This window comes from Cervus elaphus, chromosome 9 (assembly GCF_910594005.1).
Source record: "Cervus elaphus chromosome 9, mCerEla1.1, whole genome shotgun sequence".
NCBI classification, from domain to species: Eukaryota; Metazoa; Chordata; class Mammalia; order Artiodactyla; family Cervidae; genus Cervus; species Cervus elaphus.
In genome coordinates, this window is record NC_057823.1 from 11,904,502 (window position 1) to 11,976,590 (window position 72,089).

Genomic DNA, 72,089 nt, shown 5'->3' on the forward strand with positions numbered 1-72,089 from the left:
TTCCTGGGAAATGAAAGATGGAGCTGATTACGGGGAGTTTCTACCACCTCCTGTTGTCATTGCAGTTGTTCCCACACTGGAGACTCACTGGCATCTCTCATCTTCCAGGATGACAAGGCAAGTTCTACAGCCTGCACAGGTCTCTCTGGCTGGGAGTTAGTCCTCAGAGGTACCAAGGAAGAAGTGGCTGCCCAGAGATGTCCACTGGGGCAGCACTGAGGATCTAGAGGGGGCAGAGGGTGGTTGAGTTCCCACGAGGCAGCTTGCTGAGGCAGGATGTGGTATTGCCTGGAAGGCAATCAGACGGGGCAGCAGATGTCGGCCAGAGCCTCCCGATGACCCGTGAAAAAGCCCTGCTGGACAGCTGTAGAGCTGAAGCTGAGGGACAGAGGGGCCCTCTGTTGCCCGTGAAGTTGTTTTTGTTTAGTTACTAAGCTGTGTGTGACTCTTGTGTCTGACTCTTTGCAACCCCCTAGACTGTAGCCTGCCAGGCTCCTCTGTCCGTGGGATTTTTCAGGCAAGAATATTATAGGAGTGGGTTGCTATTTCCTTTTCAGAGAATCTTTCTAACTCCAGGTCTGAACCCATGTCTCCTGCATTGGCAGGTGGGATCTTTATCACTGAGTCACCAAGGAAGCCCTGCCTATGTGGTTGTTCTTGTTCAGTCACTCAGTCCTGTTTGACTCTTTGTGACTGCCGCCCGCCGCCCCCCCCCCCCCCCCCCCCCCCCCCCGCCCAAGGACTGCAGCACGCCAAGCTTCCCAGTCCTTCACCACCTCCTGGAGCTTGCTCAAACTCATGTCCATTGAGTTGGTGATGCCATTCAACCGTCTTGTCCTCTGTCATCCCCTTCTCCTCCTGCCTTCAATCTTTCCCAGCATAAGGGTCTTTTCTCATGAGTCAGCTCTTTGCATTAGGTGGCCAAAGTATTGGAGCTTCAGCTTCAGCATCTGTCCTTCCAATGAATATTCAGGACTGATTTCCTTTAGGATTGACTGGTTTGATCTCCTTGCAATCCAAGGGACACTCAAGAGTCTTCTCCAACACCACAATTCAAAGCATCAATCCTTCGGCACTCAGCCTACCTTGTTTTTATTATTAGCTGCAGGTCTGCTGGCTCTCTTGATGACCAGGTGTCTGCACAGGCCCCAGGACATATTTGACAATTGGCCACCTGAAGTCAAACCAAGAGCTGCCCTGGTGCCCAGCTTTTAGGGCCTGGGGGTGCTGGTGTGGCCACCAGGGCTTCATAGGTGCTAGTTGTCCCAGAGGTAGAGGGGGCAACCTGAACAGAGGAGTACACTGGTCTCCTATGAAAACCTGGGCACGGCCACTCAGAAGGAGCTACCCTGGTTGGCAGTACACCACGTGTGTTGTTCACCCATGTTAGCTGGGAGAATTAGGCACTGTCTACGTGACACCACAGGGAGTGGACAACTAGAAGCTAGAGCCTGGTCTCTTTTGGACCCTGGCCCATGTGCCTTCTACCTTTGCTGATATTATTTTCATTTAATTTTTTAAAATTAATTTTTATTGGAGTATAGTTGCTTTGCAATGTTGTGTTAATTTCTACTGAATGGCAAAGTGAATCATATATATATGTGTGTGTATATACACACACACACACACATATATATACCCTCTTTTTTGGATTTCCTTCCCACTTAGGTCACTGCAGAGGACTGAGTGGGGTTCCCTGGGCTATATAGTAGGTTCTCATTAGTTATATGTTTTATATATAGTATCAACAATGTTTATGTGTCAATCCCAATCTCCCAGATCATCCCACCTGATGATTTTAATTTGTATCCTTTGCAATAAACCATGAATACAGCAACTTTGCTGAGTTCTGTGGGTCCTTCTAGTGAATCACTGAACCTGAGGGTGGTCTTGGGGAGACCTCCCACTACACAGATTCACAGAGAGGGAAATGATTCCACAGATCCCTGATAAATGTACATTTGGAAGTAGGAACTTCCTTTCCAGGACCTTGGGCTCAAGTCTTACTGAGTCCGTTCTTGTGTCTTGTTGGAGTGGCTTTCTAGCCACTCCCAGCAGCAGATCTGGTGAGGACTTTTGCCCCCTGAGAACCACACTTGGGGCAGGACTTGAGCTGTTCCAAGTCATCCGCCTGGGAGGCCGTCCAACAGCATGATGCGAGAGGGATCAGGTTTTAGGGTCACACAGGTTGGATTGGAATTCCTCCCCACCCCACCCGATTCAGCATGTGACCTTGGGACAGTCAGTTCCCCTCTGTGATCCGCAGTGTCTGGATCTCTCAAACTGATCCAAATACCCAATAAAATCCCATATGGAGAGAAAGAAATGTTATTGTACTATTATACTGGCCAAGGAATCTTTCCCTGGTGCTGGGAAAGATTGAAGGCAAAAGGAGAAGGGGACAGCAGAGGATGAGATGGTTAGATGGCATGACCGACTCAATGGACAGGAATCTGAGCAAACTCTGGGAGATAGTGGAGGACAGAGGCGCCCCCTGCTATATCCATTGGGTCCCAAAGAGTTGGATATGACTTAGCGATTGAACAGCAACTGGCCAGCGTCATCCATCCATCAGTCCTCTCATCCATCCATCAGTACATTCATTCCTTAATTAACAAGTAAATTTTGAGCAGCTGCTGAGCCCCATGATTGAAAATAAAAGGCTACAGTTCATGGACCAAATTTCATGCTACTGTTGATAATTTTGTTTGGTAATTAAGACTTTCAAACCTAGTGTTTGTGAGGGAAGACTTAGTGATGTGACCATAGGATTAACATGTCCAGTGATTTGTAATTTTAGGAAGCCCACACTAGATGGCAGATTTTAGGCAGGATTTTCTGGGTTGCAAATCAGTTAGGGATTAGACAGTTGATACAGAAGGTGGAAACTTCTTCCTGACTTCCTCTTTTCGAGATGTCAGTTCAGTCGCTCAGTCGTGTCTGACTCTTTGCGACCCCATGGGCTGCAGCACGCCAGGCTTCCCTGTCCATCACCAACTCCTGGTGCTTACTCAGCTCATGTCCATTGAGTCAGTGATGCCATACAACCATCTAATCCTCTGTCGTCCCCTTCTCCTCCCCTTTTGAGATGTAGTCGAGATATTTTGGTAGTTACTATATTTGGGAACACCTGTTGCAGGTAGAGCTTCCCAGGTGGCCCTAGTGGTTAAGAACCTACACGGTGGCAAGGTAGCCAGCCGTATTAAGAGAGGCAGCTATGTTGGAGGGGCAGGGTTGAGGAGGAGTGCCAGCTGCTAGAACCCAAACAGCAGATGCATTTCTGCAATATTTTTTTACTTTCCTTAACACAAGCAAACAAAAGCTCCACTCCATGCTACATTTTATCACTATAATTTGGGGGAGCAGAATACACAGAAGGTAAATATTAGTTGAGAATCTTTCTGCATTAATTTGATGAGTTCAATACATTTTTCAATGCAATAGGAAAAAAGTACTATTTTAAATAAAACTTTTTATTTATTTTGTGTTGGAGTATAGCTGATTAACAATGTTGTGATTAAGGTGGACAGCAAAATGACTCAGCCAAAATGACTCATACATACATATGCATGTATCCATTCTCCCCCAAATTCCCCTCTCATCCAGGCTGCCACATAACACTGAGCAGAGTTAGAGTAGGTCCTTATTAGTTATCCATTTTATTTACTTATTTTTTAAATGTTTTATTTTGTATTGGGCGATAGCTGATGAACAAACAATGTTGTAATAGTTTCAGGTGAACAAGGAGGGGACTCAACCGTACATATGCGTGTGTCCATTCTCTTCCAAACTCCCCTCCCAGCCAGGGTGCCACATAATGCTGAGCAGAGTTCCATGTGCTATATAGTAGGTCCTTATTGGTTATCCATTTAAAATATAGCAGTGTGTACTTGTCCATCCCAAACTCCCTAACTATTCCTTACCCCCATCCTGCCCCCCCTGGCAAACGTAAGTTTGTTCTCTGAGTCCCTTTCTGTTTTGTAAGTTCATTTCTATCATTTCTTTTTAGATTCCACTTATAAGGGATGTCACACAATATTTCTCCTTCTTTGTCTGACTTATTCACTCAATCTCTGGGTCCATCCACATTGCTGCAAGTGCCATTATTGCGTTCTTTATTTCAAATTTAGTTTTCAGTTGGAGGGAAATTGCTTTACAATGTTGTGTTGGTTTCTGCCATACGATTTCACTCTTCTTAATGGCTGAGTCATATTACATTGTTCTTGGGCTTCCCTGGTGCCTCAGATGGTAAAGAATGTGCCTGCAATGTGAGAGACATGGGTTCATTCCCTGGGTCAGGAGGATCATCCCCTGGAGAAGGGCATGGCAAACCACTCGAGCATTCTTGCCTGGAAAATTCCATGGACAGAAGAGCCTGGAAGGCTACTGTCCATGGGGTTGCAGAGTCAGACAAGACTGAGCAACTTTGACTTTCATACTTTCATATATGTACCACACCTTTAAAAAGTACTATATTTTGTGACATGTAAAATGATAGAAATTAAAATTTCAGTGTCTATAAATAAAGTTTCATGGGTGCTCGGCCCCGCACTTTTCTCGAGGTATTGCTTTCCTCGTTGTAGTATCAGAGCTGAGTCATTGTGACAGAGGCCTTGTGGTCCATAAAGCTGATATTCATTTACCCTTTGGCCCTTTACAGAAAAAGCTTGCTCGTCACTAATGCATGGTAGGACTCAACAACAGGTCTGTTCTGAAGCACCTGCCCTCCTGCATTCCTGCTTAACCCTGTGATGGTCCCCTCATCCTGAGTCCAGTTCCCCCTGGTGAGGTCTGACCACAGCCCCCCGCCCACTTCCTCTGTCCTCACTGTGGTCTAAGGACACACCGGTCTCCATGATTTCTCTGAACAACCCAGGCTCTGTCCCACCACAGGAAGGTTGCACATGCTGTTCCCTCCCAGAGGAGCCAGGATCTGTGTTTCCCAAAAGCAGTTTTTAATCCATTTTGTGACGTTCCACTATTGCCACCTGCTGGCCACTTCCTCAAACTGTAGCTGCAGTGCTTTTAAAGCTTTTGGGTAGAACCTCTCCACGACCTTGTCCAGGGCAGGGAAAAATGGAAAATACCTGTGGAAAAAATGCCCCAGGTTTGGATCTCTCATGTCCCTGAAGACATATTTAGGGCCCAGATCTCCACAGCCGTCCTCTACCCCCATCTATTCCAGTGATCCTCAAATTTTAAGGCTCGTATAACTCCCCTGGGTTGGTTAAAATGATGACTTAAGTGGTCTGATACGGTGTCTGAGTCTTCATTTCTGTCAAGCTTCCCATAATAATGATGACTGTGATTCATGGACCACTGAGAATCAGGCTTTCCTTTTTCTATAGAAAAGAGGTCAGTTAAATGGGAAGGAAATCTGAAACAGAGGGGATAAATGCACATGTACAGCTGATTCACTTTGCTATACAGCAGAAACTAATGAAACACCGTAAAGCAACTCTACTCTGATAAAAATTAATTTAAAAAGTAGTCAGAAAATCCCCCTGTAAAGGGCCAGATAGTAAATATTTTAGATTTTGCACAGGGTTCATTGTAGCTTGAAAAGAGTTGTGTGTGTGTGTGCTCAGTCATGTCAGACTCTTTGCAACCCCATAAATTGTAGCCCACCGGCCTCCCCTGGCCATGGAATTTTCCAGGCAAGAATACTGAAGTGGGTTGCCATTTCCTTTTCCAGGGGATCTTCCTGACCCAGGGATTGAATCTGTGTCTCTTGCATCTCCTACATTAGCAGGCAGATTCTTTACCGCTGTGACACCTGGGAAGCCCCCAAACAGTCATAGATGATGAATTAATGAGTGTTTCTTGCTGTTGTTATTGTTCAGTCACTAAGACATGTCCAAATCTTTGTCACACCATGGACTGCAGCATGCCAGGCTTTCCTGTCCTTCATTATCTCCCGGAGTTTGCTCAAACTCATGTCCATTGAGTCAGTGATGCCATCCAAATATCTCATCCTCAGTCGCCCCCTTCTCCTTCTGCCCTCAATTTTTCCCAGCATCATGGTCTCTTCCGATGAGTCGGCTCTTCGCATCAGGTGGCCAAAGTATTGGAGCTTCAACTTCAGCATCAGTCCTTCCAATGAGTATTCAGTGTTGATTTCCTTTAAGATTGACTGGTTTGATCTTGCAGTCCAAGGGGCTCTCAGGAGTCTTCTCCAACACCACAGTTCAAAAGCATCAATTCTTCGGCCCTCAACCTTCCTTATGGTCCAATTCTGTTCCCATAAAACTTTATTTATGGGAAATATCCTAAAATCCTAAAATTAGGATTTTACATAATTTTAATGTGTCATGAAGTAGTCTTCTTTTAAAAAATTTTCAACCATTTAAAAATATAAAAACCATTCTTAGCTTGCAGGGCACACAAAAACAGGCTGTTGGCTGAATTTGGCCCATGGACTGCAGTTGGTAAATCCATGCTCTAGGCACCGAATTCTAGGCAATATTGTGTGTTGTTGAGACCGGGGGCTGTAGAATGGGTCCCCTGTTTGAACATTCACTACTGCTTATTAGAAAGCTGCACTTTTCAAGTCTAGTTTCCTCATCTGTAAAAAAGGAGTTACATTTCTTACCTTGTAATAAAGGTAGGGGTCCCTAACCTCTAGGATCTAATGCCTGATGATCTGAGGTGGAGCTGATGTAACAATAATAGAAGTAAAGTGCACAATGAATGTAATGAATGAATGTAATGAATCATCCTGAAACGATCCTGCCAACACCCTGGTCCATAGAAAAATTTGTCTTCCACGAAACTGGTCCCTGGTGCCAAAAATGTTGGGGACTGCTCTTGTAGGCTTTTTGTTTAAAATTTAATGCGATAGTGTATTTAAAGGGATGATCCCCGTGCAGGGCACATAATAAATCTCAGCTATTGGTATCCTCATTGTCATCACAGTGAGACCAAGAAGTTGAATTCATGCAATCTGAATCCTACAGGTTTTCTCCAGTTGTAGCACAGACTCCCTTAACCAGAACTCAGGGTAGTCAACGCTTGAGAGGATATATCTGGGCATGGTCTTTGCACGATGCCAGCCCTTCCTAAACTAACTGTAGTAGTTTGCTGGGGCTTCATAACAAAGTATCACATACTGTGTGGCTTAAACAACTGAAGGGTATCCTCTAGCAGTTCTGAAGGCCAGAAGTCCAACATCAAAGTTGTCAGCAGGGTTTATTTCTTCTGGAAGTGGTGATGGAAAGTCCGTTCCATGCCTTTCTCTTAGCTTCTGGTGGTTTCCTGAAATCTCTGGCATTCCTTGGCTGGTAGAAGCATCATCTCCATCTTCACGTGGCCTTCTCCCTGGTACATGTCTGTGTCCAATTTCTCTCTTTTTATAGGGGTGCCAGTCACAGTGGATTAGGACCCTGATGATCTCATTAGAACTGGTTACCTTGGAAAAGACCCTATTTTCAGGACAGGTCACCTTCTGAGGTGCTGAGGGTTAGAGTGAGACATTAGACTTTGACATATCTCTTTGGAGGACACAACTCAACCCCTAACTCGACCTCTCTGTGCATCCCAGCTCGCTGCATCTACTTGTTGCTGGCAGCACCTATAGAATCATATAGGGTTTGGAGTCAGGTGATGGAATCACAGGAAACACATGGACTCTGAAGCTCGTCCAGGGCCAGTGTGCTCCCACTGTGGTCTGCGCACTGCCTGCTTCAGGACCACCTGGACAGCCTGTTAAGAACCCAGATTCCAGGATCCGGTATCAGGTTGCTGAATCACAATCCCTAGGGTCCAAAGGCCAGCATCTCCTATGTCCCAATCTGGGGGACACGAGAGGCCTGTTTAAGACTGTGATCCTCGTGCAAAGTCAACCACTAGGTTCCCCGTGAGTCTGAGAGTGGTGGTTGCTGAGTTGGATAGCAAGTCAGCTCATCTCAACAGATGCTCTCAGAGTCCTCCCCCAAGTCACTTACGAAGCACAGTGATATGATACACGTGGCTAATACACACTGTTCTATCAATATTAAACTGAGAGGAGCTGGTCTTTCATCCCACTAGGATTATCCACACAGCAATCCTATAAACCTCAGAGAATTTCAGGCTACTTCACAGAGTCTTCTATGCTACTCTGGTCTTCATGGAAGAAGATAAACCATGGCAAAAATAGGATGGTGAAGAATCTGCCTGCATTGCATGAGACCCGGGTTTGATCCCTGGGTTGGGAAGATCCTCTGGAGAAGGGGATGGCAGCCCATTCCAGTATTCTTGTCTGGAGAATCCCATGGACTGAGGAGCCTGACTAGCTACAGTGCGTGGGGTTGCAAAGAGTCAGACATGACTGAGCGACTAACACTTTTACTTTACTTTCTTTCACTTTCCCTTCCCATGGCACTTTATTTCTCTCTTATGATGCATTACCAAGTTGGCCTGTGATGATTTATTGACATATCTTTATTCCCTCCAGATTCTGAATGTTTTGAGAGCAGCAATGGATATATTCCTGTGTCCCATGCACTGAAAAATGGTCACAGAACACTGGGAGGCGCTGAACAGCTATTCTGCCCAAGGACTGAGGGGGCTACTTTATGGACCACTAGGCCCCCTATGGGACAGAGACTGGTCACTTCTGAACGAACACCTAGTGAGCTAATCCCAACAGATGCTCTCAGATTCCTCCCGCAAGTCATTAAGAAACATGGCGATATATCTGGCTAATGTACATTGTCTTTAGCAGTATTAAAATTGAACGTAGCAAATCTTTCCTTCAATAAGGATTATCCATGTAGCAATCCTATAAGCTCAAAACCTCAGAGAGTTTAAGGCTACTTCACAGTCTCCTCTATGCTGCCCTTGAGGGGTAACATAAATCATGGAGAAAAACCCATGTCTTTCCTGTTCTGTATCACTCACTTCATCATCTCTTATGACACAATCACCATGTTGCTCTGTGACAGTTTACTGACACGTCTCCATCACCTACCAGATTCTGAATGCCTTGAGAGCAGAGATGGGATGTATTCCTGTATCTCAGGCACTAATCAGTGGTCCTGGAATATAGTGAAAGTGAAAGTGTTAGTGGCTTGGTCGTGTCAGATTCTTTGTGACCCCATGGACTGTAGCTCACAAGGCTCCTCTGTCATGGGATTCTCCAGGCAAGAATACTAGAGTGGGTAGCTACTCCTTTCTCCAGGGAATCTTTCAGATTCAGAGATCAAACCTGGGTCTCCTGCATTGCAGGCAGACCTTCTGAGCCACCAGGGAAGCCCAAGGAACATGGTAGATGCTAAAAAACTATTCTGTCCTAAGACTGAGATGGGACTACTTTGCTGACCAGTTTCCTCAGAGCTGTCTTCATGTCCTTGTTCCCTAGGCTGTAGATAAAGGGGTTCGGCATGGGGATGACCACCTCACACATCAAGGCAGCCGCCTTGTCCTTCTGTGAGGAGGCTGGAGATGCTGGCTGCAGGTACACGGTGAAGGTGGTGCCATAGAATAGAGTGACCACAGTGAGGTGTGAGCCACAAGTGGAGAAGGCTTTCCATTTGCCCTGAGCAGAAGGAATTTTGAAGACCGCCCAGAAAATGCAGATATAAGAGAGGAGGATGCATGTGAGAGGGCTGATGCCCATGATGATGCCGAAAGCAAAGATCACCAGCTCATTGGTGTGTGTGTCTGAGCAGGAGAGCTTCAGCAGGGGCATGAGGTCACAGAAGAAGTGGGGGATTTCAGAGCCAGCGCAGAAGGTCAGCTGAGCCATGAGGCTGGTGTGGACAATGGACTGGAGGTTGGTGATCAGCCATGACCCCACCACCAGCAGCCCACACACACGGGGACTCATGATGGCCAAGTAGCACAGAGGGTGGACAATAGCCATGAACCGATCAATGGCCATCATGGCCAGGAGGAAGCTGTCCATGGTCCCAAACAGGTGGAAGGCATACATCTGGGCAAGACAGCCTGCGAAGGGGATGGCTTTTCTCTGTGTCCAGAGGTTCACCAGCATCTTGGGGATGGTGGTGGAAGAGAAGAAGATGTCGATGAGGGACAGGTTACAGAGGAAGAAGTACATGGGTGTGTGGAGGTGTGAGTCTGTGATGATGGCCAGGATGATGAGCAGGTTTCCAAAGATGGTGACCAGGTACATGGGCAGGAACAGCCCAAAGAGGAAGATCTGATGCTCTGGCTTTTCTGAGAGTCCCAGGAGGAGGAATTCTGAGACTGCTGTTCGGTTTTCTGGTTCCATGGACAGCTTTTGTCTACCGCGAAGGAGAAAAGGAGGAAGATGAGAGACATGAAGCTTGGAGTCAGAGATGGAGTTCCATCTCAGCTCCCTGCAAACCTGTGTGTTTTGTGAAAATCCATGGGATTCTTATAGCTCCCTCCCATGGATTTCTGTTTCCCCAAGGAAAAGCATCCTTGTCTGAGAATGGATAGTCTCAAATGTCTGACTTAGTTGTTTTGGGACAATTTAGGTATTATTCATTAACAGCTTCATTTCTCTTCAGTGGAGCCAAGCTTCATAGAAGATCAAATTGAGAGAAATCAAATCCAAACCTGATCATCTTCTTTCTCTTCTTTTCCCTTCTTCTTTCTTTCTTTCCTTTCCTCCCTTTCCTCCTCCATCAATAAGACATAATTTTAGCATCTCTTTTAGGTTCGTGACTAGCGATATAAGGATGAATAGCACTTTTCTGAAGCATCCAATGAACTCTAATTTCATTAGGGACACTTTATGATCTGCTCCCAGGTGATGACTTGGTAGACCCCTTCTCATTTGTTGCGATGAGGACCAGTGTTGGAAACTCCAGCAAAAGAGTGGAAACATAAAGTGGACAAACATACCTTTTACATTTTAACTTGAGTCCAGTATGTAAATTTATTCATTGGACTTTTTGATGAAGACCAAGATCTTTTCTAGTATGAGGAAATTGGTGGTGGATCTGTATCAGCTGCCTTGCCTTAGCCATATACATAGGCTGAAATCTGTGTTCTGTTTTTTTTTTTCATGAATGTGGAACAAGGAATTGAGGATCCTTGCAAAACAATCTGGGTACAGAATACTTTCAGATTTTTACACTTCTACATCCAAATTGCCTTCCATTACCTTGCTCACATCTATTTTGACAGGTTTTTAAAATGATTCCTTTTTCTTATTAAGTCTTTACAAAGCATACAATTTGGATTTCATGAAACCACATTTCCTATTCCTTCTCTCCCTTCTTCTTCCTTCCCTCTCTCCCTCCATTCCATCCTTCCTTCCTCCTTTCTCTTATAGTTTGTTAATTTTTATAGTATTATTTAAACAATGCATCTGTAGCAGCAACTGCAATCAGCATGATCAGGTTTGGCATTATTTAAAATGACTCAACTGAGCAGAAATGTTTCAGCAAGCTAGTGAGCAGGCCCCTGGCCTCAAGCATTTGGTGCACTGGGACAGTAGTCACATGTTTTCAGGGGAAACAGTGACTTTGAATGAACCCAAGAATGCTGGTAAAGTGGAAGTTTTATAGAGAGCTTTCACACTAACAAAAGAATACCTGGAACTTTAAAGCTAATGGCATTTTGGGGAATTCCCTGGTAGTCCAGTGGCTAAGACATCATGCTCCCAGTGCAGGGGGCCCAATTTGATCACTGACCAGGGAACTAGATCCTACATGCTGCAACTTAGGAGTCTGCAGGCCTCAACTTAAGAGTTGAGTTCACATGCCCGTGTGCCACAACTAAGACCCAGCACAGCCAAATAAACATAATATATATTTAAAAACAAAAAGCTAGTGGCATTTTGGAAGTACCTTTGGTCTCAGCAGTACCTTTGCAGGACAAGAAATTCTGTATTTTCGTATGATCTAGACCAACCATCACTGCTCCTTGAAACAGTTTTGTACCCTCAGTAAAATATACACTGTTGTATCATGTCAAACAGATGTTCAGAAAGTTTATTCAAAATAAAAACTCCCAGATACAGCCTGGGCTATTCAAAGATAAGCCATTTCCATGACAACAAGAAAGGTATGATCAAGTGTCAGTTGACAAAAAGCAGAATGTCCTACATGTGTGTTCCTGGAGTTAATATGATGACAGAAGAGTGAGTTTGTAAAATAACACTCTGACACGAACTGATACGAAAATATGGACCGAAGGAACGAACAGGAGAGAGCAAGTGTTAAAGAAATGCCAACACGTCATCATGCCTGATACTATTCTCATTCACACATTTTAAGCTGACAATGAGTTTGATCCTAGTTTTGTTTCCCCATCTATTTAGAAAGTTCCCATTATTTATTGGGAGTTAGCAGGTTCATGGACATGAACTTGGGCAAACTTCGGGAGATGGTGAGGGACAGAGAGGCCTGGTGTGCTGCAGTCCATGCGGTCGTAAAGAGTCGGACATGACTGGGCAATTATACAACAAAAATCAGGTTCATATAGAAAGTTCAGAGAAAGCAGATTCATACAAGACCACCAAAGCTTGGTTGCGTTTGCCTCTTTAAGTCTCCATTTTCCACTGGATGTGTTTATCCTTTCTTTAAATTAATGAAGACTCATAGAGAACATATTAGATGCTAGGTGTCTCTTATGATACATAGACAACATAGAAAAAAAAAAAAGCAATGTGTCACGATTCACCAGGTCCTTGTAAAATGCTAATATCATCTCTTTCCAGCAATGAGAGGATTTTCCTTTGCTGCCCTCGTTTCTTTATTTTTTAAAATTAATTCATTTATTTTCATTGGAGGCTAATTACTTTACAATATTGTAGTGGTTTTGCTATACATTGACATGAATCAGCCATGGGTGTACATGTGTCCCCCATCCTGAACCCCCTTCCCACCTCCCTCCCCATCCCGTCCCTCAGGGTCATCCCAGTGCACCAGCCCTGAGCAACATGTCCCATGCATCAAACCTGGACTGGTGATCTATTTCACATATGGTAATATACGTTTCAGTGCTATTCTCTCAAATCATCCCACCCTCGCCTTCTCCCACAGAGTCCAAAAGTCTGTTCTTTATATCTGTGTCTCTTTTGCTGTCTCGCATATAGGGTCATCGTTACCATCTTTTTAAATTCCATATATATGCGTTAATATGCTGTATTGGTGTTTTTCTTTCTGATTTACTTCACTTTGTATAATAGGCTCCAGTTTCATCCACCTCATTAGAACTGATTCAAATGCATTCTTTTTAATGGCTGAGCAATATTCCATTGTGTATATGTACCACAGCTTTCTTATCCATTTGTCTGCCAATGGGCATCTAGGTTGCTTCCATGTCCTGCTTATTATAAACAGTGCCACGATGAACATTGGGGTACACATGTCTCTTTCAATTCTGGTTTCCTCGGTGTGTATGCCCAGGAGTGGGATGCTGCCCTCTTTTCTTACCTGGTTAAGTCCTCTGGTCTTAAAACCAATTTCTGACAAGTACATATCTGAGGCATTTAATGACAACAAAAGTGTTGAGAGTTCTAAGGAGCAACACTTTATTTCTTAAAAAATTTTCTCTTATTTTTTGGCTGAGCTACATGGCATGTGGATTCTTTGGTCCCTGACAAGGGATCGAACCTGCATTCCCTGCACTGGGGATGCAGAGTCTTAACCAATGGACCACTAGGGAAGTCCCCAGAGTTTCTTCATGTGTAGATTTCACAATGACTCTGAGAGGTATATGGTGCTGACCACAACTGATAATAGAAAGACTGGGGCTGGGACTTCTCTGGCAGAGTAGTGGTTAAGAATCCACACTTCCATGCTTCCACTGCAGACGTCATGGGTTCAGTTCCTGGTCTGAACCCATATGCCAGGTGGTGCAGTAAAAAAAAAAGACGGGGGCTGAGAGAGATGTTCTGGGCACTCAACCTGCAGGTGGTTGGGCTCTTAGTTGAACTGAGGTTTATTTTCTCTCTCAAACTCCATTGCTTCTGAGTATGGCCACTCACACCCTAGGAGCAGTGGTGTTTCACAGTCAAACTCTCCCAACATGTTCTAAGTCATCCTCTTCAATTACAAGTGTTTTAGATTCTTATCTACCTGCCTTCCAAGAACATTGGTTTATAGAAAGGTTTAAGGTTTGCTGAAGTAAATGGGACAACACAGTATATAGTTTGATCGGTATAAGAAAGGTGAGAGGTGACCCCATGGTGTTTTGAGAACAAGGAAGAGATGCTAATCCCTGCTATGAGGAGCAGGACCATGGAAGGTGAACAGGTGTGAAAGGGAGCTTTAGAAAAGTTAGCAGCGCAAGCTCTTCCTGGGTAACCTCAAGAGATCTCCAGCAGAGATTTAATTAATTTTCAAGGGTTTTTAGAGAAGGGTTTGAGGTTTTTATAGGGTGATGCTCAGGCTTCTCTGGGCAGCCTGTACTACTGTGAGTCCCTTCCTGGCTACACATTTCCAACTGTCTTTGGTTGTTGACAGGAAGCCCTTGTTTGCACTAGGGCAGTGGTTCTCAGCCTTGAGTGTACATCAGTGCCACCTAGGGAGCTGGTTAAAACCCAGGTATCTGTGCCCATGCCTTGGAGGGTCTGGGATGGGGCTTGAGAAACAATAGTTCTAGGAAGTTCTCAGGGGACACAGCTGCTACTGGTCCAGGACTGTACTTGAAGAACCTCAGCTTTGGAGAAAACTGTTTTATGGTGACCTCCATCCACGGACTCTAAATGCTTTTTCTGCACATGACTGGCCACAGTGAGTTTGTCCTCTGTACCTTTTGCCCTCTCAGGGAATATAGAATTGCTCTCAGTCCCTCTTCTTTTTCTCATTCTCCCTCTCCCCTCACAGTCTCTCTCCTTTCAGGAAGAGATGCAGTTCCTCTTCCCCAGCCCCTCCAGTTCACTCCTGTTCTCCATCCTTGGCTGACTTACCAGGAGGGTGTTACCAAGAGAATGGTCTTGGCAGACTCCGTCTCCACTGGATCCCATAGGATTCTGAGGTCAATGCTAAGACACTGGGAAAGAAGTGAGGAGACCCCTCAGCTGTGACTTCTGAGGGGAGACTGATGTCTGTGGTGTAGAGGAGGGAATCATGTATTCCCACCCCAGCTGGGGTATGCGAACAGGGTCACAGCAGGGTATTTAGAGTTTGAGGGCTCTTGGGCATTTTAATCCCATGGCTCCTTGTTAAGAAGGAAGATGCTAATTGTCTTGTTTGTATTCTTGCCACTTGTGACCCGTTGTCTGGCGTATGGGTACTTTGGGATAATGGAGTGGGTGACAAAGTGGAGGATACACTCCATTAAGGATACATTCTCACTAGAAAACCCCCTAGTGTCCCTTCCCAGCCCAAATTGAACCTCATGGCAGTTCCCATGCAGGGTGGTCTAGAGGTTCAAGCCCCTCCCCAGGGTGCTCAGGTGCCTGAATATATGTCCTTTCACTTATTCCATCATGAAGGAAACTCCAGGAGGATAGGGAACTTATACAGTTAAGTTCACCAGTGAAAGCTCCTGCAAAGTGATCAATAAATTTATGCTGCATAAATCAGTATCAGTTCAGTTGCTCAGTCATATCCAACTCTTTGTGACCCCAAGGACTGTAGCACACCAGGCTTCCCTGTCCATCACCAACTCCCAGAACTTGCTCAAACTTATGTTTATTGAGTCGGTGATGCCATCCAGCCATCTCATCCTCTGTCATCCCCTTCTCCTCCTGCCTTCAATCTTTCCCAGCATCAGGGTCTTTTCCAATGAGTCAGTTCTTTGCCTCAGGTAGCCAAAGTATTGGAGCTTCAGCCTCAGCATCAGTCCTTCCAATGAATGTATAGGACTGATTTCCTTTAGGACTGATTGGTTTGATCTTGCAGTCCAAGGAACTTTCAAGAATCTTCTCCAACACCACATTTCAAAAGCATCAATTTTTTGGCACTCAGCTTTCTTTATGGTCCAACTCTCACATCCGTACATGACTACTGGAAAAACCATAGCTTTTTTTAAAAAAAATTTTTTTTTATTAGTTGGAGGCTAATTACTTCACAACATTTCAGTGGGTTTTGTCATACATTGATATGAATCAGCCATAGAGTTACACGTATTCCCCATCCCGATCCCCCCTCCCACCTCCCTCTCCAAAAACCATAGCTTTGACTAGATGGACCTTTGTTGGCAAAGTAATGTCTCTGCTTTTTAATATGCTATCTAGATTTGTCATACCTTTTCTTCCAAGGAGCAAGCATCTTTTAATTTCATGGCTGCAGTCACCATCTACAGTGATTTTGGAGCCCAAGAAAATAAAGTCTCTCAAAGTTTCCATTGTTTCCCTGTCTATTTGCTGTGAAGTGATGGGACCGGATGCCATGATCTTCATTTTTTGAATGTTGAATTTTAAGCCAGCTTTTTCACTCTTTTCTTTCACTTTCATCAAGAGGTTCTTTAGTTGCTCTTTGCTTTCTGCCATAAGGGTGGTGTCATCTGCCTATCTGAGGTTATTGATATTTCTCCCTGCAATCTTGATTCCAGTTTGTGTTTCATCCAGTCCAGCATTTTGCATGATGTATTCTGCATATAAATTAAATAAACAAGGTGACAATATACAGCCTTGATGTACTCCTTTTCCTATTTGGAACCAGTCCATTGTTGCATGTCCAGTTCTGTTTCTTCTTGACCTGCAGGCAGGCTTCTCAGGAGGCAGGTAAGGTGGTCTGGAATTCCTACCTCTTTAAGAGTTTTTCCACAGTTTGTTGTGATCCACACAGCCAAAGGCTTTACTGTAGTCAATGAAGCAGAAATAGATGTTTTTCTGGAATTCTCGTGCTTTTTCGATGATCCAACAGATGTTGGCAATTTGATCTCTGGTTCCTCTGCCTTTTCTAAATCCAGCTTGAATGTCTGGAAGTTCTCGGGTCATGTACTGTTGAAGCCTAGGTTGAAGAATGTTGAGCATTACTTTGCTAGCATGTGAGATGAGTGCAATTTTGTGGTAGTTTGAACATTTTTTGGCATTGCTTTTCTTTGGGATTGGACTAAAAAGTGACCTTTTCCAGTCCTGTGGCCACTGCTGAGTTTTCCAAATTTGCTGGCCTATTGAGTGCATCACTTTAACCGCATCATCTTTTAGGATTTGAAACAGCTCAGTTGGAATTCCATCACCTCCACCAGCTTTGTTCGTAGTGATGCTTCCTAAGGCCCACTTGACTTTGCATTCCAGGATGTCCGGCTCTAGGTGAGAGATCACACCATCATGGTTATCCGGGTCATGAAGATCTTTTTTGTATAGTTCTTCTGTGTATTCTTGCCACCTCTTCTTATTATCTTCTGCTTCTGTTAGGTCCATACCATTTCTGTCCTTTATTGTGCCCATCTTTGCACGAAACATTCCCTTGGTATCTCTAATTTTCTTGAAGAGATCTCTAGTCTTTCCCATTCTATTGTTTTCCTTTATTTCTTTGCATTGATCACTTAGGAAGGCTTTCTTATCTCTCTTTACTATTCTTTGGAACTCTGCATTCAGATGGGTATGTATTTCCTTTTCTTTCCAGAGGGGACCAAGCTTATTTTTGAATGGGGATTAAGGGATTTCTCTTCAACTCTTGAATCAAAACTGTTCGTGGACTTCATTCTTTGGTGTTTGGGTTCCTATGTCATGCCTCCCATTTCTGTTTCCCTGGGGGGGTTGCTTTTTATCTTCTGGATCCTTCTATTTTTACCTTCTCCCCAACTGGCTTTTTAATGTCTTAAAAATATTAACTTTTTAAAGTGTGTAAATACTAACTCTTGGTTAAGAAATTTTTCATGCACCACATTTTCTTTATCCATTCCTCTGTTAATGGATGTTTAAGTTGATTCCATGTCTTGGCTATTGTAAGTACTACTGTAATGAACATTGGGGTGCAAGTATCTTTTAGAATTATGGTTTTTCTCTGGACATATGTCCATGAATAAGACTGTGGAATCATATGGTAAATTAGCCATAAAAAAGAGTGAAATAATGCCATTTGCTGTAATATGGATGACACTAGAGGTTATCATGCTAAGTGAAGTAATCAGAGAGAGAAAAATATGTGATATCACTTATATGTAGAATCTAAAAAATGATATAAGTGAAGTGAAACTATTACAAGTGAAACTAGTATAAGTAAAACTATGGTGATACTAGCGGTAAAGTACCCACCTGCCAATGCAGGAGATGTAAGAGCTGTGGTTTCAATCCCTGGGTCAGGAAGATCCCCTGGAGGAGGGCCTGGCAACCTACTCCAGTATTCTTGCCAGGGGAATTCCATGGACAAAGGCGCCTGGAGGGCTACAGTCCATGGGGTCACAAAGAGCTGGACACGACTGAAGTAACTGAGCACTCACACGTTACATGGGAAGCGAGTGAAACTATCTGCAAAACAGAAACAAACTCACAGAGTTCAAAAACAGACTGATGGTTACCAAATGGAAATGTGGGGCAGGAGGAATAAATTAGGAGCTTGGGATTAATATATACACACTACCATGTATAAAACAGATAATCAATAAGGACCTACTGTATAGCACAGGAACTCTAATCAATATTCTATAATAATCTATCTGGTAAAAGAATCTGAAAAAGAATGCATATATGTATATGTATTACTGAGTCACTTTGGTGTACACCTGAAACTAACACAACTCTACTCAATAAAATTAAAACAAATATTCTTGCAATGGAATAATGAAATGTTGTTCCCCAATCCAGGTCCTTATTCATCCAGTTCTTAGCAAGGCTCCTCAAGGAATAATCTCTCTTAATGGCTTTTGTGTAACCTTCCAGAGTTTCTACACAGACACACACACACACACACACACACACACACATTCTGGGAACTGTGAGAAAGAATTGTTCATGCCTCTCTCTAAGATTTTGGTTTAATGGCAATCTCTGGCATTCCTTGGCTTTTTTATTTTTTAAATTTTTTTAAATTAAATTAATTTTTTTTAAAATTCCTTGGCTTTTAGAAGCATCACCTTGATTGCTTCCTTGGCCTTCACATGGATTTTTCCGTGGGTGCATGTCTGTGTCCAAATTCTACCTTTTTTATAAGGATATCAGTTACAGTGGATTAGGACCCTCATGACCTCGTTATAACTTGATTACTTTGCAAAGACCCTATTTTCAGAAATGGTCACTTTCTGAGGTACTAGGGGTTAGACTGCGGCATATCTTTTTGGAGACACAGTTCAGCCCCTTATCCAACCTCTTCATGGAGCCCAGCCCACCGCATCCACTTGTTGCTGACGGCACCTATAGAACCGTATCGGGTGGAATCACAGGAAACACATGGACTCTGTGGCTAGTTCAGGGCCAATGTGCTCCCACTGTGGTCTGTGTGCTGCCTGCTTCAGGACCACCTGGACGGCCTGTTAAGAAGGCAGATTCCAGGGTCCAGTGTCAGCCTGCTGAATCACGATCTCCACGATCCAATGCTAGCATCTCCTATGTCCCAGTGTGGGGGACATGGGAGGCCTGATGATGACAGTGATCCCCATGCAAAGTCAGGCCCCCTAGGCCCCCTGTGAGATTGAGGTTGATGCTGAATCGGTAGCAGGTGAGCTCACCTTGTGTTCTCAGAGTCCTTCCTCAGGTCACTTAGGAAGCATGGTGATGTAATTGGTTGATATGTAACACATTTTTTTTTTTTTTAAGACACAGACCATTTATTTTTCACTTTTATTGGAGTATAGTTGCTTTAAATATTGTGTTAGTTTCTGCTGTATGGCAAAGCGAATCAGTTACACATATACATACATCCTGTCTCTTTTAGGCTTGCTTCCCATGTATGTTACCACAGAGCACTGAGCAGAGATCCATGTGCTACACAGTAGGTTTGCATTAGTTATCCGTTTTATACACAGTGTCAATATGTCAATATGTCAGTCCCAGTTCCCCAGTCCCTCCCACTTCCCATGCCCCCTTGGTGTGCATAAGTTTGTTGTTTATGTCTGTGTCTCTATTTCTGCTTTGCAAATAAATTCATCTGTACCATTTTTCCTATATTCCACATATAAGCAATACTATATGATACTCGTTTTTCTCTTTCTGACTTACTTTACTCTGTATGACAGTCTCAAAGTGCATTGACACCTCTGCAAATGGTACTGTTTTGTTCCTTTTTAAGGCTGAGTAATATTTCACTGTATAAACATACCACATCTTCTTTACCCATTCCTCTGTTGATGGACATTTAGATTGCTTCTACATTATTGAAAGCAAAGATCTTTAAAATTGAATGTAGCTAATCTTTCATTCAACTAGGATTATCCATGTACCATTTCTATAAGATACCCCAGGAGGACCAGTTTAAGGCTACTTCAAAATCTCCTACTCTGACCTTCAGGAGGAAGAAAAACCATGGGGAAAATGCACATCTTTTCTTTCCTGCAGCACTTCATTCATCTCTTATGACAGATACATTTACCGTGTTGACCTGTGGTGATTTATTGACAGATCTCTATTCCATACCAGACTCTGAATGCCTTGAGAGCAACAACAGATGTGTTTCAGTGTCCCATGCACTGAACTGGGGTCCTGGAACATGGTAGGTGCCGAACAGCTATTCTGCCCTAGGACTGATGGGGGCTACTTTGCCACCCAGCTTCCTCAGGGCTGCCTTCATGTCCTTGTTCCTTAGGCTGTAGATAAAGGGGTTCAGCATGGGAATGATCACAGCATACATCAGGGCAGCTGCCTTGTCCTTCTGGGAGGAAGTGGGAGATGCCGGCTGCAGGTACACAGCAAAGATGGTGCCATAGAATAGAGTCACCACGGTGAGGTGTGAGCCACAAGTGGAGAAGGCTTTCCATTTGCCCAGAGCAGAAGGGATCCTGAAGATCGTCCGAAAAATGCAAGTATAAGAGAAGACTTTGCACACAAGAGGGCTGATGCCCATGACAATGCCGAAAACAAAGATCACTAGCTCATTGGTGTGTGTGTCTGAGCAGGAGAGCTTCAGCAGGGGCATGAGGTCACAGAAGAAGTGGGGGATTTCAGAGCCAGCGCAGAAGGTCAGCTGAGCCATGAGGCTGGTGTGGACAATGGACTGGAGGTTGGTGATCAGCCATGACCCCACCACCAGCAGCCCACACACACGGGGACTCATGATGGCCAAGTAGCGCAGAGGGTGGACAATGGCCATGAACCGGTCAATGGCCATCACAGCCAGAAGAAAGCTGTCCATGGTCCCAAACAGGTGGAAGGCATACATCTGGGCAAGACAGCCTGCAAAGGGGATGGCTTTTCTCTGAGTCCAGAGGTTCACCAGCATCTTGGGGACAGTGGTGGAAGAGAAGAAGATGTCAATGAGGGACAAGTTGGAGAGGAAGAAGTACATGGGTGTGTGGAGGTGTGAGTCTGTGATGATGGCCAGGATGATGAGCAGGTTTCCAAAGATGGTGACCAGGTACATGAACAGGAACAGCCCAAAGAGGAAGATCTGATGCTCTGGCTTTTCTGAGAGTCCCAGGAGGAGGAATTCTGAGACTGCTGTTCGGTTTTCTGGTTCCATGGACAGCTTTTGTCTACTGCGAAGGAGAAAAGGGCAGAGAGAAGAACATAAACCTGGGAATCAAACAATACTACAAAGCTACAGTCATCAAAAAAAATGTGGTACTGGCACAAAAACAGAAATATAGATCAGTAAAACAGAATAGAAAACCCAGAAATAAACCCATGCACCTATGGTCAATTAGTCTATGACAAAGGAGGCAAGGCTGCACAAATATGGAAAGACAGTCTCTTCAACAAGTGATGCTGGGAAAACTGGACAGCTACATGGGAAAAAATGAAATTAGGTTATTCTTTAACAACATACACAAAAATAAGCTCAAAGTGGATTAAATACCTAAATGTGAGACCAGACACTATAAAACTCCTAGAGGAAATCATAAGCAGGACATTCTCTGATATAAATCAAAGCAATATCTCTTTTGATCCATCTCCCAGAATAATGGAAATAAAAACAAAATGAACAAATGGGACCTACTTAAACTCAAAGGCTTTTGCACAGCAAATGAAACAATATTCAAGAAGAAAAGACAATCCACAGATTGGGAGAGAATATTTGCAAATGACGTGACTGCCAAGGGATTATTTGCCAAATTACAAACAGTTCGTGATGTTTAATAGCATCAAAACAAACAACCCATTCAAAAGATGGGAAGAAAACCTAAATAGACATTTCTCCAAAGAAGACATACAGATGGCCAAGAGGCACAAGAAAAGATGTTCAATATCGCTAATTATTAGAGAAATGCAAATCAAAACTACAATGAGATATCACCTCACACCAGCCAGAATGGCTAGCATCAAAAAAATCCACAAGCAGTAAGGGCCAGAGAGGGTGTGGAGAGAAAGGAACCCTCCTCCACTGTTGGTGGGAATGAAAATTGGCAGAGCCATTATGGAGAACAGTATGTGTACATGTGTACTAAGTTGCTTCTGTGTTGTCTGACTCTTTGCAACCATAAGGACTGTAATTTGCCAGGCTCCTCTGTCCATGGGATTCTCAAGGCAAGAATACTAGAGGGGGTTGCCATGCCCTTCTCCAGGGGGTCTTCCTGATCCATGGGTTGAACCCCTGACTCTCATGTCTCTTGAATTGGCAGGTGGGTTCTTTACCTCCAGTGTCACCCGGGAAGCCTGGAGAACAGTATGGAGGTTCCTTAAAAAACTAAAAATAGAGCTACCATATGACACTGAAACCCCACTGCTGGGCATGTATCTGGAGAAAAACATGATTCAAAAGGATATATGGACCCTAATGTTCATTGCAGCAATGTTTACAACAGTCGAGACATGGAAGCAACCTAGATGTCCATCAACAAAGGAATGAGTAAAGAAGATGTGGTACATATATAGTACAATGGAATATTACTCCGCCATTAAAAAGAATGAAATAATGCCATTTGTAGCAACATGGATTGTCACACTGAGTGAAGTAAGTCAGACAGAGAAGGAGAACTATTGGATGACATTCCTTATATGTGGAATATAAAAAGAAATGATATTAATGAGCTTACTTAGAAAATAGAAAGAGATTTACAGACTTAGAGACCAAACTTATGGTTGCCTGGGGTGGGGGAAGGATGGAGGGAAGGGAAAAGAGCTTGGGATGGACATGTACACACTGCTAAGTTTAAAATGGATAAAGAACAAGGACCTACTGTGTAGCACATAGAACTCTGTTCAGTGTATGTGGCAGCCTGGATGGGAGGGAGTTCAGAGGAGAATGGATACAAGTATATGTATGGCTGAGTTCCTTCCCTGTTCACCTGAAGCTATCATAACATTGTTAACTGGCTATAATGCAAAATAGAAGGTTAAAAAAAAACCCAAAAAACCAACAAACCTGGGAGTCAGAAATGGAGCTCCATCTCAGCTCCCTGCAGATCTGTACATTCTGGGAAAATCCCCTTTGTTGATTTTTGTTTCCTTAAAGAAAACCATCCATGTGTGAGACAGTCTCAAAGGTCTAACTGAGTTGTTGCAAGACAGCTGGATATTGTTCATAAACCACTGTCTCTTCAGTGAAGGAAAGCTTCATAGAAAAAATCAAGAGAGATTAAACCCATACCTGATCATCTGTGCTCTCTTCTTTTCTCCTTAACTTTCTCTCTTCCTTTGCTTCCTTTCACCCTCCACCAACAAGATGCAATTTTAGCATCAGTTTTGGTTTAATAACTAGGGATATATGGAGGGATAACACTCTTCCTCTGCTTCTGGTGAACTTCAAGTTTGTTAGGGGCACTCTATGATCTGATACCAGGTGATCACTCGATAGACTCCCTCTCATTTATTGTACGGAGAAGGCAACGGCACCCCACTCCAGTACTCTTGCCTGGAAAATCCCAGGGACGGGGGAGCCTGGTGGGCTGCCGTCTATGGGGTCGCACAGAGTTGGACATGACTGAAGCGACTTAGCAGCAGCAGCAGCATTTATTGTGATGGGGATCAGTGCTGAAAGCTCCTCTAACAGTGTGGGAACATAAACATGCTCAAACACACTTTCCACACTGTAACTTAAGTGTGTAAATTTATTCACCAGGCTTTTCGATGGAGACCGAGGTCTTTTCTCTGAGTATGAATAAATTGATGGTGGATCTTTATCAAGCACCTTGCCTTAGCCATACACATAGGCTGAAATCTATCCTCTGTTTTTTTTTTCTTTCATGAATGTGGAACAAAGAAGTAAGGAGCTTTGCAAAACAGTTCAGGTGCAGAATCCTTTCCCAAGTTTTACAATTTTACATCTAAATCATCTTCAAGTTCCTTGGTCACATCAAATTTGACAGCCATTTTTAATGATTCCTTTTTCTTATTAAGTCTTTACAAAGCATTCAATCTGGATTTTGTGAAGGCACAATTTCCTATCTCTTCCCTTCTCCTTCCTTCCCTTCCTGCCTCCTTCCTTCCTTCCTTCCTCCTTTCTCATACAGTTTGTTAAATGACACCATATTATTTAAAGAATGTAATTGCAGCAGCAACTACAATTAGCACAATCAGCTTGGGGATTATTTTAAATGATTCAACTCAGCTGCAGCTTCCCTGATGGCTCAGATGATAAAGAATCTGCCTGCCATGCGGGAGACCCGGGTTCTATCCTTGGGTCAGGAAGATCCTCTGAAGAAAGGCATGGCAACCCACTCTAGTATTCTTGCCTGGAGAATTCCATGGACTGAGGAGTCTGGTGGGCTACAGTCCATGGGTTCTCGAAGAGCTGGACACGACTGAGTGACTAACACTTAAACTTCACTTCAACTTAGCTGAGGAGGAAGGCTAGTGAGTAACCTTCTGGTCTCAAGCATTCTGGGACAGCAGTCAGTGTATTGTTAGGGAACATGGAAACTTTGAATGAAGCCAGAAAGCTAGTTAAGGGATTTTTTAAAGGGAGCTTTCACAGTAACAAAAGACTCTCTGGAGCTTTAAAGATAATGGCATTTTGGAAGTATATTTGCTCTCAGCAGTCACTTTGCAGGACAAGAAATTTTACATTTTCTTATGTTCTAGACAAACTGTCACTTTCCATTGAAATAGTTTTGCACCCTCAGTAAAATACATACTGTTGTATCGTGTCAAACAGCTATTCAAAAAGTGTATTCAAAATAAAAACTCCCAGACCCAGCCCAGACTATTCAGAGATAAACAGTTTCCATAACAACAAGAAAGGTGTGAACAAATATCCAGTTGGCAGAAAGCAGGATGTGCTACATGCTTATTTCTGTAGTTAATGTAATGACAAGCAAAGTGAGTTTGTAAAATAACACTGGGCTTCCCAGGTGGTGAAGTGGTAAAGAAGTCTCCAGCAGAGGCTTAGTTACTTTTCAAGGATTTTTAGAGTTGGGTTTGAGGTGTTTGCAGGGTGATGCTCAGGTTTCTCTGGACTGCCTATACTTCTGTGAGCCTCCTCCTGACCACACATTTACAACTGTCTTTGTTGACATGAAGTCTTTGGCTTCTCTAGGGCAGTGGTTCTCAGCCTAGAGTGTACAACAGTGTCATCTAGCGGGTTGGTTAAAAACCCAGGTAGCTGTGCCCTGGGAGTGTCTGGGATGCGGCTTGAGAATCAACAGTTCTAGGAAGTTCTCAGGTTTCCCTGGTGGCTCAAATGGTAAAGAATCTGCCTGCAATGCAGGAGATGCAAGTTCAATCCTTAGATTGGGAAGACCCCTGGAGAAGGGAATGGCTGGCTACCCACTCCAGTATTCTTGCGTGGAGAATTCCATGGACAGAGGACCCCGTGGGCTACAGTCCATGGGGTCGAAAAGAGTCGGACACGACTGAGTGGCTGAACTGAACTGAACTGAGCGACTAACGCACACTTGAAGTTCTCAGGGGACACAGCTGCTGCTGGCCCAGGACTGCACTTGGAGAACCTCAGCTTTGGAGAAAGGTGTCTTACGGCGTCCTGCGTCTACTGACCCTAAATGCTTTTTCCCACACGACTGGTTACAGTGGGTTTGTCCTCTATACCTTTCTCCCAGTCAGACAGTATGGAATTGGTTTTAGTCCCTCCTCTTTTTCTTATTCTCTCTCTCTCTCTTCATCCAGGAAGGGATGAAAAGAATTCCTCTTCCCAATCCCATCCATCTCACTCCCCTTCTCCATCCTTCACTGACTTACCAGGATGGTATCACCAAGACTATGGTCTTGGCAGACTCCTTCTGCATTGGCCCCCAGCAGATCCTGAGGTCATTGCTAAGCCAGCAGGAAGGGCGTGAGGAGACCGCTCAGCTCTGATGGCTGGGGCAAGTCCGCTATCTACGGTCAGGGAGCATGGGAATCATGTGTTCGCACCCCAGCGGGGGTATGTGAACAGGGAGCCAGGGACACAGCAGGGTATTTACAGTTTGGGGGCTCGTGGGCATTTCAGTCCCACGGCTCCTTGTTAAGGAAGATGGTAATTATTTTGTTTGTTTCCTTGACCCCTGTGACCTGTTCTCTGGGACTGTGCACTCTGGGATGATGGAGTGGGTAACCCGGTGGAGATGTCACTAGGGATTCACTCTCACTAGGAAACCCCACCTAGTGTATCTTCCCTGCTCAGACTGAGCCTCATGGCAGTTCCTAGGCAGGGAACTCTTGGCTATTTTCAGTAGTGCTACTATGAATGTTGAGGTGTAGGTACATTTTTTTTTTTTGGTCATTCATCTTTATCCAATTTCTTTTTCTTTAAAACACTTTTATTGTAATTATCCTTCAATTAAAAATAAATTAAAAATGATTTTTATTGGAGTATAGTTGATTTACAGTGTTTTAGTTTCAAGTGTATGGTAAAGTGAATCAGTTAAGCATTATATATATATATATCTCCACTCTTTTTTAGATTCTTTTTTCATATACACCATTACAGAGTATTGAATAGAGTTCTCTGTGCCATATAGTAGGTCCTTATTGGCTATCTATTTTATATATAGTGGTGTTCCAATCCCAAGCCCAGTCTCCCAATTTATCCCTCCCGCCTTTATCCCCTGGTAACCATAAGTTTATTTCCTGCATCTGTAACTCTATTTCTACTTTGTATTTAAATTGTACCTTTTTTTTTTTTTAGATTCCACATATAAGTGGTATCACATGGTATTTGTCTTCCTGTGTCTCATTTCCTTCCTTCTGTATGACAATCTCCGAGTCCATCCAGGTTGCTGCAAAGGCATTATTTCATTCTTTTTTATGGCCGAGCAATACTCCCTTGTATATTTGTGCCACATCTTCTCAATCAATTCCTCTGCTAAGGGATGTTTAGGTTGCTTCCATATCCTGGCTATTGTAACTAGTGTTGCATGTATCATTTTGAAGTTTTTTTTTCTGGATATAAAGCCCAGGAGTGGGATTTCAGGGTCATATGGGAATTCTGGTTTTACTTTTCATACTATTTTCCATAGTGGCTATACATGGTGCATACTATTCTTCATAATGGCTGTACCAGTTTCCATTCCCACCAAGAGTGTAGGAGGGCTCCTTTTTGGAACCACCCTCTTCCGCATGTATTATTTGTAGACTTTTTGATGATGGCCATTCTGACCTGTGTGAAGTGATACCTCACAGTAGTTTTGATTTGACTTCACCATAATTTATGTAAACAATTTGCTATTGATGGATGTTTCCAGTCTTTGCTAAAAATGGTTACTTTGTACACGTATCATTTCACAACTGTGAGTGTGCCTGAGCATGAACTCCAAAAGTGGGGTTGATGGGCCAAAGGTTGCCTTCTGATAAATATTACCAAGTTTTTCTCCACAGGAATTGTATTAATTTACAGTCGCCTTAGAGACACGTGAATGCCTGTCTTCTCACACGTTGTTCACCAACAGTGTGCGTTGTCATCTGTTGAGGGTTGTTCCTGTCACTCTGATATGTAAAAAAAAACTAGTATGTTAGTATGATTAAAAATAATTAACAGGCTTTATTATTTTATTACAGTTTTAAATTTACAGAATAATTGAGCAGATAGTGTAGTGAGTCCTTATACTCACGCCTGCTCATAGTTTCCCTTATCAGTAATGCTTTGCATTGATGGGTGCATTTGTTACGGTTAATGAACCAGTATGGATAGATTCCTCAGTATGAATATTTTAATTTAAAATTTCCTTTTATTTTTATTTGTTTTTTCATTTATTTTTTCTTGGAGTATAATTGCCTTACAATGTGGTGTTATTAATAGTTTCTGCTGTACAACAACATGAATCAGCTATAAGTATAAATAAATCCCCTCCCTCTTGAATCTCCCACCCACTCCCCTATCCCATCCTTCTAGGTCATCACAGAGCACTGAAGCTTCCCACTAGCTAGCTATTTTACACACAGTAGTGTATATATGTTAGTGTTACTCTCCAAGTTGGTCCCACCCTCCCCATCCCCACTGTGTCCCCATGTTTGCTACTTCTGCATCCCTATTTCTGCTCTGCAAATAGGTTCATCTGCACCATTTTTCTAGATTTCGTATATATGTTAATATATAATATTTGTTTTTCTCTTCCTGACTTACTTCACTCTGTATGACAGACTTTAGGTCCACCCACATCACTACAAATGATCCAGTTTCACTCCTTTTTTTATCGTTGAGTAATATTCCATTGTACATATGTACCACATCTTCTTTATTCACTCATTAGTCTATGGACATGTCTCAGTATGAATTTTAATTTGCATTTCTGTATGAGTCACATGGAAAATCTTTTTAATATATGAATAGAATCTGTATTTTCTGTGAACTCTCTCTTCAGATCCTTTGCCTATGCCTGTTTTCCTCTTCATTTGTTGAATTTTTTTCTTTTTTCTTTTTTTTAAGTCCACATCATGTGGCAAGCAGGATCCTAATTCCCTGACCAGGGACTGAACCTGTGCCCCCTGCATTGGGAGCATGGAGTCTTAACCATTAGACTGCCAGGGAAGTCTGATGTTCAATTTTTCTTATCAATTTCTAGGAGCTCTTTATACATGAGGGGAATTAACCATTTGTCTATGATATAATTGGCAAATCTCTGATCTCTTAAAACCTTCTTCCCAGGGTTTCCTCCTCTTTGTCTTCCTTCTTTCTGTATTTTCACTCATTTTGTCAGTTGTTTCTTTTCCTGGTTGAGGAAAAATAAATTTGACAAGGTCAATGAGGTTGGGGGAAGGAAGCTGTCTACACATGCCTGCTCTCAGGCTGAATCATTGGGAAAACAATTAAACCTTTACACTGCTAAGAGAAGCTGTCCCTTGTCTTATTGTGTGTGAAGTCTCCCTTTTCTCAGCTTTGACTTGCACAAAAAAATGATTCTCTACTGAAGCCTACTTAGAGAAGCCTATTTGGGTATGAAAGATAACAAGGACATAGAGGCATATTAAGGAGACAGATGCCTAGATAATTTTGTTACAAAGTAATGAAAGGTTTTTTTTTTTTCTCTTGGCTACTCTATGGGATCTTAGTTTTTTGACCAGGGATGGAACTGGCACTCTTTGCATTGGAAGTGCAGAGTCTTAACCACTGGATAACCAGGGAAGTCCCTATGGAAGTTTTAACAGAGGTGGCATAATGCAGTGGAAAAAGCTTTGGAATGGAGGCAGGATTCACTACTTACTATGTGACCCAGAGCAAGTCACTTTTCCCCTTTCTCTTCGATAACATAAGAAGATTCAAATGTCTACCCTAGAGGGTCAGGTGGGTGCCTGATGGGTATGTCTGTTTTGCAGCTCTGTTTCCTGATGTCTGATAAGAGCACCACACTTTCCTAAGAAGAGATATGAGATCTAGGTGTGGCTAATCCCTACATCTCAGCTGGAGGCAGGGAGAGTACATGCATCAGATCTGGCCAATAAGAATGCCTTATCTCTTAGTGATGGTTAGCACCTGACCACCACTTGACCAATCATATACCTCCCTGGACTTTGTTTTTGGAACAGGGTGGCTAGGCTAAGGTAGTAATGTGGTCTGGAGGTGCTGGGATTAAGAAAAGACTCTGATGATGTGGGGAAATTCAACATGTTCCTACTTTTGGAACAAGTGCCTTGATACTTGCAAATGTATGCAGGAGGGACCAAACCCTTCAAGGACCCAGCGACACTGTTCAATGATAACCGTGAAACCTGGGATCACAGACGCATGTCATGTCCTGAGCTTTCATGAGGATGTAGCTTGGGGTGTGTGTGCTCTTTGTGGTCAATTGAGTTTCACCGCAGTGAATTGAGGTGATGTCCAACCACCCAAACCGGGACCAGTTCCTGCTTGTCGGGGGATGGTACTCATCATTCTGGCAGAGAGTCACGAATAAGAATCAACTTGAGAAATGCTTCCCAGATGGAAAGATGAAGATGGCATGTTGACAGAAGAGCATTTCCACAAGGTCTTATGGCTTAATTTTCATCATCAACAGCAGGCATGATGTCTGGAGAAGAGGATGGAGGTGAACACTGTGAGGGGAGAAGGAAAAAGGGATCAAGCAGGAGGAGAGGCCTTGAGTCTTGGTACCACCACTTACTCACATGTGATTTGGGAAAGTTCATCCTCTTTGATATGAAGAAGTGCCATTGATTGAGAGGTCATGGTGTGCCAGGCATGCTTCATACTTCACCTGTAAAGTTTATGATTGTTCTTCAAAGTAGCTATTTTTAACCCCCATTTTGCAAACAGAGAAATGGGAGCCTGGTGAGATAAAGTGATTTGTCCAAGGGTGCATGGCTGGGAGTTGGAGGAGTCAGGTATGAAATCCAGAGTCAGTCTGATTCTGAAGTCTTTGTTCTTTCCATCGAATCTATCGTTTAACCTCAGTTTCCTCATCTGTAAAATGAGACTCATAATAATGTCTACCTTATAGGACTGTTGCAAGGATCAAGTGAGATAAGGAAATTATAAAGGAAAAAATGCTGTAAGAAAAATGTATTGTGGTCATTATATATAGCTTGCAGTGTATATTATATTGTGGGGTTATATAATGCTTGTCACTATATTTAGGAGTGGAATGATTAGGTTTAAACTTGTTTACTCAATTACAAACTGATGGTTTTATTTATTTTATTTTACAGTATGATTTTGCTTTTGTAAAAAATTATACACATATATGTATAGAGCGGTCTTGCAATGTAGGAGACCTGGGTTTGATCCCTGGGTTGGGAAGATCCCTTGGAGGAGGGCAAGGCAACCCACTCCAGTATTCCTGCCTGGAGAATCCCCATGGACAGAGGAGCCAGGCAGGCTACAGACCGTGGGGGTCGCAAAGAGTTGGACACGACTAAGGGACTAAGTACAGGACAGCACATTATAGAGTGGTGGTTCTTTTTCTGAGAGGTTTTTTATTTTAATTTGTGTATTATTTTTGGCTTTGATGGGTCTTCGCTGCTGCAAGCAGGCCTTCTCTAGTTTCTGCAAGGGTCTACTTTCTAGTTGTGGTGTGAGGGCTTCTCATTGCAGCGGCTCCTCTTGTAACGGAGCACAGGCTGTGGGACACGCGGGCCTCAGTAGACGCAGGCTTATGAGCTCAGTAGTTGCGGCTCATGGGCTCTAAAATGCAGCCTCAGTAGCTGCGCCGGGGCAAGTGGAATCTTTCTGGACCAGGGATCGAAACCATGTCCCCTGCATTGGCAGGTGGATTCTTAACCGGTGGACCACCAGGGAAGCCCAAGAGTGGTGCTTCTTAACTAGAGATGATTTTACCCCCAAGAGACACTTGACAAGGTCTGGAGACATTTTTGATTGTCATTACTAGGAGGTGCTGTTGGCATCTGATGGGTGAAGGCCAGGGCTACTGCCCAACATCCCACAGTGCACAGACAAACCCCATCACAACAAATAATTATCCAGCCTCAAGTGTCAACAGTGCTGAGATGGAGAAACCCAGGTAGACGGTAAGGAATAGGAGGACATACAGGAAAAATCTCCCTCTGTTTATCTCTGGCATCTGGAATGTAGGTTAATTTTGATTACTAACCTTCATGGTAATCTATTTTTTCCCTAAAATTTAAAAATCAGTAAACTTGTATTTATTGAATATCAGCTAATATATGCGTAAGAGCTCTTTATGGAGGAAAGCGTAATTTTGCTCATGTAGGATATGATGTGTGAGGTGGAGAACTATGGGTTTTGCAAAAGAAAATGTGGGGTTTAGTTGTTCAGCAAACTAACAGATTCTATTTTAGGAGTAGGATAGGGTTGGAATTTATACCAAGAGCACTGAAAAGAGAGATGTAATACTGATAAACTTTTGATATCTATTATTGTTATTACTGGGTGCCAACACCTGAACCACCCAAGTTGTCCTCTCAAGAACCCCTAGGGGGTAATTTATATAACTGGAGATATGGACAAAATGTAATATAGAAGGATATTCACTGACCTGCTTTTGAAATGGTGAAAAACTGAAAACCATTTAAATTCCCATTGAAAGACTGGTTATATATATATTATGAAACATCAATAAAAGGCTATTATTTGTCATAAAAATGCTTCAAAATGATTTTTTAATATCATGATCATAGTTTTAGAAAACAAATTATTTCATTGCCAACAATGTACTAATAACAATCCCAGACAAAATTTATACCTGTATATGTAAGCATATGGGCTTCCAAGGTGGCGTTAATGGTAAAGAACCCTCCTGCCAATGCAGAAGACGTAAACGATGTAGGTTCAGTCCCTGGGTTGGGAAGATCCCCTGGAGGAGGGCATGGCAACTCACTCCAGTATTTCTGCCTGGAGAATCCCATGGACAGAAGAGCCTGGCAGGCTACAGTCCATAGGGTCACAAAGAGTTGGACACGACTGAAACGACTTAGCACATATGGATATACTACAACATGTTCATGTGCATAGTTATTTTTATGTTTTAGTTCTTCAAATATTTATTTATTTATTGGTTACGCCATGTCTTAGTTGTGGCATGAGGGATATTTAGTTGTGGAATGCAAACTCTTAGTTGTGGCATGTGGGATCTAGTTCCCTGACCAGGGATCAAACCCAGGCCTCCTGTGTTGGGAGCGTGGAGTCTTAGTCACTGGACCACCAGGGAAGTCTCTGCACAGTTAATTTTAAATGTGAATAGTAACATCATAGCATTTTATATCCCATACTTTATTATTATTGCACCATTAGTATTTTCTTTGTATCTATTTGTTTTTCCTTATTATCATTCCCTTGCCCTATTCTAGGACTTCCCTGATAGCTCAGTTGGTAAAGAATCTGTCTGCAATGCAGGAGACCCAGGTTTGATTCTTGAGTCAGGAAGATCTGCTGGAGAAGGGAAAGGCTACCCACTCCAGTATTCTGGCCTGGAGGATTCCATGGAATTTCCATAGTCCATGGGGTCTCGCAGAGTTGGACACGACTGAGCGACTTTTCGTTTTCACTTTACTTGCCCTGTTCTACTAGCTTCCCTGGTGGCTTAGACGGTAAGGAATCTGCCTGCAATGCAGGAGACCCGGGTTTGATCCCTGGGTCGGGAAGATCTCCTGGAGAAGGAAATGGCAACCCAGTACAATGCTCTTGCTTAGAGAATCCCATGGACAGAGGAGCCTGGTGGGTTACAGTCCATGGGGTTGCAAAGAGTTGGACATGACTGAACAACTAACACTTGCCCTGTTCTATACCTACCCCTTTCAGGTAATTGTTGTTAACAACATGTGCGTCCTGATGTCTGCTTCTCACCTGAGACTGTACTATACATCCATATATATATATAATATATATACAAGTTGCTTTTAAAAAACACTTGGGAACTTCCCTGGTGGTCCAGGGGCTGACTCTGTGCTCCCAATGCAGGGCGCCCTGGGTTCAGTCCTTGGTCAGGGAACTATATTCCACATGTCACAACTAAAGATCCTGTATGCTGTAACTAAGACCTGGTACAGCCAAAAAAAAAAAAAAACAAACAAACAACAACAACAACAAATAAACCATCATAGTATTCTTCCAGGTGATTAGATAAATATCTCACTCATTATTTTAATAGGTGCATAACATCCCACTATATGAATGTAATCTGATTATTCACTCAATCCACCCTTGAGGACATACAGGTTATTTCTACTTTATCTTTCATTGTCACTATAAGCAATCTTTGGTAAACATATTTCTATAAGGTGGAGTCCCAGATTTGGAATTTCAAATAGGTATGTCATATTAACTTCCCCAAAATGCAATAGTAAGTCATGTTCCCACTAATACTATGTAGGAGTGCCCTTTGTAACACATCTTTGTAAGCACTGGGTCTTATTTACAAAGACTTCACCTATCTGATGAGTGCGAGTACACATCATTATCACTTTTATTTATTTTATTTTTTTTAATATTTATTTATTTTATTTATTTATTTGGCTGTTCCCAGCCTTAGCTGCAGCATGTGGGATCAAGTTCCCTGACCAGGGATTGAACCCTGGCCCCCTGCATTGGGAGCACAGAGTCTTAGCCTCTAGACCACCAGGGAAGTCCCCATTATCACTTTTATTTCCATTTCCCTGACTGCTAATGAAGTTGAACCTCTTTTCATTTATTTATTTTATTTAAGATTTTCTCTTTCGCGATTGTCCAGTTCAAATATTATTTGCATGTTTGGACACATTTGGGATGTGTTTTATTTGCAGAACCTCTTTCTATGTTATAAATATTGATCTTTTAATTGTTACGAATGTTATTTGGCTCCAGAACTGTACAAAATATTATTAATCCTGACCCATCTAAACACTTTAATTAATTGAGAATGCCTGGTAGTTCAGCCATTGGGACTCAGCACTTCTACTGCTGTGGCCTGGGTTCAATCCCTGGTCAGAGAATTAAGATCCCTCAAGCCCTGTGGTACAGGCCAAAAACAGAAAAGCTTTCTAGATTAATTAACTATTTAAAAAATGGAAGTTTAGTTAATTTACAATGTTGTGATAGTTTCAAGTGTGCAGCAAAGTGACTCAGCCATCTGTATCTATCTATCTATGAAGGATCAGGTCAATCATATCAAGATTTCATAGTAAGTCCTATATACTAAAGGGATGTTACAGCTCTGGATTTACTCAGCTTCTGCTCAATGGTCATACCAAGAAATTCACACATTTTCCGGTCCCAGGTGAGTCTTGGAGATGCTGGGATTTATTTTTAATTTTTGGTCTTGGTGGAACTTTCTGGACTGGGTTGGTTCCCACCTCTTCAGCTTCTTCTCCAAGCCAGAGCAAGAATAACTCTATGACAAAACCCACTGGAAAAAAAAAAAAAAAAGAATAACTCACATTTGAAAGCTCCAAGAGGTTCAAGTTCACTTCATGATTTGCCGAAGGCCTTGTCATCCAATTATCATTCATTTCTGAATGTCTCAAGTCACTTGTCTTTGAACATGGACTTCCACACACAGTCATTTGGTGGTGTCAGTGAGAAATCCCGCTGTTGACATTGTGTCCCTCTGACACTGATGTGACCATTTCAGTCAGCCTAGATGTCCTCAAGTAGGAGGACCTGGGCTCAGTCTAATTCAGTTTCTCGGAGGACTCCAGCCCTTTGGCTTTGTCATCTAATATTAAAATCACTGCAACATGTGCAGTCACTATGGAAAATAGTATGAATATTCCTTAAAAAAACTAAAAATATATGATCTGACAATCCCACTTTGGGCATACATTTGGAAAAGATGAAAACTCCTATTTGAAAAGATACAATCACCCCAATGTTCATAGCAAAATTATGTATAATAGCCAAGAAATGGAAGAAACCTGTGTCTACTGATGGATGAATGGATAAAGAAGATGTGGTACATATATATATGATCGAATATTACTCAGCCACAAAAAAGAATGAAACAATGTCATTTGCAGCAACATGAATGGACCTAGAGATTATTATACTACATCAGAGAAAGACACGTATCATATGATCCCACTTAAAAGTGGGATCTAGAATAAGACACAAATGAACTTACATAAAGAACAGAAATAGACCCACAGAGACAGAAAACAAACTATGGTTTCCAAAGGGGAAAGCAGGGGAGGGGTAAATTGAGCTTGTGATTAATAGACACAAACTACTGTATATAAAATAGATAAACAACCAGGTTATACTGCATAGCACATGGAACTATTTTTAGTATCTTACAAACCAAAAAGAAAATATATACATATATATTAAACTGAATCACTTTGCTGTACACCAGAAACGAAAACAACATTGTAAAGTCAACTACTTCAATAAAAAAGTTTAAAAAAATCACTGCACCATGATTTTAAAGAGAGTAACAATGTCTCAGTGTATTTGGCAAGAGGCCTCGATCTGGGACCAGAGTAGCTAAACTCTTTGGAATGCCTTCTTTTTTTTTTTAAATTTATTTATTTTCATTTACTTTTATTAGTTGGAGGCTAATTACTTTACAGTATTGTAGTGGTTTTTGCCATACATTGACATGAATCAGCCAGGGATTTACATGTATTCCCCATCCCGATCCCCCCTCCCACCTCCCTCCCCATCCCATCCCTCTGGATCTTCCCAGTGCACCAGCCCTGACTATCAAGGGTGAAACAGATCACCAGCCTGGTTGGATGCATGAAATGTCTTCTGTCTATATTATGTGAGTCCACACCAGCTAACTAACTATGGCTCAGTGATGCATGACAATGGATTAAGACTCTAGTCTCTTGGGAACATTGGTCAAAGCTGAACAAAATGGACTACTGTAATGGAATTTTGTTTTTCTGATTTATTTATTTTTAAGTGAATGGCTTAAAATAATATCAAAATATTTTAATATTATTAAAATATCTTAAAATTTTAAGATAATGACTTAACTGTATTACATTGATTTATATCATTTTATAACCAGAAAACTAATTAGAAAACTAATCACTATGTTAGCTTCCTTGGTGGCTCCGACGGTAAAGCATCTGCCTGCAATGCAGGAGACCCAGGTTCGATCCCTAGGTCGGGAATATATTTAAAATGGATAACCGACTAGGACCTACTATATAGAACCTGGAACTCTGCTCAATGTTATGTGGCAGCCTGGATGGGAGGGGAGTTTGAGGGAGAATGTATACATATACACGTATGGCAGAGTCCCTTCACTGGTCACCTGAATCTATCACACTGTGAAGCAGCTAGTTGTTGTTTAGTCACTAAATTGTGTCTGACTCTTTGTGATCTTGTGGGCTGCAGCACGCCAGGCTTCCCTGTCCTTCACCATCTCCCAGAGTCTGCTCAACACATGTCCAGGGAGTCGGTGATGCCATCCAACCATCTCATCCTCTGTCACTAGACCCCAATACCAAATAAAAAGTTTTCTTTTTAATAAGTAAAAAATATTTCTAAAGCTGAGTAAAAAGTTTTTAAAAATAATACAAATGGACTTATTTGTGGACGTGTCTATCCCAAACTCCCTAACTATCCTTTCCCCCAACCCCCCTTCCCCACCAACCCTAAGTTCATTTTATGAGTCTGTGAGTCTCTGTTTTGTAAGTTTATTTGTGTCATTTGTTTTTGGATTCGACATATAAGGGATGTTGTATGAAATTTCTCCTTCTCTATCTGACTTATTTCATTTAGTATAAGAATCTTCAAGTCCGTCCATGTTACTGCTATGCTGTGCTTAGTTGCTCAGTTCTGTTTGACTCTTTGCAACCCCATGGACTGCAGCCTGCCAGGGTCCTCTGTTCATGGGGATTCTCCAGGCAAGGATACTGGAGTGGGTTGCCCTGCCCTCTTCCAGGGGATCTTCCTAACCCAGGTCTCCCGCATTGCAGGTGAATTCTTTACCGACTGAGCCACCAGGGAAGCTACGTAGTGAAAGCTACGATTTTTCCATTAGTCAAGTATGTATATGAGAGTTGGACCATAAAGAAGGCTGAGCACTGAAGAACTGATGCTTTCAAATTGTGGCGCTGGAGAAGACTCTTGAGAATCCCTTGGACAGCAAGGAGATCAAACCAGTCAAAACTAAAGGAAACCAACCCTGAATATTCATTGGAAGGATTGATGTTGAAGCTGAAGCTCCGATACTTTGACCACCTGATGCAAAGAGCTGACTCATTGGAAAAGACCCTGATGATGGGAAAGATTGATGGCAAAAGGAGAAGAGGGGATGGCAGAAAATGAGATGGTTAGATGGCATCACCGACTCAATGGACATGAATTTGAGCAAATTCTGGGGCATAGTGAAGGACAAAAGAGCCTGGTGTGCTGCAGTCCACGGGGTGGCAAAGAGTCGGACATGACTTAGCGACTGAACAGCAACAACATACGTGTGTCTGTATATTGTGTGGGCATACGTGTATGTGTGTGTATAAGCTCCACAGGGCTGCCATAACAAAATACCACAGACTAGGAGGCTTACACAACAGAAATTAATTTACCTGAAGTTCTGGAGGCTAGAAGTTTGAGATCAAGGTGTCGACAAAGTTGATTTTTTTAAGTCTCCCTCCTCGGCTTGTGGATGACTGTCTACTCTCTGTATCTGGTCCTAATTTCTTCTTATAAGGACAGTGGTTATATTGGATTAGGACACACTTCAGTGACCTGATTTTACCTTAGTAACCTCTTTAAATACCTTGTCTCCAAATAAAGTCACAGTCAGAGGTAGGCATTGGGGGCTAGGACTGTGAAATGGAATATCTCCGGCCATATCAATGAACAAGGATATAACAGCCATCAGTGAATTCAGGCCTTCAAATATGAATTTCTTAGGTCAGAGGGCCCCTGAGATGGAGAACAATGCCTGTGATCAAGCAGCTGTCAGCTGAACGAGGAACCAGGTGAATGAGGAATTAAGGATGTGAAAAATCAAGAAGCGGGTTGCTGGCCCTGGATAACTGAGATGTATATGAAAGAAATGACATCAGTGAGCCCAGATGCTTGCATCTTCCCATATACAGAAGAGCGCTGAATTCTTTATTTTGAGATATCTCATTTTTCCTGAACTAATGATAATATTTTGATATTCAGATTACCTTCCCCTTGCTGCAAATGTCGATGGAACCTGCACATTCACATACATGTGTGTATGTGAATGTGTGAAAAGTGAAAGTGTTAGTTGCTCAGTTGTGTCTGACTCTGTGCAACCCCATAGGCAGTAGTAGATTCTCTGTCCTTGGAATTCTCTAGGCAAGAATACTGGCATGGGCTGCCATTTCCTCCTCCAGGGAATCTTCCTGACACTGGGATTGAACCCTGGTCTGCCCCATTGCAGGCAGATTTTTTACCATCTGAGCCACCAGGGCAATCCCATGTGAATATGTACTTATGTGTACATGTATGTGTGTATGTGTATCAGGCGAGCATGTTTATGTGTGCAAATGAATGTGCATTTATATGTGTGGACGTGTACTTATGTATGTATATACTTAAGCATGTATATGTACTTAGGTGTGTATGTGTGTGTATGTGTATTGTGTAGACATATGTGTTTGGGTATAATTTTATTTATTTTTGGCTGTGTTAGGTCTTTGGTGCTGCTCGAGCTTTTCTCGAGTTGAGGCTAGCGGGGATACTCTTCCTTCAGGTGCACGGGCCTCTCATTTTGGTGGCTTTGATTCTGGACATGCATAGCAGTAAGTGGCAGCTTGCAGCAAGCAGCAGTGAGGGGTAGCTGTAAGCAGGGTCTTAGTTTCCTGGACCAGGAGTCCTAACCACTGGACCACAAGGGTGAGCAGTTAGGGGTAGAGTCCCTAGTCCTTGCCTGCCTAGTCAACAACGAATTCAGGCAAGGAGGCAGAAGGTAAAGAGTAATGTAGAAAGTTTAAGGAGAGGAAAAGTACATGCGGAAAGGCGCATGGGCCAGCTCAGAGAGAGACTTGCGCCTTTGGGAAGTGTAAATCCTTTATAAGTGAGCTGTTTTCCAGGTCTTTGTCTTCCCTCAGGCCAGTCATCTTGCTCTGTCCCCCCTCTGGTTAATTTGCTTCAGGATCCTCCCCTGGGTGCACGCATACCCTTCAGCCAAGGTGGGTCTCAAAGTGAAGGCTTTGGGAGAGCAGGATGCATTATGGCCGGGAATTATCCCCTGACTTTTGACATCCAAGGAGCCTTTCTGCCCAGGGGTCGCATCTCTCTTGTCCCACAAAGAGGGGATTGGAGATCCCTTAATCCTTTCCTCAACAGGGTTTTCCCTCTTTTTGTTCTTGCCGTGATTATTACCTTGACTATTGCCATGACTATTACCTTAAGGTCTTTACAGGAGGCAAAGACTGGTTATTTACCCTGTTTCTGTTACTTCCTTTTGGAGGGCAAACAGGAGGCTGATTGTAAATGCCTTGACTGGAGCCCACCTGTCTCTTGTCTCAGGGAATGCGAACATGAGGCTGGTTTTAAGTATCCAGTCTGAAGCCCATTCGTTCGAGCCCCATGAATTGCAAACAGGAGGCCAGTTGTAAATCACACTTGGAGCTCGTCTATCTCCTACCTCAGCTTCTCTTGTGGAGCATGGGCTCTAGGGGCAGGGCTTCAGTAGCTGTGGCCCGGAGGCTCAGCAGGCTCCTGGGCTCTGGGGCACGCAGGGTGAGTAGTTGGGGCACACGGACTTAGTTGCTCCTTGGCATGTGGGATTTTCCCAGATCAGGGATGGAACCATGTCTCCTGTATTGACAGGCAGATTCTTCACCACTGAGCCACCAGGGAAGCCCTGTTGAATTATTTCTTTATGATAACTTTCCTGAAGTGGAGTTACAGGGTCAAGGAAAAGAACATTTTTACAACTCTTGACGAAGCCAGTCATTTCCAAAGGTTATGATATAAATTTATACACCACCAATTCATAAAACTTTGTGCTAATTTTTAAGGTATTACAGGTCCCTATGTGGTGCTGTGGTAAAGAGCCCGTCTGCCAATGCAGGAGAGAGATGTGGGTTCAATCCCTGGGTCAGGAAGATTCCCCTGGAGAAGGCCATGGCAACCCACTCCACTGTTCTTGCCTGGAGAATCCCATGGACAGAGGGGCCTGGCAGGCTACAGTCTGTATGGTTGCAGTCTCAGAAGCGATGGAAGCAACTTAGCATGCATGCGCAGGTCCCTATGGAGCTGGTGGAATTTGCATTGTTTTTTCTGCAGAACACTCCCATGCTTGCTTGCATTGGATTTATGAGCCCCTTTGGGGGATTGTTGTGGGTGAGCCCTGTTTAAATAACTTTGGGGGTTGGAGGTTGCAGGTAGGGAGATCTTGACATTCAGAAGTGGATGCTTACCTTGGGGGACGGGGTAGATTTTGATGCTAGAAGTTTCTAAGGTTAAGCCAAAATCTGCTTCCTTAACATTTCTTCCTGGAGGTCCTTGCTTTCATCCCCAAACCACAAAGAATGTTCTCACTGCTTTGAGAGCTTAGTGTTTTCAAGGTCCCTTCCTGCTAATGTGTTAGTCAGTGGTGGTTTAGTCGCTAAATAGTGTCCGACTCTTGCGACCCCATGGACTGTGTAGCCTGCCAGGCTCTTCTGTCTGTGTGAATCTGTATTACATGCTTTTTTAGATTGCCAGATAATATTCTGTTGTATGTTGTACGGGTAAGTGCTATTTTTTTTAAAATAGACTCATTAGAAGAATTGAAGCATAGTTGATTTACAGTGTTGTGTTAGTTTTGGGTGTACAGCAGAGTGGTTCAGTTACACATTGTCAACTACAAATTGGCACTTGCCCTCTGCCTCTACAAGGATTAAACCACGTGCTGCTGTCGCTGCTGATTTTGAACACTCTCCGAAAGGAGTTCAGGGTGGAGAGCAGAAATGAGGCACTCTGTGCTCAGGGGGAAAGAAACTGGCAGAACAGGTCTTCAGATAGTTATTTTCAAGAGGTAATTTTATGAGCCCAATTCTTGCATCTTCTCATAACTAGAAAGACACTGAAATCCCTCATGGTGATGATTGTTCCTTGTGTCTGGCAGAAAGCTTCAGGAGCCTAACAGAAACCTTCTGGAAAAATACGTGCTTGATTGCACATATTCCCCTTCATCAAAAATCATATGTATACTGATCTTCCCTGCCTCCCCCACCTCTTTGGAGCAGTTTCTCAGAGCTATCTGAGGTGCTGTCTCCCAGGCTGCAGTCCTCATTTTGCCCCAAGTAAAACTTAACTCACAACTTTCATGTTGTGCACTTTTAAAAAGTAGACAACATGTATGTTTATATGTCTGTTCTTTTTTCAGCTGCTTTTCCATTATAGGTTATTATAAGATATTGAGCATAGCTCCCTGGGCTGCACAGTAGGCCCTAGTTTATTTTATATATAGTAGTGTGTGTATGTTAATCCCAGTCTCCTAATTTATCCCTTCCTCCCTTTTTTCTTTAGTAACCATAAGTTTGCTTTCTATGTCCGTGAGTTTATTTCCAACAGTTTATTTTTAAATAAAAAAAGAATTACTTAAAAAAAAAACTTGAGTAAAATAATAGCATAGGGGTTTGTAGATATATGATGAAGAAAGTGTGCCTAGACCATTAGATCTTTTCATGGTCCTCACTCATTGTTTCTTCAGATAGATCTCTGCTCAACTATCACCTTTGTTGTTCAGTTGCCAAATCACACCCGACTCTGTCCTCCAATTCTTTAGCCTCGTATGGTGCTCCCCCACTCCATTACACTCAGCAATACCAAAAATCATATTGTATTGTTTATCATCTCCCCACCAGAATGTGAATTCCATGAGATGAGGGTCTTGGTCAACCACACTATTTCCAGAGCCTAGAACAGTATTTGGCATTGGGTAGGAATTTGATAAATTATTTTAATGTAACAAATGAGTGAACAATGGGAAATAAAAATGCTCAAACCTTTGTCTTAGCAATTCTTTGAGAAATGTTTATACACCATGAACAAAAAAGACCAGGATACGGCCATGATGTCAAAAGGCAGCATGTGGCGCTCAAACTGGTTGTACACTGAGGTGACTTTTGATGGTTCATACATAAACATTTTTTTTCTGTTACCACTTTTTAATGTGGTAAAATGTCCAATTTTATAAATTTTGCAATTTTATACATTTTATTTTACAATTTTACACATTAAAATTTATAAAGTTTATAAAATTTTGTACAATTTTATAGATATACAATAAGATATACAATTTTAGTCCTTTTTAAGACCATAGCTCAGTAACCTTAAGTACATTCACATGGTTGTGCAATCATTACAACTATCCATCCAAAACTTTTTCATCTTACCATACTAAAACTCTGTACCCATTAAACAATAACTCTCTAGCCCTCACCCCAAACCCTGGTAACCACCATTCTTTTTTTGTCTCTATCATGCTGCCAAGTCGCTTCAGCTGTGTCCGACTCTGTGCGACCCCATAGACGGCAGCCCACCAGGCCCTGCCGTCCCTGGGATTCTCCAGGCAAGAACACTGGAGTGGGTTGTTGTCTCTATCATACATGAACATTAAAAATTTTAATTGTATGTATGGAATAAAAAATTGAGATATAATTGACAATCATTATGTAAGTTTAAGGTGTATCGTGTGTTGTTTTGAAACATTTATATATTGCAATACAATTTTCACCACAGCATTAGCTAACACTTCTATCACGTCACGTAATTACCATTTCTTTTTTGTGGTGAGAACGCTTAAGATTCAGTGTCTTAGCAACTTGGAAATTTATACAACAGCATTGTTGACTACAATCCCTATGCTGTGCATTAGACCTCCTTAACTTATTCATCATCCAGTTTGCAAGTTTGTACCTTTAAAACATCTCCCCAGTTCTCCTATGTCCCAGGTTCTGATAACCACCTTTCTACTGTTTCTACAAGTTCAGTTTTTAAAGGATTCATGTACAAGTGATTTCATGCAGGATTAGTCTTTGTCTGGCTTATCTCACTCAGCATCATGCTTTCAAGTTCCGTCCATGTTGCTGCGAGCAGCAGGATTTCCTCCTTTCTCATAGTTGAATCATGTTCTTATGCTTATCTCCTAATTACGGCAGGTAATACTGACTTTCCACTTATCATAATAGGTAACTACTCCCTTTAAAACATAACTTTATTATATATAATTCACACACTGTCAATTTACCCTTTGAAACTACAGGGTTCAATGGTCTTTGGTGTGTCTAAAGAGCTGTGCAACCACGTACCAAGGGAGTTGGAATCACCAAAGGAGTTTTAAAAATCTTTATTAAGGTAGTTTTATTCCCTGCAAGGCAAACAAGTTATTTTTTTTTAAAACAACTTTGTTGTTGTTGTTGTTTAGTTGCTAAGACATGTCTGACTCTTTTGTGACACCACAGACGTAGCCCGCCAGGCTCCTCTGTCCAGAGGATTCTCCAGGCAAGAATACTGGAGTGGGTTGCCATTTCCTCCTCCAGGGGATCTTCCTGACCCTGGGACTGAACTCACATCTCCTGCATTGGCAGGCAGATACTTTACCACTGAATAACCAAGGAAGCCCAAAACAACTTTATTGAGATGTACTTCACATGCCATCCAATGCACCCATTTAAATTGTTCAATTTATTGTCTTTTGGTATATTATATTATTAGCTTTTAAAAATTGTGGTAAAATATATGTGACACAAAGCTTGCCATTTTAACCATTTTAAGGTGTGCAGTTCATAATGGGCAGCCAACTTCACTATTTCCAAAGTTTTTTATCACCCCAAACAGAAACTCTGTAATCGTTATACAGTAGCTCCCCAATCTCCTTGCCTCCAGCTTCTGGTTATCTCTAATCTACTTTGTGTCTCTGTGAGTTTGCCTGTTTGGAGTAGGCAAACCTATAAATGGACTCATATGACACTCGTCTGTTTATTTAAACTTTTATTTATTTATTTGGCTGCACTGGGTCTTAGTTGTGGAATACAGGATCTTTAGTTGCAGCATTTAACTCTTAGTTGTGGCATGTGGAAGCTAGTTCCCTGACCAGGGATTGAACCTGGGTCCCCTGCATTGGGAGCACCAAGTCTTAATCACTGGACCACCAGGGAAGTCTCAATACTTGTCCTTTTGTGTCTGGCTTATTTCATTGAATGTAACACTTTCAAATTTTATCCGTGTTGTAGACGCACTCAAGGTATTTTAACAGAGAGAATTTATTGTGGGCATTGACCAAACAGGCAGTGGGGGAGTGGAAAGGCAAGAAGGCATTTCTAGGGTTAAACCAGAGATAGTTCAGGTAGGGATCAGGTGACCTGCCCAGACCTGGGAAGAAAAGGAGGAGCTGAGGTTAGCAGATCCTAGAAGCACAGAGGATGGAGAAGAGTGTCCCATGTGAATTTGGTACTCATACCTCTGTGGAGGGGTTCCTGACCAGTTGAGGCTGGTGTATTTAGGGGGAGGCATGATGATGCTCGGAGAAGGCAATGGCACCCTCCTCCAGTTCTCTTGCCTGGAAAATCTCATGGACGGAGGAGCCTGGTAGGCTGCAGTCCACGGGGTCGCTAAGAATCGGACATGGCTGAGCGACTTCACTTTCACTTTTCACTTCCACGAATTGGAGAAGGAAATGGCAGCCCACTCCAGTGTTCTTGCCTGGAGAATCCCAGGGACGGGGGAGCCTGGTGGGCGGCCGTCTATAGGGTCGCACAGAGTCGGACATGACTGAAGTGACTTAGCAGCAGCATGATGATGCTAGTTTTACATATGGGTCAAAGCAATTGGAAGCTGGAAAGATCTGATACAGCTGGATGACAACAGGAAAATTCAAATCACAAGTCCCTCCTCCTCCTTCCTGTCTCTCTCTCCTGTCTTGTATGGTCAGAATGTAATAGGAAGCCAATTGGGCGTAAGGAGCTCACCTTGGGTGAGTTGTGGGCATGGGTGTAGACTGTGGGCAAGGAGGTGAAATTAATTGGCCAGCATGAGAGTGACCTCATTTCCTATAATTGATCACCTGTAACAACAACTTCATAAACAGCTGAAATGTTTTATTCCCCAAATAACCCAACCAATTAGAATGAAAGCAGACCAATTGTATCCCAAGTTCTGAAAGCTAGACATCCTATTGCTTTTCTTGTGTCTTGTGCTGAACTGGAGGCCTTTAAAATGGCTTAGGAGATCAACTCCTTGTGCTTCCCTTGCTAGTGTATGTTGTTGTTTAGTAGCTAAATTGTGTCCGATTCTTTGCCACCCCATGGACTGCAGCATGCCAGGCTTCCCTGTCCTCCATTATCTCCTGCAATTTGCCAGGAGATAAAGTTCATGTCTATTGAGTCAGTGATGCTATCTAACCATCTCATCCTCTGCTAGTGTATACACTTTTTAAAATTAAAAAATTATTAAATAATTTTCCAGTTTATCAAGATATAATTAACATATAACACTGTGTAAGTTTAAGGTATACAATGTGATGATACATTGCATATATTGGAAAATGATTAAGTGGATAAACTTTAAAAGAAATTTATTTATTTGACTGCATCAGGTCTTAGTTGTGGCATGTGGGATCTTGTTCCCTGATCAGGGATTAAACACAGGCCCCTGCATTGGAAGGTGGATTCCTTATTTTATTGTTCTCATAGATTTGAAAAAAAATGTGTTTATTTTTAATTGAAGGATAATTGCTTTACAATATTAGTTTCATTTCTGCCATATATCAACATGAATTAGCTGTAGGCATACATATGTCCCCCCATCTTGAACCTCCCTCCCACCTTCCACCCTTTCCCACTGCTCTAGGCTGTTACAGAGCCCCAGTTTGAGCTCCCTGCGTCATATAGCATATTTCCATTGGCTATCTGCTTTACATATGGTAGTGTATACACTTCCATGCTACTCACTCCATTCATCTTACCCTCTTGGGGAGGAGGATTCTTAACCATTGAACCGTCAGGGAAGTCCCCGGAAAGCGTGATTGATTAGTCATGTCTGCCATGGGCACCAACATAGAGAGATGGCACATTTGCTAAATATCCGTGATCCTATAACTAGCTGATCTCCAAGATCCCTTAGGGTTCTGGAAAGCTACAGTTCTGTGTCTGGATACTTCCTTGGGAACATTCTGGAGGTGGAACTGTCATGTAAAATATAGCCACATGGCATGGAAGTGTGGCCTGTGACTTTACCACTCCCAGCACACCTGCTTATATGAAAGGACTGAGGCTCATTACTCTCTGTGCATGACAGACATACTGGGAGGCAGTTGGCCATCAGGGAAAAGAAATCAAATACACAGTGCCTATCTCATCATCCTCACTGTTTAAGTACAGAGCAAAGATTCCAACATATTCTTTTATTTTATTATTCAAAAAGACACATCTACCCCCAATGTCCATTGCAGCACTATTTACAGTCAGAATATGGAAGCATCTAGATGTCCATCAACAGATGAATGGATAAAGAAGTTGTGGTACATATACGGAATATTACTCAACCATAAAAGGAGTGAATATGAATCAGTTGCAGTGAAGTGGTTGAACCTAGAGCCTGTTATAAGTGAAATAAGCCAGAAAGAGAAAAACAAATATTGCCCATAATGCATATATATGGAATCTAGAAAACTAGTACTGATGAACCTATTTGCAGGGTAGGGATGGAAGTTTGACAACTGTTTACTGAACATCCAATATGTTGAGCAAAGACTTGTTCCCCACCCTGGAGAAACTGTAATTTGTGTCTCATCCTGGGTGACAGAGCAGAATCAACTGGAAAGAATATTAGGAATGGCTTTCTGGAATAAGTAGGGGCAGGAGATAGTGGAAAGTGGGTGAACAAGAGTGAGAGGGCACTCACGCTTGGAGAAATGGTAAGAACAAAGGCTTAGATGCAGGGACGAATAAGACAACATTAGTCTTGGAGCATGATTGGGGAAGTGGGAGATGAGTTTAGATGATCGCTGATAGGAATGGGATTGTACAGGTGTGAGAAATCAGGGTGTGGAGTTGAGCCTTGATCTCTGTGTAATGAGGCACTGTTGTGTCTTCTTGAGTGTTCTGGGGAGATCAGGAATTGTAGATGATATGGAGGTCAGAGGAGGGCTGAGATGGGAGGGCATAGAGGCAAGGAAGGAAACTGGTGCAAAGATAGAGACATGAGAGGATGGAACTAGAGAGTGACAAGGAAAGGAAGAGAATGTTTCAAAGTCACGCTGGGCTGGGTATGGTGACTGGTGACATATGAAGGATGCAGGAAGAGGGGTGTCATAGATGACTGCAGAGGTTTGAGATTGACGGTTCCAGGGAACACTTGGTGGATGGACCAGGAAGAAATGATTCCGCTTTAGCCATGAGTTTTCAGTGATGGCAGATATGACCACGGGTTATTATGGTGGGAAAGGTCAGGGCTGTAGATAAGTAGAAAGGTGTCATAGACTTGGGAGCCTCTGATCCAGCTTTCAGCCCAGTGTCAGAATCCCATGGAGGTAAACTTTCCCAGGTGGTGCTAGTGGTAAAGAACCTGTTTGCCAATGCAGGAGATGTCAGAGACTTGGTTGGGAAGATTCTCTGGAGGAGGGCATAGCAACCCTCTTCAGTATTCTTGCCTGGAGAGTGCCATGGACAGAGGAGCCTGGTGGATTACAGTCCATGGGGGTCAAAAAAAGTCAGATCAGACTGAGCAACTACGCACACACTCACTAATGGAAGACTTAGCAGGTAGTGGAAGTGGGGCTAGCCTGGAAGCCAGACCTTGACCCTGCCACTGGCTTACTGTGTGGTATTTGAGAAGTGATTTAGCCTCTCTAGTCCTCTATAACCTTGTCTGAAAAGTAACAAGGTAACACTAGGGGTGTCTCCATAGCTCCAACATGCTATGATTTAGAGTGGTTGGAAGTTGACTAGTGGGAAGGTGCTGTTTGACACAAGGAATTCAACCTGGTGCTCTGTGACAACCGGGATGTGGGATGGGGTGGGGTGGGAGAGAGGTTCCAGAGGGAGCGGATATATGTGTATTTGTGGCTGATTCACATTGTTATACGGCAGAAGCAACACAACACAGTAAAGCCATTATCCTCCAATTAAGAACAAAAAAAATTTTTTTAAAAAGAGAGTCAAAACTCTGAGAATGGGTAAAGGGATGGATTGTCTCAGACAGATGTCAGGGTTCAGAGCAGTGGATGGAGTGGCATTGGTTAGGAGGCAGGGCTTCAGAAAAGGAGGAAGCAGCTCTACTAACCAGAGAGAACCCATGAGGTGGATGGCATCAAGGTACCAGCTTGCTAGCCAAAGAAGAGGGGTCTTGGAGAGAGAACAACTTTTGCTTTACTGAATTTCCCGTGGTTGAGAGGAAATCTCTGGGAGACGGGAATGGAAGTGATTGCCAGGAGGAGGAGGTTATAACTCCAGGTGAAATTCCAGAGCCAGTGAAGTTTTGATTGGGATGGGAGGTGGTGAATAGGCATGTTTTATCGGTGGAAAATCTTGAGTTTTATCCAGGTACATTTGTATGGATATGATTCATGGTGGAAAGAAGAGGGCTTCACTGGAGCATAAGAATAGAGAGTGGGATAAGTGAATGCCTTTTTAGGTGTATTAATAGAGGTAGAGCGTCCAGCCTGAGGGAGGTGATGTTAATGTTATCACCATATCCTGTGCTCAGTTTTAGCTGGCTTGCCCTGAGAAGGATGGGGATAGATCGAAGGAGGACCTTCATGAAGGGTGTGATGAAAGAAGAGCTGGGCACCATTTAGCTTTGGGAAGAGAAGATTTTGGAGAAGTGGTGAGAGCTGCCTTTAAAGCTCTGTGGGGGCAGAGAGGGCACCTGAAAGAGAGCCCCACCCCACCCTTTCTACTTCTACTGCAGATAGAGTCGTTTCCGAAGAGTGCTTTGGATTTCAGGATTCACTTTCCTTGCTTCCCCTTCTTGAATCATCTCTGCTTCTGCCATCCTCCGGGTCACCTGCAGCAACAGGAATGGTCAGCTTGGGGCTGGGCTTTTGGGGGAGTCAGGTAATGAGCTTATTGGGAGAAAGTTAGGGCAGGTGGGTCTCCATGTCCTAAAATGGGAGACCTTTATTGTCTCATCCTACACTGTAATTGGGCTTCGGGTGTCTCAGAAGGTAAAGAATCTGCCTTCAGTGCTGGAGAGCTGGGTTCCATCCCTGTGTCAGGAAGATCCCCTGGAGAAAGAAATGGCCACCCACTCCAGTATTCTTGCCTGGAGAATTCCACAGACAGAGGACCCTGGGGGGGGCTACAGTCCATGAGGTCACAAGGAGCTGGGTATGATTGAGCAACTGACACTTTCACTTTCTCACCATAATCTCTGTGGAATCACTGGCTACACATTCTCGTTATATGTTTTTTTCTAATCTGCCAAAATAACACATAACCAATCAGAATGTCCAAAGACGAGTTGAACCTAAGGGGCTTGTTTACAGAAATGTATGCATATTTCATCTAAATTATCTCACATACTGTAAGCTTTGGAACTCCCTGCTTTAGGGAAAGTCACTTCTGAGAGATGGGTGTTCTAGTTTATGTGTTGGGACCCAGGTTGGCCTTGGAGCAGGAGGCAGGGGAGGGGGAACATGCAGAAAGGTTTGCAAGAGGCTCAGCCTGCTGTGCTTCCAGGGGGTGCAGTTGGTAAAGAACGTGCCTGCCAATGCCGGAGGCGCAAAGGATGCAGGCTTGATCCTTGGGTCAGGAAGATCCCCTGGAGGAGGAAATGGCAACCTGCTCCAGTATTCTTGCCTGGGAAATCCCATGGACAGAGGAGCCTGGCGGGCTGTAGTCTATGAGGTCACCAAGAGTCGGACATGACTGAATGACTGGGCACGCACGTACAGTCCATTCTGCATGCTCCCTGATCAGGCTGGGTGGGGCTTCCAAGGTACCTTCTCCCAACTCACCTCTGTCAGAAGCTCCAGGATGGGTCCTCTCTTATTGACGAACACATCAACCAGAGTCTGGATGAAGTAGGAGCCCTCCTGGTCGTGTCTGTAGGCAATGTACCCTGGGAATTCCAGAGAAGTGGGCTCAGGGGAGCTCAATGGGGGTGGGTGACTGTGTGTGTGGGTGTGTGTGCATGCACACGTGTGCACGTGCATGCGCATATGCTACAAAACACCTTGGACAATGGTGGGTCCTGGAGGGGAGTCTCAGGGGTCAGGAGTGGCAGGCAAGGTGGAGAAGCAGGCCACCCTGGGTCAGCTGGAAGCTCATACCCTCTATGGTGGAGAAGACATGGAGGGTGTCTGTGTACGTTGGGATGGTTTCAGGAGTATTTTCTGTGATCATCACAAGATCCCCTCCAGCGACTGGTTCACCAGGGTCCCTTTGTTCTGAAACATCAAGAAGGAAAAGGCAAAATCAGAAAGAAAGAAGGAGAAAAAATAAAGGTCGTAAGACAGATGGGAAACCCAAGGCTTGGCTGGGGTCTTGGATCTGGGAGGGAGGGGCTCTGTGTCCTTGGCTCTTGGCCCCACCTCCTCGACAAGCCTGCACGATGTACACCTTAGGCTTGGCTCTCAGGGCCCGGCAGTTCTTGTTGTTCAGAGCCTGGAAGAGGTCCTCCAGCTCCACCATCCTCTCATCCTTCCCTTTGAGGCGCCCTTCTAATCCGTGTGCCATGAGAACCACGAAGGCACAGCTGACAAAGTCTTCTCGGGCGTCGATGGCCTGTTGGAATTTTTCCAACTCTTCCTGGAATTGCTGGAGTGAGAGGAATGGCCGGACTCAGGGGTGACCCCGGAATCCACCTTCTCCTTCAGCCCCCACCCCTCCCCTGCTGGGCTGGAGCCGGCAGCACAATACCTGGGCGGTAGGGTCTCTCTTCATGGTGCTCTCAAACCCCAGCTGCTGGAACATGCGTTCCAGGGCATCCAGATCTGCCTCGGAACCTTCCCGGGCTTTGGTGACACACAGTGTCAGGGCCAGGCGGGCACCCGACATGTCGTATGTCTCCTGGGCCAAGAGACGACAGAAATCATCAAAGGGGCAGGGAAGGGGAGGAGAAAGCAGGTGTGGTCCAAAGATGCCTGGAGGTAGGGTTGCTGAGTAAGATACAGGATGCCAAGTTATACTCAAGGTTCAGATGAAAAAAAAACAACCCAAATTTCAAAGAATAAAGGGCTTCCCTTGTGGCTCAGATGGTGAATCCACCTGCAATGTGGGATACCCAGGTTTGATCTCAGGGTTGGGAAGATCCCCTGGAGAAGGGAATGGCGACGCACTCCAGTATTCTTGCCCGGAGAATCCCATGGACAGAGAAGCCTGGTAGGCTACAGTCCATGGGGTAATAAAGAGTTGGACATGACTGAGTGACTAACACTTTGAAGAATAAGTATGTCCCAACATTGCATGGAGTATGCTGCTGCTGCTGCTGCTAAGTCACTTCAGTCGTGTCCGACTCCCAGTGACCCCCATGGACTGCAGCCTACAAGGCTCCTCTGTCCATGGGATTTTCCTTGCAAGAATACTGGAGTGGGTTGCCATTGCCTTCTCCATGCATGGAGTATATTTACACCGAAAGGTTATTTGTTGTTGATATGAAATTAAAATTTGACTGGGCATCCTTTATTTTTATTTGCCAAATCTGGCAATTCAACCTGGGGTCCAGTGTGAACTTGAGTACGTTGCTGCTCCTGTTTGAATCTGTTTCCAAATATAGGGGCTTCCCTGGTGGTTCAGATGGTAAAGAATCCGCCTGCAATGTGGGAGACTTGGGTTCAATCCCTGGGTCGGGAAGATCCCCTGGAGAAAGGGATGGCAACCCACTCCAGTATTCTTGCCTGAAGAATTCCATGGACAGAGGAACCTGGTAAGCTACAGTCCATGGGGTCGAAAATAGTCGGGCAAGGCTGAGTGATTAACACACTTCCAAATAGAGACAATGAATATGTGTGAGGGGGGGATTTTGAGGGTCTCATCCAATTGTCACATTTGATAGCTTTGTCTCTCTCTCCATCATTCCCAAGAGTATTCTGAGCATTACCTTCTCACTTGCAGAGGTCTCAGACTTTCTGAAGCTAATTCTGAGATTCTATCTTGTCCTATCAGAGGAAGAAGAATATTGGGGCCAACATTTCTTTTTTTAGAAGAAAAGCAGGGTGGGACTTCCCTGGTGGTGCACTGGTTAAGAATCTGCTTTCCAATGCAGGAGACCCAGCTTCGATTCCTGGTTGGGGAAATAAGATTCCACATGCCACAGGGCAATAACAAGAGCTGTGCGCCACAACTAGAGAGGAGCCCTCCAGCTGCAATGAGGATCCCTTGTGCCCCCATTAAGACCCAGTTCAGCCAAAAAATATGTAAATAGGTATAAAAAAAGAGAAGCAGGATACTGAGTACCATAATCATAAGAATTTTATCATCGAGACAAAGGTAGCCAGGGTGCCCCCTTCTTTTCCCAGTTGCCACAACTTCAGTTCCATTGCTGGGTCTTTTTCTCCAACTGAATGATCACAAAGCACCTGAATTCTGAATCCACGTCATGATTTTTCACCCGCTCCAGTGTATCAAACATTAAGTTCCTCTCTTCCCCTCTCCCCAGATGCTCCCACCCCTCTCCCCCAGCCTGCACCCAGCCTACCTCCTCCAAAGGCTGAGGACTGCTCATCTCTTTTGATTCTGAGTCCGAATCTCACCACCCTTGGCTGATTCTAAGGGAAGAGGGACAAGAGAAGATAGGTTAAAGGTCTCCAAAGGAGGACAGAGGGGCTCAGGGGACAGAATAGGTTGTCTATTTAGGTTTCTGAGACTGAACAGGATCCCCGTGGTGGGGACTTGGTTCATGTTCAGACCTGGGGCAAGAGATGACAGTCCATGAAGTGTGTCCTGTCTAGTGTGATACTCTGGCGATTAATGTTCATTGCTTCCCAGGAGGCTCAACGGTAAAGAACCTGCCTGCCATTGCAGCAGATGTAAGAGATACAGATTTGATCCCTGAGTATCGAAGATCCATCCCCTGGAGAAGGAAATGGCAACCCACTCCAGTATTCTTGCCTGGGAAATCCCATGGACAGAGGAGCCTGGTGGGCTACAGTCCATGGGCTTGCAGAGTTGGAATAACTGAGCAACTGAACAATAACGACAATGTTCACTGCAGCATTATTTACAAATGCCAAGATATGGAAACAACCTACATGCTCATGGTAGATGAATGGACGAAGAAGATACATATATAAACGATAGAATATTATTCAGCCATAAAAAGAATGAAATCTTGTCATTTGCGACCACATGGATGGACCTAGAGGGCATTATGCTAAGTGAATAAGACAAAAGAAGACAAATACCATATGATTTCACATATATGTGGAATCAAAAAGAAAAAAGCCAAAGCAAATGAAGAAACATAACAAAACAGAAACAGAGTTATAGATACAGAAAACAAACAGGTGTGTTTCCAGAGGGGAGGAGGATGGGGGTGATGAGAGGAATAGGTAAAGAAGATTAAGAGGTACAAACTCCTAGTTACCAAGTAAATGAGTGATGGGTATGAAATGTACAGTGTGGGGAATATAGTCAATAACTATTGATAACATGGTATGGCAGCACTTTGTAATTAGACATTGTGGTGATCAGTTTGAGCTGTATAGAAATATCAAATCACTGTGCTGTGTAATAGGAACTAACAGTGTGTTAGGTCAATTATACTTAGAAACAAATTAATAAAAAAGAGGTCAGATTTGTGGTTATCAGAGGTGGAGGGGGGAGGGGAATTGGATGAGGGAAGTCAAAATGTACAACTTCCATTTATAACATAGATAAGTACTAGGGATGTAGTGTACAAGATGGTAATATAATCAACATTGCTGTATTATACATGAAAGTTAGGACAGTAAATCCTGAGTTTTCATCACAAGAAAAATATTTTCCTATTTCTTTAATTTTGTATCTATATGAGATGATGGATGTTCACTAAACTTATGATAATCATTTCATGGTATATGTAAATCAAATCATTATGCTGTATACCCTAAACTTATTCAGTGTTGTATGTCAATTGTATCTCAATAAAACTGGGAGAAAAAATAAAATGAGAATGTCATCAAAGTGGGGAATACAATTTTGAAACTGTCCCAGAAGTTCTCAAATCTGAATAGATCAATTCACCTTCCTACCTCTGACATGAGCCTGAACACTGGTCCAAGTTCTTCATTCTCATCTCTGATTCTTTTTCTGGATAGAATGCCTTTTTCCATAGTCTTGGCATTTTCCAATTTCTTTACTTTTTGTTACATTTTGTCCTCAATCCTGAGTGCTTTTTACTGGTTAAGACCCTGCTCTGCCAATCTTGGGGGCATCAGGTCTGCTATGACTTCCCTCCACCATTTATCCTTCCGCTCACACATCTGTCCATCCCATCCATCCAGCCAGCCATTCATCCATCTGTTCATTCATTTATCCATCCATCCACAGATCCATCCATCCATTCATTCATCAGTCCGACACCTGCCCATTCATTCATTCATCCACTCATCTATCCATATGTCTACTTCTCCATCCAATCACCCATATATCTGTGTATCCAGCAAATATTTTCTGGGTGTCTATTATGTGCTGGGCCCTGGGAATACACTGTATAAGACAGACATGATCCCTGCCCTAAGGTAGCTCTTGTCTATGGTAGAAATGAGCATTAAATCTCTCCCCATCTGTTAGAAACACACGTGCACTACACACACACACACCCACCCACACACACACCCCCCACTGAAGCCAGTGCTGTGAGGGAAGAGGAATTAAACACTTTGAGAGAGAAAGTGGAAGGAAGCTTAACCTAGAATTAAGTCCTGCCTTGGCCCCTTCCCAGCTGCGTGAACTTGAGCTTCTCACTCTCCTCTCTGAGACAGTTTTCCTGTCTGAAAAGGACCTAGACATGATAGATGCTTTATAGCAATGGCACTGTGAAGTGGGTTTTGGGATCCCTGTTGACCCGCTGGAAATTGCCTCTCCCTCCTCTGGGCGCCCACAGCTCTGCCAGTCTATACTTGTGTTACAGCTTTGGATTCTTGTTCTAGTGACTGAAAGAGCAGCTCCATTTTTAGAACCGATAGCCTGACTTCTTTGTCTCTGTCTCCATCAGGGTCACCAGTGTGGGAATGGGCACAGAGCTGGTGTCAGGGAGGGTTTCTTGAGTAAACAAATAAATGAACAAATGAAAGAAAGAATGATGGATGTGTAACTGGATGAACATTTCTTCAGTTCTGCCCAAACTGGACTGAGCATCCATTGGTGCAGGGATAGGGAAAAGAAAGAGGAGGAAGTAGGGGATTAAGGGGGAGAGGGGAGAGAGAGAGAGAGACGTAGACAGACAAACAGACACACACATACATACACAAAGACAGAGACAGACAGACACACATACAATCACAGAGAGACAGAGAGAGAGACAGACAGACAGACACACATACATACACAGAGAGAGACAGCGAGGGAGACAGACAGACAGACAGACAGATGCACAGAGACATTTAGTATCACTTACTGACTCTGGAAGTAACTTCTCAAATTCAGGCTCTCTCACCACCCTCCTAGCTGCCAACAAGTCAGGGCACCGAGGAAGGGTCAGGCTCCACGTGCTGACCTTGGAGAAAGGGCTGCCAGCCTGGGATCTTCTCAGGTGTCTCCTGAGAGGCCTGTCTATGAACTGGGCAACACAGCTGTCTGGGCCTTTATTGCTGGCAAGCTTTCTGTTGCTCAAGAAACCTTATGACAGGAGGGACACACCCTTGACACAACCTCGGTGAGGAAACAGGACCAAACACCCATGGAGCGAGTGATGGCAAAGCTTCGCTGACACCCCCTGGCTAAGGAGGCTGAGGCAGATCATCCAAATTAGCCAGGGCTTTGATGCCATCCCAACCACAAAGCACCTGCCAGATTCCAACTCATCATTCTCATCCTTACACCTCTTCTATCCCTTCCACATTTGGCTGTGCAGATAATGCCAACTTCACATGTTTATTAACTCCTCCAGTCCTCAACAGCCCTAGGAAATCAGCGCAGTTGCTCCCATGAAGCAACTGAAACTCACATGTGAAATGACTGCCTGACCACTAATTGGCACCGTTGGTATTCAAATCCAAGAGGGTCCAGCCCTGGAGGGTTTGGTCCAGCCCCCTGATGGATACTTCACAGTTGATTCAGCCTCTCTCTTCTCTTCTTCATGACCTCCTTCCTCTATTCTTTTTCAGCTTTAATTTTATTTTACTTTAAAATTAAATTCAATTTACTTTTAATTAAAAAAGCATTTTTTAATATGATTTTAAAGGTCACTTTCCTTTTATAGTTATTATAAAATATTGGCTGTATTCCCCATGTTGTACAGTATATTCTTCTATTTAGTTATTTAAAAATAAACAGCAATTTTAATTAATTAAAATATTTTCAATAAAATATTTAAATTTAAATGTTTTACTTTAAAATATAAATAAATCCTCTCGAACTTGAAGACCAGTTGTGCCAATGAGTTGTTGGGCAGTCATGTCACCTCTGAGACTCAGCTGCTTCATGGGAGGAAGAGTGCTGATCTAGGGCTTCTGAGGACTGCAGGAGATAGTAAACATGTGAAGTTGGCACTATCAGCACAGTTAAATGTGGAAGGGATCGAAGAGGTGTAATGATGGGAATGATGGACTTGGTAGCTGGATGAGCTGGAATCTGGGGGGTGCTTTGTGGTTGGGATGGCATCAAAGCCCTGGCTAATTTGGATGCTCTGCCTCAGGCTTCTTAGCCAGGGGTATTGGTTAAGCTTTGCCATCATTTGTTCCATGAGCGTTTGGCTCTCTTATGTCCTTCTTCTTCTATTCTTTTTCAGCTTTAATTTTATTTCACTTTTCAATTCAATTTACTTTTTTATTTAAAAAAATAAATTAAAAGTATGATTTTAAAGGTTACTCTCCATTTATAGTTATTACAAAACATTGGCTATATTCCCTGTGTTGTACAATCCATTCTTTTAATTAATTAATTTTTATTTTTGGCTGTACTGGGTCTTGGTTGTTGCATGGGTTTTTCTCTAGTTGCAGTGAATGTGGGCTACTCTCTAGTTGTGGGTCCGAGGGCTTCTTAGAGCCTTGGCTTCAGTAGCGCTGGTTGCCAGGCTCTAGAACACAGGCTCAGTAGTTGTGGTACACAGGCTTAGTTGTTCCGCGGCATGTGGGATCTTCGTTGGACCAGGGAAAGAAACTGTGTCTCCTGCATTGGCAGGCAGATTCTTAATCACTGGATCACCAGGGAAGCCCTATAATATATTCTTGTAGTCTATCTTACACCCAATAGTTTGTATTTTCCTTCCCCATCACTATATTGCCTACCTCCTCTCCCCACTAGGAACTTCCCTGATAGCTCAGTTGGTAAAGAATTTGCCTGCAATGCAGGAGACCCCGATTCAGTTCCTGGGTCGGGAAGATTGGCTGGAGAACGGATAGGCTACCCACTCCAGTATTCCTGGGCTTCCCCTGTGGCTCAGTTGGTAAAGAATCCACCTGCAACTCGGGAGACCCGGGTTCCATCCCTGGGTTGGGAAGATCTGGAGAAGGGAAAGGCTACCCACTCCAGTATTCTGGCCTAGAGAATTCCATGGACTGTATAGTCCATGGGGTTGCAAAGAGTTGGACATGACTGAGCGACTTTCACTTTCTCCCCACTAGTAATCATTAGTTTTTTTCTCTAAATCTGTGAGTCTGCATCTTTTTTATTTGCAGTATTTTTAAGATTCCACACATAAGGGCTGTCATATGTATGTGTTTTTCTCTGTCTGACATTTCATTTAGCATAATGCCCTATTTTATGTCAATAGCTGTAATGAAATGTAATTCACGTAGTATATATATCCATACAATTTACCCATTTAAGGTGTACAGTTAAATTGTTTTTTTACTATATTTACAGAGTTATGTGACTATCACCACAGTAAAATTTGGGACATTTCCATCATCTCAAAGAGAAATTTTGTGGCCTTTAGCTATTGTTCTGAATTTCCCCCTTCCCCAACCTCCTACATCACAGGCCTAGGAAGCCATTTCTCTACTTTTTGTCTCTATCAACAAAGTTTCAAGGGCTATTAAAAGACAAATATTAAAAAGCCAAAACTTTAGAACTTGGATGACAAACCTAGACAGCGTATTAAAAAGCAGAGACATCACTTTGCCGACAAAGGGGCTGATAAAACTATGGTTTTTCCCATAGTCATGTATGGATGTGAGAGCTGGACCATAAAGAAGGCTGAGCGCTTAAGAATGGATGCTTCTGAACTGTGGTGTTGGAGAAGACTCTTGAGAGTCCCTTGGACTGCAAGGAGATCAAACCAGTCCATCCTAAAGGAGATCAGTCCTGGGTGTTCATTGGAAGCACTGATGCTGAAGCTGAAACTCCAATACTTTGGCCACCTGATGTGAAGAGCCGACTCAGTGGAAAAGACCCTGATGCTGGGAAAGATTGAAGGCAGGAGGAGAAGGGGATGACAGAGGATGGGATGATTAGATGGTGCCACTGACTCAATGAACATGAGTTTGAGCAAGCTCTGAGAAATGGTGAAGGACGAGGAAGCCTGGTATGCTGCAGTCCATGGGGTCGCAAAGAGTTGGACATGATTGAGCAGCTGAACAACAACACTTTAGAATTTGTAGAAGAAAGTAAAAAGAGTAACTGTATGCCCTATAGGATCTTAGAGTAAAGGATTTCTTTTTATAATTTTTTTTTTTTTAATTTTTGGCTGGGTCTTTGCTACTGTGAGTGGGTTTTCTGCAGGCAGCGAGCAGGGGTTGCTCATCGTTGCAGTGCTCAGGCTTCTCCTGGTGGAGGCTTTCCCTGCCGCGAAGCATAGGCTGCAGGCGTGTGGCCTCGGTAGCTGTGGTGTATGTGCTTAGTTGCCCTGTGACATGTGGGATCTCCCCGGACGAGTGATTGAACCTGTGTCCCCTGCATTGGTAGGCGGATTCCCATCTACTGTGCCGCCAGGGAAGTCCAAGTTTCTTTTCTTTTTTTTTTTAATTAATTTTTATTTGCATATAGTTGCTTTACAGTGTTATGGTAATTTCTACTGTCCAGCAAAGTGAATCAGCCACATGTATACATACACCCCCTCTGTTTTGGATTTTGTCCCCATTTAGGTCCCCACAGAGCGCTTAGTAGTGTTCCCCGTGCTCTAGAGTTGGTTTTCATTCCTTATGTCTTGCTCTGTGGGAATACTGTCCCTCTCTCTGCTTCTAAGAGCCCATTTCCGTCTCTCTTCACCAGTTGTCACTGTGTGTGTCTCTTTGTGCCCTATTAGCCTATTTTCCCCATGTAGCATCGTGTTACTAAGGTTCATCCATGTTGCACCAGGTACCAGTACTTTTTACGGCTGAATAATATTCCATTCTATGGATGTACCTAATTTTGTTCATCTGTCCATTAATGGGTGTTTGGGCTGTTTCCACTTTTTGACTATTATGAGTTATGCTGCTATAAACATTTGCATGCAAGTTTTTGTGTAGATGTATGTGTTCATTTCTCTTGAGCTTGTACATAAGATTGGAATATTCAAGCAATACTGAAATTGTTCAGCCAAGCTGGAACATTCTGTCCAAATGCTGTAGTTACCATGGGAAACAGTATGATGGCTCTCCCAAAAATGAAACTTAGAATTATCATTTGATCCAGCAATTCTACTTCTGGGTATATACACAAAAGAGTTGAAAACAGGAAGTTGAACAGATATTTGTACACCAATGTTCATGGTAGTATTATTTACAATAGCCCAAAGGTGGAAACAACCCAAATGGTCGGTGATGGATGAATGGATAAAAAAGTGGTGTGTCCATACAATGGAATATTATTCAGCCTTAAAAAGGAGGTAGATTCTGACATATGCTGTGACACAGATGAACTTAAAGGACATTATGCTAAATGAAATAAGCCAGACACAAAAGGACACGTGTTGTCCTTTGATTCCATTTATATGAGGTGCCTAGAATATTGGCATCCATACAGAAAAAATGTAGCATGGTGGGTACCAGGCACTGGAGGAGGAGGGATGGGGAGTTAGTGTTTAATGGATGCAGAGTTTCGGTTTGGGAAGCTGACAAAGTTCTGTAGATGGATGGCAGCGATGGTTGCACAACAATGTGAATGTGCTTAATACTGCTACGCTGGACACCCAAACATGGTTAAAATAGTAAAATTTACATTTTGTATATTTGACCATAGTAACAAAATTTAAAAAACTGGAGTAGTCCCATTCCTCCAGTTCTTCCTTTTGTTTTGAGATAATTCAGGTGCAAGACCAGACAATTTTTCGCCAAATCTCCATTTCTGCGTGACTTACCCATTAGAAGCTGTTGTATATGTTGACTCATTCTGCCACATTGTTCTTTACTGCTTTGCTCATTTAATTATATGTCTGAGTCATCTTTTTGTGCCAATGCACATGGAACACTCATTTCTGGTTTTCTTTTTAAAAACTTTTAATTGAAGAATAAGCTACATGCAGAAAAGGGGATAGGTCATGTGTGTAGCTCAATGTATTTTCACACTGAACACAACCGTGCAATCAGGACACAATCAAGGAAAAGAATGACCCCATCTCTCTGTCCCTGGAATTCTCCTGTTTCTTTTCTTGTCATCACTCTGCCCTTGCCTTCCCCAAACATTCTCTCAATATAAACATTATAGATGAAATTTACCTGCCTTTGGAACTTTATATGAGTGAAATCACACAATATACTCTCCTTTGTCTGGCTTCATTCACTAAACATTTAATTTGCAAGATTCACCTTTTCAAAATTGAAATATATCTGATTTATTATATTGTGTTAGTTTCAGGTATATAGCAAAACAATTCAGTTATACATACATATATATTTGCACATTCTTTTCTATTATAGGTTATCAAAGATATTGAATATAGTTACCTATGCTACATAATTAATCCTTGTTATCTATTTTATGTATAGTAGCATGTATCTGTTAATTCCATACTCTTAATTTATCCCTCCCCCCTTTCCCCTTTGGTAACCATATATTTGTTCTGTGAGTCTGTCTTGTAAATAAATCCATTTGTATTCTTTTTTAGATTCCACATGTAAGTGATATCATAAATATTTATCTTTGTCTGACTTAATTCACTCTGTATTATAATCTGTAATACTGATAACATGTAATAGCATCCATGTTGCTGCAAATGGCAATATTTCATTCTTTTTTATGAAAAAGATTTTTTTTACATGTGTCTGTAGATCTTAAATCTTGCGGCTTTATTTCTCAATCCTTTTTTCACTTCTAGCCCCCAGAAACTGTGTTAGACAATTTTCCTAACTGCCCCTCCATGAAATTTAATATCACAAATATGCTCTCCCTATCTATCTATCCATCTATATTCATATATATATATTGTATGTACATATGTTTATTTTTTCTTCTTTCCCAAATCAATTTTTGCCTTTGTGGAGGTAAAATACTGCTTCCATTGAGGACATGTACCTTTTAGTATTTCATTGTGTGAATATACCACCAACAACTCATATATCCAGTCCGTTATTGATGGACATTTTTGGCCAATCCAATACATGCACTTTTCTGTTGGGTATAAACTTATAAGTGAGAGTGCTGGATTATAGGTAATGCTTATGTATAGTGTTAGTAGCTATTACCAAACCATTAACAGAGAGATGTACCACTTTTATCCTCCCACCAGCAGTGTGTGAGTGCTCCAAATCTATGATAACATGTTATCAAACTCAGGTCCAGCTCCTGGCCACTCAAAAGCCAATACTCAATATTTGTTTTTCTCTTTCTGACTTACTTCACTCTGTGGAATCTGAAAAAATTGGTATAGTGATCTTATTTGCAAAGCAGAAATAGAAATACAAATGTAGAGAACAAACCTGTGGATACCAAGGTGGAAAAGGGCAGAAGGGATGAGTTGGGAGATTAGGATTGACATGGATACACTATTGCTACTATCTGTTAAGTAGATGACTAATGAGAAGCTACTGTATCATACAAGGAATCTACTAGATGCTCTGTGGTGATCCAAATGGGAAGGAAAGTCCAAAAAGAGAAGATATATGTATGTGTATAGCTGATCCACTTTGCTGTACAGTAGAAAGTAACACACCATTGCAAAGCAACTATACTTCAATATAAATTAAAAACAAAGGAATGAAATTGTACTTGGAGATGATACAACTTTGTAAAGGAAATCCACCCTGAATATTAATTAGAAGTACTGATGCTAAAACTCCAATACTTTGGACACCTGATGTGAAGAGGCGACTCATTGGAAAAGACTCTGATGCTGGGAAAGATGGAGGGCAGAAGGAGAGGGGGTGACAGAGGATAAGATGGTTAGATGGCATCACCGACTCAATGGACCTGAGTTTGAGCAAGCTGGGAGGTAGTGAAGACAGGGAAACCTGGTGTGCTTCAGTCCGTGGGGTCACAAAGAGTCAGACACAAATCAGTGACTGAAGAACATGACTCTGTATATACTGTGTATGTAGGTAATGTATGTTTTAGTGAAACTATAAGAGTTTCTTATAGAGTTTAATATGTCAGTCCATCAATGACAAAACATCAGAAGGTCCTGGCTTCCCCGATGAGACACATATTTATACAATGTCAGTGTGTGAGATAAGGCTACAGGCTACAGGCTGGAGTAACTGTTAATTAATCTAGTTGCTATTGTTCAATAGCTCAGTAGTGTCCAACTCTTTGTGACCCCATGGACTGCAGCATGTCAGGCTTCCCAGTCATTCACTATCTCCTGGAGTTTGCCCAAACTCATATCCATTGAGTCAGTGATGCCATCCAACCTTCTCATCCTCTGTTGCCCCCTTCTCCATCCACCCTCAATGTTTCCCAGCATCAGGGTCTTCTCCAATGAATCAGCTCTTCACATCAGATGGCCAAAGTTATTGGAGCTTTAGCTTCAGCATCAGTCCTTCCAGTGAATATTCAGGGTTGATTTCCTTTAAGATTAACTGGTTTGATCTCCTTGTTGTCCAAGGAACTCTCAAGAGTCTTCTCCAGCACCACAATTCAAAGGCACCAATTCTTCGGTGCTCAGCCTTCTTTATGGTCCAACTTTCACATCTGTACAGGACTACTGGAAAAACTATAGCTTTGACTCTACAGACCTTTGTTGGCAAAGTGATGTCTCTGCTTTTTAATATGCTGTCTAGGTTTGATATAGCTTTTCTTCCAAGAAGTGTCTTTTAATTTCATGGCTGCAGTCACTGTTTGCAGTTTTGATTGATTATATTAATCAGAGTTATCTGACAATTACCAAGAGAAAGACAACCTGGTGTAAAGAGGGATGGATGCATAAGATTATATAGATTATATAGATGCATAAGATTATATAGATTATAGATGCATAAGATTATATAGAGTTGCAGGTTGGCTTCCTAGAGAAGCTAGCATTTCACAGGAGCCCTGAGGAATGAGAAGGTGCTTTCCAGGTGGGCATTTGGGGGAGGCAGTTCTTGCAGAGAGATCTCAGCATGGGCAATAGCAGAGGTGAAGGAGAGATCTCTGCGGCTTAAGGGTACCATGTCTGCTTCCGTGGGACTAGAGAACAAAGTGCAAGTGGGTGGTGCTAGTGGCAAAAACCTGCCTATCAATGCAGGAGATGTCAGATACTCAGGTTTGGTCCTTCGATCAGGAAGATCCCCTGGAGGAGGGCATGACAACCCACTCTATATTCTTGTCTGTAGACTCCCATGGGCAGAGGAGCCTGCTGGGCTACAGTCCATAGGGTTGTAAAGAATTGGATGTGACTGAAGTGACTTAACACGCACATGCATGCTGGTGGTGAGTTCAGGTGGTGAGAGGTGAGTCTAGAGTGTTCAGGTATTAAGACCTGAGTCTGGGAGGGGATGAGATCATAAAGGGACTTGAAACTTCTTGAGGAGTCTGGATTTGATTGGGTCATAGGGAGAGCAATCATTCTGGTTAGTTCAACTGATTTTTTTTAAATCTTTTTACTTTAAATTGGAGTATAGCTGATTAGCAATGTTGTGACAGTTTTAGATGCACAGCAGAGCGACTCAGCCAACCTATATACGAGTATCCATTCTCCCCCAACCCCCTCCCATCCAGGCTGCCGCAAACCGTTGAGCAGAGTTCCCTGTGCTCTATAGTAGGTCCTTGTTGGTTATCCATTTAAAATATAGCGGTGTGTACCTGTCCATCCCAGACTCCCAAACTGTCCTTCCCTCCCACCCTTCTCCCTGGTAACCATAAAGTCATTCTCTAAGTCTGTGAGTATGTTTCTGTTTTGCAAATAAAGTTCATTTGTGCCATTTCTTTTCAGATTCCATATAAGGAATATTATAAGATATTTCTCTTTCTTATCTGACTTACTTACTTAATTCAGTATGGCAGTCTCTAGGTCCATCCACGTCTCAACCAGTGACCCAATTTTGATCCTTTTTATGGCTGAGTAATATTCTGTTGTATATATGTACCACATCTTCTTTATCCATTCCTCTGTTGAGGAATCAACATTTAGGTTGCTAATCAACATTTAGGTGGCTGCCATGTCCTGGCTCCTGTAGACAGTGCTGTAGTGAACACTGAAGTGCATTTTGGACCATGTTTTTCTCTGGATATGTGCCCAGGAGTGGGTTTGCCAGATCATATGGTGGCTGTAGTTTTAGTTTTTTGAGGAACCTCCATACGGTTCTCCATCGTGGCTGTACCAATTTACATTTCCACCAACAGTGTAGGAAGGTTCCCTTCTCTTCACACCCTCTCTAGCATTTATAGTTCATGGATTTTTTAATGATAGCCATTTTGACTGGTGTGAGGTGGTATCCTTGTAGTTTTGATTTGCATCTCTCTAATAATTTGCGATGTTGAACACCTTTCCATGTGCCTCTTGGCCCATTTGAATGAAGACTGATGGATTTCCTGGGGTGCAGGGATTTAAGTGCTAAAAACCTGGAAGAGTCCCTGGCAAAGCAAAATGAATTGGTCCCCTATTCAATAGGCAATGGGAAGCCACCGAGGGATTCTAAGCTGGGGGATGATTTAATAACTCTTGGTTGGATGTCAGGGGAAGTGAAGCTTCTGCAGGAAGCCGTCTCTGAACCCTCCCTGAACCAGATCAGATCCCAATTTCCAGGGCTCCCTGCTCTTCTACTGGGCAATGACGCTGCTCTGATTATGCTGACTTGACATCTCTCTTCCCTAAAGGACTGCTGGCTGGTGAGAGGGTGAGCCACGCTTGTTTACTCAGCGCCCAGCCAGTCTCATGGAAAGCCTTCAGTAAAGGTCTGCAAACTGGGAGCCTGGCATTGTCAGCATTGATCCTAGTGCTCCCTAACCCTATAGGTATAAACTGGGAATAATACCACCTCCCTCATCAAGACCATAGTATGAAAACGCTAACACAGGACTTGGGGGAGGAATGGGGGCTTAAGAAATCTTAGTGCAGTAAGAACTGGAATCATAAGGCGGAAAAGGATGAGTCAGCATGGATTGGAGCAGCTGTTAGTTAATTAATCAACTAATAAAGTTGATGAATTATATTTATTATTGCGTACATGTTCAGTTGTGTCTGACTCTTTGTGACCCTATGGACTGTAGTCTGTCAGACTCCTCTGTCTATGGGATTTTTCAGGCAAGAATACTGGAGTGGGTTGCCATTTCCTTTCCAGGAGATCTTCCCAATCCGGGGATTGAACTCACATCTCCTGAGTCTCCTGCACTGACACACGGACTCTTTACCACTGAGCCATCAAGGAAGCCCCCTCTTTTTTTTTTTAATTGGAGTATAATTGCTTCCCAATGTTGTATTAGTGCTGTGTGACAAAGTGAATCAGTTATAAGTATACATATATTACCTCCCTCTTGAGCCTTCCTCCTCCCCGCTCCATCCCAACTCTCTAGGTCATCACAGAACACTGAGATGAGCTCCCTGTGCTATACATCAGCTTCCCACTAGCTACCCATTTTACACATGTATGTGTATATATGTATGTACACATGTATGTACATATATATGTATGTACACATGTAGTGTATATATGTACTCTCTCAATTCATGCCAGCCTCCCCAATCCCCTTGTGTCCACATGTCTTTTCTCTATGTCTGCATCTCAGTTTCTGCCCTGAGAAAAAAAGTATTTATTAAAAAAAATAGGGTCCCAGATGATTCAAATGCATTATAAGGTTGGATACCATTGGTTTTGTAGGAAGGGACAGATAATAACTGAACAAACAAATGAACAAGGTAATTCGATGGTGACATGCATTTAAAATGGAAATGGGCCAGATGAGGTGATAGGAAATGACTGAAGTGGTGAGAGTATGGGTGGGTCTTGGAGAAGATGGGATTTAATAAGTCCTGGGAAGTGTGGATGTTTAATTCCCATAGTTCTCCCTCCTTTCCTGACATTAGTGGTTCTCTAACTTGCTATACTTTGGAGTCACTGAGGGAATTTTAAAAAGTACTCAAACCAAGGCTCTGCAATGATCTAGAAGGGTGGGATGGGGAGGGAGATGGGAGGGAGGTTCAAAAGGGAGGGGACATGTGTATACCAATGGCTGATTCATGTTGATGTTTGGCAGAATCGAGCACAGTCCTATAAAGCAATTGTCCTTCAGTTAAAAAATAAATAAATTCAAAAATAAGAAAAATAAATAAACACAAAAAGGAAAAAAATTAAAGCATGGCTCCCAACCCCAGAGTCCTGGTTCAGTTGTGGCCCAACTGATTTAATGGGGCTTAAGTAAGCCATAAATTGGGCTTCCCTGGTGGCTCAGATGGTAAAGAATCTGCCTGCAATGCAGGAGACCTGGGTTTGATCCCTGGGTTGGGAAGATCCTCTGGAGAAGGGAATGGCTACCCACTCCAGTATTCTTACCTGGAGAATTCCTTGGACAGAGGAGCCTGGCAGGTTACAGTCCATGGGGTCGCAAAGAGTTGGACATGACTGAGCAAAGAACATCTTCATCATCAAACCATAAACACCAAAATTTCCCATGGTAATCATTGTAAAGAATACAACTCAGTAATACTGACTGCATTCACAATGCTGCGTCACAATCTCTCCTATCTATTCTAGAAAATTTTCATCATCCCAAATGGAAACCCTATACTGGTTAAGTAGTATATTATCCCCTGCTCCCAGAACTTGCAACTAGAACTCTGGATTAATTCTGCCTCTAAACATTTGCCTATTCTTGGGACTTCCCTTGTGGCACAGGGATTACGAGTCCACTTTGCAATAGAAGGGACGTGGGTTCAATCCCTGGTCAGGGAGCTAAGGTCTCACATGCCAAGGAGCTGCTAAGCCTGTGAGCTGGAACTGCTGAAGCCTGAGAACTCTGGAGACCGAGTGCCAAAATGAAAGATCCCACATGATGCAGCAAAGATCCTGTGTGCGGCGACTAAGACCTGATGCAGTAAAGTAAGTAATTTATAAATTAAAAAAAAAATAAAGTTAGTTAAAAAAATTGCCTAGTCTTACTCAGAAATAGCCAAAGGGTGGAAGCAACACAAATGTCTATCAATAGATGAATGCATAAACAAAATGTGGCATATCCATACAACAGATATTATTCAGACACAAAGAATAAAGTTCTGACGTACACAACAGACTTAGTGACTGAACAGCAGCAACAATATACAATATAGATGGATCTTAAAAGCATCAAGTTCAGTAAAAGGGGTCAGATACAAAATGTCACAAACTGTATGATGCCGCAGGAAATTTAAAAGTCCCAGGTGACTCTGACAGGTATCAAAGCTTAAAAACCACTGCCTTATTCTATGTTGTGTTGTTCAGTAGCTAAGTCATATCTGACTCTTTGTGACCCCACGGCCTGCAGGCTTCCCTGTCCTTCACTGTCTCCCTGAGTTTGCTCAAACTCATGTCCATTGAGTTGTGATGCCATCCAACCATCTCATCCTCTGCTGCCCTCTTCTCCTCATGCCTTCAATCTTTCCCAGCATCAGGGTCTTTTCCAATGAGTTGGCTCTTTGTATCATGTGGCCAAAATATTGGAATTTCAGCTTCAGCATCAGTCCTTCCAATGAATATTTAGAGTTGACTTCCTTTAGGATTGACTGATTTGATCCCTTTAAGTCCAAAGGACTCTCAGAGTCTTCTCTAACACTACAATTTGAAATCATCAATTCTTTGGTGCTTAGCCTTCTTTATGGTCCAACTCTCACATCCATAAATGACTACTGGTAAAACCACAGTCAATGCAAGATTGGTGTTTAGGTGTGCGTTGACATTATTCACAGTGACAGCAATGGCTTCTCAGGCCTGAAATGGACTTATTTCTCAGGCAGATGTTGTGTGAGGACACCCAGTCCCCAGGCTGCCCAGTCTCTCAGACTGTTTTGCAAAAAAGTGAGGGGAGATGGTTCACTGAACTTTCATATGCTCCTTCAACACTATGTTTCTGTGAGTCCACAGGCATGGTGGCGATGTCCTGCCTTCACACATGGCCAGAGAATGGCCATGTACCCAGAGAGCTCATACTCACCCCTTGGGCACCTCTATGAATTTGCCTTTGCAGCAACAGAGCCCCTTGTCTGCCCATGCCTCTCTTCCCATCTGTGACATCAGCCCACGGTTCGAATCGGATTTCAGGTCCTGATCTCTGGGGCCCCCTCTGCCTGTGTCGAGAGCTGCAGCCGTAAGAAGTCTTCATGATGAAAGGAGGTGGCGTTGCTCAAAGACTTGGCCATTCTCATCATCTCAGTCTCCCTTGGGGGTAAACAACCCATGGGTGCCTGACAAGACTAGGCGAGACAGTATCTTGTCAGACAGGATTCTGTCGATACAGTCGTGAAATACACCCATGTGCCTCAGGCACTGGTATCAAAGTTTTGCAAGTTTTGCAATACAGTGGGGAACAGAGTTCTGCAGCTGTCTGTTCTCAGGCACATTGAACAATGGGAACTCAAATGCTGACAACTGTGACAGCTCGGAGAAAACCGAGTTTCGGGAAACTCAGTGGGAGAAGGAGAGGGTGGGATGATTTGAGAGGATAGCATTGAAACATATACATTACCATATGTAAAACAGATAACCAGTGCAAGTTTCATGTGTGATGCAGGGCACCCAAAGCCGGGGCTCTGTGACAACCTGCAGGGCTGGCGTGGATGGAGGGGTCACCTGTATTCTTGTGGTCGATTCATATTGGTGGATGGCAAAAACCATCATAATATTGTAAAGTAATTATCCTCCAATTAAAATAAATGAAAAAGAGAAAAAATATACCCTCCAAAATTCCTTTGCATAATAAATAATGATAAATTACTATAATAATTCAAGAAAAAAAAAAAGAAAAGTAAGTTGGCTCAACAGTGGTGCAGCTGAACTCTGAGGACAGCTGTTTTGGAGTCCTGAGTCCTCTTATTTTTTCACTAGAAAACCAGCAAATTTTATTAAAATTATTAACTAGCAAAAATAACACAATTAACATATCTATGTGGTATTATAGGCAAATCTTATTCATAAACTGTTGTGAACACATAAAATTTATTATGTTGGTATATAAACAAGATGGACTTCCCACATGGCTCAGCGGTAAAGAATTAACCTCCCAGTGCAGGAGATGTGGATTCAACCCCTGGCTGGGGAAGATCCCCAGAGAAGGAAATGGCAACTCATTCCAGGATTCTTGCCTGAGAAATTCTATGGACAGAGGAACCTGGTGGGCTATAGTCTGTCCATGAGGTCACAAAAGAGTTGGACACGATTGAGTGACTAAACAACAACAATAGCAACATATAAGCAAGGTGTCATGATGAGTTCTCTTATTTTCCTTCCTTCATGGTCCAAGTGTCAGAACAATGAAAAAGAAACCAAAGAGGAAAGATCCAGCTTAAGGATATCACATGAGCTCAGCAGAATAAATGGGTTAGCCCAAGCTTCTCAGAATTTTTTAGTTCCCTGGTGACTCAGATGGTAAAGAATCTGCCTGCAATGCGGGAGACCTAGGTTCAATCCCTAGGTCAGGAACATCCCCTGGAGAAGGAACTGGCAGCCCATTGCAGTATTCTTGCTTGGAGAATCTCACAGACAAAGGAGCCTGGCAGGCTACAGTCCATGGGGTTGCAAAGAGTCAGACACGACTGAATGACTAACACACACACCCAAGCTTCTCAGTGGACCTAAAGCAGGTCTGGCAGCCAATGAAGTTCTCTCTCTGAACTTGATTGAATGCATTCATTCAGCATGGCCACATTCTCTGACCTGGCCCACTCCTTGGACTCCTACGTATCTCAATTTTTCCATTCCTACCAGTCTGCTGTATATGTGGGTGTATGTGTATGTGATTGTGTGCATGTGTGTGTAAAGGGATGTGGGTGGAAGAGATGCATATATGTAGGAAATCTTCTAGCAAGCAGAAATTGCTAGCAAACTCTCTGCTGCTGCTGCTGCTAAGTCGCTTCAGTCGTGTCCGACTCTGTGTGATCCCAGAGACAGCAGCCCACCAGGCTCCACCATCCCTGGGATTCTCCAGGCAAGAACACTGGAGTGGGTTGCCATTTCCTTCTCCAATGCATGAAAGTGAAAAGTGAAAGTGAAGTCGCTCAGCCGTGTCCGATTCTTAGCTATCCCACGGACTGCAGCCCACCGGGCTCCTCCGTCCATGGGATTTTCCAGGCAAGAGTACCGGAGTGGGGTGCCATTGCCTTCTCCGAGCAAACTCTCTAGCAAGCAGATAACTTAGCAGAAAGAGAAGTAGCATAATGGTGAAAGATGTAGGCTTTGGAATCAAACTGCCTGGGTTGGATACTTGACCCCAGTGACCTGAATTATGTAACCTCTTGGTGGTTCTGTGCCCTTGTCTGTGAATAAGAGATGAAAATGCCCACCTTACTTGAGTGTTGTGAGGAATTAATATATCCAAGGCACTTAGAAAAGTGTCCACTATTTATTTACTTAAGGCTTTAATTTATTTTTTATTGGAGTATAATTGCTTTACAGTGTTGTTAGTTTCTGCTGTATGATGAAGTGACTCAGCTGCGTGTATATGTATATCCCGTCTCTCTCTTAAGTCTCTCTTGCACCTCCATCCCACCCCTTCCGACTTGGTATTTTACAGCAGTAGTGTATGTGGGTCGGTGCTTCTCCCACAGTTTGTCCCCCCTTCCCCTCCCCTCACTGTCTACACGTCCATTCTCTACATCTCCATCTCTATTCCTGCCCTGCAAATAGGTTCATCAGTACCATTTCTCTAGATTCTTTATATATGTGTTAGTATATGACATGGTGTCCATTATTTGGGCTTCCCTGTTTCCTCAGATGGTAAAGAATCCATCTGCCAATGCATTAGACCTGGGTTCGATCCCTTGGTCCGTTTTTCAGAAAGCATCCTATTTTACTTCATCAGTACTTCTCGAATTCATCTGTTTCTCTCCAACATCACTTCCTAGTTGAGCTGATCAACATCCATGACCTGGATGGCAGCTAAAGACTTACTGATC

General features: G+C 43.0%; 3 protein-coding genes across 3 annotated transcripts; all 3 read right to left on the reverse strand.

Annotated features, from left to right (window-relative positions):
- Positions 1 to 9,271: 9,271 nt before the first annotated feature.
- LOC122701026 (olfactory receptor 1I1-like) lies at positions 9,272 to 10,213 on the reverse strand. The gene has a single exon (XM_043914049.1). The coding sequence runs from the start codon at positions 10,211 to 10,213 to the stop codon at positions 9,272 to 9,274; it is 942 nt and encodes a 313-aa protein (XP_043769984.1).
- Positions 10,214 to 20,474: 10,261 nt separating this feature from the next.
- LOC122700992 (olfactory receptor 1I1-like) lies at positions 20,475 to 21,425 on the reverse strand. The gene has a single exon (XM_043914017.1). The coding sequence runs from the start codon at positions 21,423 to 21,425 to the stop codon at positions 20,475 to 20,477; it is 951 nt and encodes a 316-aa protein (XP_043769952.1).
- Positions 21,426 to 47,021: 25,596 nt separating this feature from the next.
- Positions 47,022 to 56,259, reverse strand: CASP14 (caspase 14). The gene is made up of 7 exons (XM_043913895.1): positions 56,130 to 56,259; positions 53,229 to 53,298; positions 51,452 to 51,601; positions 51,124 to 51,349; positions 50,863 to 50,979; positions 50,548 to 50,651; positions 47,022 to 49,595 (listed from the first exon to the last, which is right to left on the reverse strand). Exons 2-7 carry the CDS (start codon positions 53,253 to 53,255, stop codon positions 49,491 to 49,493), a joined length of 729 nt encoding a protein of 242 aa, XP_043769830.1. The 5' UTR covers positions 53,256 to 53,298; positions 56,130 to 56,259; the 3' UTR covers positions 47,022 to 49,490.
- Between the last annotated feature and the right edge of the window lie 15,830 nt (positions 56,260 to 72,089).

What these genes read in the sequence shown, in the direction of transcription:
- LOC122701026 (XM_043914049.1), bottom strand. Translation starts at nt 10,213, where the DNA reads ATGGAACCAGAAAACCGAACAGCAGTCTCAGAATTCCTCCTCCTGGGA.
- CASP14 (XM_043913895.1), bottom strand. Translation starts at nt 53,255, where the DNA reads ATGAGCAGTCCTCAGCCTTTGGAGGAG. An exon ending in GTCCTCAGCCTTTGGAGGAG is followed by an intron (nt 51,602 to 53,228) that starts GTAGGCTGGGTG and finishes CTCTTGGCCCAG; the next exon opens with GAGACATACGACATGTCGGG. An exon ending in CGTGCAGGCTTGTCGAGGAG is followed by an intron (nt 50,980 to 51,123) that starts GTGGGGCCAAGA and finishes TTGATGTTTCAG; the next exon opens with AACAAAGGGACCCTGGTGAA.
- LOC122700992 (XM_043914017.1), bottom strand. Translation starts at nt 21,425, where the DNA reads ATGGAACCAGAAAACCGAACAGCAGTCTCAGAATTCCTCCTCCTGGGA.